Raw genomic sequence first — 72089 nt, forward strand, 5'->3', positions numbered from 1 at the left:
AAATTTATAATAATTATACCAATATATTTTATGTATAATTAATATTAAATTAGTTAGACGATATTCTATTGTATTTATCAATTATTTATGTGAACTGGTTATAGGTTATGGAGAGAAAATAATACGCCATAATTTAATTGAAGAATATAAATATAAAATTATCAATTAAGTATATTTTACTGAAATTAGTAATAGATATTCTTAAAATAATTATTTAAAATAATTGATCATAACTTTTGTAATTAAGTAATCAATTAGTAAACAAAATATTCATTAATTTAACCGTATAATATCATCATATTTAGTAGTTGTCTCTTATAAATTCATAATTTTTAATAATTGTATATATATTTTAATTATTTATATTTATAATAAAAATAAAAAAGTAAATATGATGTCTAATTTTATCTCTTTTTAAAATTTAATGCTGATATACTAAATAAAAGAAATAGACAATTTGGTTTGTAAGATATTTTTGTTTTCAAACTCTAATCAATATAATTTATTATGGAGAATTTTTAGTTTATAGCAACCAATTTAATGGTCAAATATTTATATATCAATTGGTATATACACTAATTCAACTTAACTTTAGTTGCATTTGTGCCAAATTATAACTTTTTGCTTGTAGGAATATGTCGAATAAAGAATGTTTATTTTAAGAAACTGAATTTCTCTTATTAGTAAAAGTAAAATTCTCACAAAGCATACCCTCATTCCAGTCACGCAGAACAATTCTGGCTGTAGCATTAATGTCCACGATACCACGCTTCTTTAGCCTGCTGCTAACTGTAGCCAACTTTTGTAAAAAGTCATCAACCGATTCAAAGTCTGGTATCTTGTATAGAGTTACCAACAGCCTTGCTGGGCACAACTTGAGAATTTCATTCATTGTATTATCCAGTTAAGCAATATAAATTAATATGCAATCTTAAAAGTATACCTTAGAGAACTTCTTGTCTCATTCGTAATCCAAAATAGGAGAGCAGTAATGGCAAAGGACCAAATATCAGCCCTATATAGGAAAATTTCCAAATAAACAATAAGATTATGCTATCCATTCAGAATTAAATGAAAAAAAATCTATCCAGTGAAAATAATAAACGAACTTGAAATTGTATCCGTGCAACTGCTCCATGGCCTCAGTTGCCATTCTGCAAACAAAAAAGATATTAAGACTTAGTATAGTCTAAATATCTCATAATATTTACGACAACCGGTATATTAATATGAAAGCATACCAGCAAGGTGTTTCCACAAATGTATTCATGATGCGTTGCCTATCACCTGAATTAAAAAGGCAAGCTAAAACACCAAAATCTCCCAACTTGATTGCATCCCGTCAATTAATGAGAATGTTTTCTGCCTTTGAAAATCAAAAAATATTGGTATTGATAAAATTAAAAATATACAAATTATTGATATTTATGCAAAGATTAATTATTAGTAATTTAATTTGAGACATAATTTTGCACTAAAGATATGTAGAATCAGAACTCAAAATTCTGTTATTTTATATTAGAAAAAAAATTCATTGACATCCAAGTAATAAACAAACTCTACTACTTCAATATTAGAATAATGTTTCGATGTTAATGGAATTTGCTCCTATCTTTAATTAATACTCTCTATCCGCTTAAGTTTTTATCTAAATGAGTAAGTTAACTAAATGTTAAAGTCAAACTCTTATAAGTTATCACTTCATTATTTGTCACTTTTACGGAAAAATATATATTAAAATAGTAATTATTAAATATTTTAATTAGTCTATTTTAGTTAGTTTTGTAGACAATTAACTTAATTTAGTAGTTTACTTTAATTAGTACTCTAACTTTAATAATTATCTTAATATAATAGTTTAGTTTAGTTAATACTCTAATTTTAATAATTTTAATTAATAATTATATCTTTTAAAGTGAAAAGGATATTAACGTAAATGTGCCTGTCCCCCCCCCCCCCATCCGTGCTTTTATATATAGTATAGATTAACTGCAGTGTTTTAAAAACCAAACTGGTGGCAAACCGATGAGGCCACCGGTTTCCTGTTCAACCACCGATTCAACCAGTTGATTGAATTTTTTTTAAAATAATTAATATATAGAATTAGAGACGGATTTTTCCGTCGCCAATTCTCGTTGTCCGGTTCGAAAAAAAGTTCACCGTAACTACCAGTTCAATCTAGTTCTTTTGGTTTGGTCTGTTCCAACTGAAATTCAGGTTAATTGCTGTTTTTGAATCGGATCACTGGTTGGTTTTCGATTTAATTGACCGTATGATCCGGTTTTTAAAACACTTAAAGTAAAAATAAATTTTAAAAAGTTTGAAAAATAAACTAAACGAATTTAATTATCACTACCTGAATAATTAATTTTCTGAAAAAAAAGAGTTTAAGAAAAACATTTTCAAAAAATTATAGTATACAATTTTGAACTCTTGATGAATAATATTTTATTGAAAAAGAAGAAGGGGCAACTAAGAACTTGCTGATTGACTGTAGAGAAGTCTTTCAAAAGCAGACAAATCAATTTTATAGTTGAAGACTCCGAGCTCACACCACAGCTTCCAAGTATTTTTGTATTACAATAATTCTCAAAATGCGTTCAAGTTGGGCAATATACAGCGTTTTTGTTTTTTTGAAATGTGAATTTGCATTAATAAGCAAGCTGAATTTCAACCATTACAACAAGAGCATTTTTTCAATTGAATTAAATTAAATTTATAAAAAATAAGTCTCATAATGTCAAAAAACTAAATTTTATTAAATTTTTAAAAAAATTATTTAATTTTTTATTCGTTGTATATATTTAAACAAAAGAATTCAGAGAATTATTATCATTCTTTAAACTTTTGATTTCCGAAAAATCATAAAAAATAAGTAATAAACTGATAACGTAGCTAGTAACATAAAATGTAGTAAAACAGCCTCAGCGAGATAAGATCTCACTAATTCAAGCGATTAGGGGACCCCGACCGAAATACCTCCACTACGAAATACACCGGACTGTTATCCATAAACCAGAATGAGCTGAAAGAACTACGGTATCTCAATACAAAACGCAATCGATGCGATAGACACATTTCTTACACTAGCTCGGCCAATGGTATATACCGCCCCTTATTCCCTCCAAGAACCGAGCTACCACTTTCCCAACAAACTACTTAGGACCACATACAAGATCTGGCACATAAAGAATGTTCTTCGCATTGCGTATCTCACTCGATATTCGAGACGCAACGAGAAATTGCCATATCAGCTAACCGAATTGTGGGGACCAAAAATAATCAGATGTGGTAAGTTTGCACGAGGTCAACCTATATAAGGCACCTTACGTGCAAACCCTAAGATACTTATTCTTTTTACTCTATATCTTCTTTCTTCAAATACTGACTAGATTGTCGGAGTGAATTGCCGGTGTCCCCCACCGGTATTCGGTATGACATTGTTTGTTCTTGACTCTTCAAGTTCTGTAAATCTTTTTTATTTTTTTAAAAACTTATTTAAAACTTTTATTCGTTGTATATCTTTATACTAAAGAATTCAGATAATTTTTCTCATTCTCTAAACTTTTGATTTCCGAAAAATCATGAAAAAGGAGCAACAAACAAACAAATCATGAAAATTATATAAAATTAATACTGTTATATATATATACATATCCAGAGTCGATTTCTACCCTAAATGTATTATGCAGTTTAAAAATCCATTTCCAACATTAATAAGGTGCATGCTTATCCTCTGGTTAAAATGTTGGATCCAAAATCTTGTTTTAGCATCATACATTAGTTAAGTTATGAGTTGTCTGTAAAATCTTTAAGATTGTGTCTTAACAATCTTCCATCTCATTAGTTGGCTCAACTTTGTCTGCATATTGAAGAGAATGAACAACTTGTCAATAAAATGAAAATGTTAATAAACTTTAATGAATTTTCTACTAACACAAATACACAACTTAGCAAAAATAAAACCAAACCAAAACGAAATTTTATTCTAATTTGATTTATTTGGATATGAAAAATTAATCAAACCAACCGAATAATCAAACTTTATAATGCTATTTATATATCTATGTATAAATATATTTTGGTTATATAATAAATTAACACATATTAACTATTACTACTATTCAAAAAAAAACTTAACTATTATGTATAACATTTATCTAAACTTATATTAAACAAACCAAAGTGAATCAAACCAATAGTAAATTTTAATTAATAGAACCAAAATTGTATGTAAATATTTAGTATAGTTTGATTCTTATTTTATCCTTTAATATATGATTTGGTTTTAAATTGTGATAAACCGGATTGAACTGAGCCGTGCTCCAACACACACACTAACATATAGCAAATATTTCATATTTAAATTATGACATATTTAGGAAAGGCTTAATCACCAAAAAAGCCCTCACCTTTTAGCCCCTTTTCAGTTGCACCCTGACGTTGTAATTTTGTCAGTTGCACCCTAATTCGCACCTTTGAGTTTCAATTCCACCCTCAAAATCAAATTGGATTTTTTTCACTCCCAAAAAATTTATAAAAACCCTTATAAAGTACTCGTTTGAGCTGTTTTCCACATAAAAAGTTAAAAATGGATGACTTATTTTAACTTTTTTCAAATGAAAAAGAGATTAATTTAGTACTTGAGGGTGGAATTGAAAACCAAAAATACGAATTAGGGTGCAACTGAAAAAATTACAACGTCAGGGTGCATTTGAAAAGAGGTTAAAAGGTGAGGGTTTTTTTGGTGATTAAGCCTTTAGGAAATTACATTTGACTCTCAATATCAAAATTGATCAATACTGTAAAGAGAACTCTTTAATCACTTAGCAAGTGATATGATTTTGAACCAAATCTAACCTAATAACTTGATTATTAGAGACAATTAAACAACTACTTAATGAAAGTTTACTACAAGAGTTTCATTATTCTAGAAAGGCTTAATGCCTTAAAAAAACGCCGACCTTTCATTTTCAATCCTACCATGATATTGAAAAATTGTCAATTTTACCACGGTTTGCATTTTTTCATCTCAATTGTACCATGAAGTATAAAATTGACCTTTATTTATTTGATAAAAGTTCAATAATTTTTTTAGAAATGGTCAATTTAATATAAAAAGTTAATCTAATGTAAAAAAAGGCCAATTTAGAGAATTTTTGTCAAATAAAAAAAAGTTAATTTTATGCTTTATGATACAATTGAAATGAAAAAAATGCAAAATAGGGTAAAATTGACAGTTTTGCAACGTCAGGGTAGGATTGAAAAGGGGATGAAAGATCAGGATTTTTTAAGACATTAAGCCTTCTAGAAAAATTAACTTACTTAAATAATTTAAGTTACATTATCCACTCACATTGTTAATGATTCCCATCTTAGCTATTCCTCACTTTAGGAGCAAATTTACAAGCACAAAGAGACAGCCGCCAACCAGACAACAAGATGCATATATATCCTCTCTTACAAAAGGTAATATATTGTCCCCACGGACATAATCTAAATTCTAGTGAGTAGCGGTGTGCATTCGATTTAAATCGAGTTTTTTAAAATTAAACAAAATTTACAATACTTTAAACTAAATTGAAACGAACCAGCCGGCAGATGAGGACTTGGCCTATTGGCCAGGTCCTTATACTGCATGAGGTCGGGGGTTCGAACCCCCGATTCTCCTCAGGCCGTGGTTTGCCTGATTTAATTTTAAAAAATGCATACTAACTCCCGCTAATCCCCGCTAACAACTAACGCTAGAATAGGTCTACCTTTGATAAAAAAAAAAAAATGAACCAGCCGATTCGGTGGTTTTTTTTTTTTTTTTAATTTGTACCGACACTGAATTGAAATTATCACCTTGCAGAACAAGCTAAATCAAAAAAAACACAACCAAATGAATTAGTTTGGTTATTCGGGTTAGTTTGGTTTTTCTACACTTTTAGTAGGGGCATTACATTTCGACATGCGAGTATCAAGTTTGATTCTTCCCCATATTATAGTAAAAAAAGAAAAAGAAAAGATATATGCTCAGATAATGAGATTTCACCGGCAACTTTCCTCTTGAAAATGGGACAAAAGAGACACACAAACCCCACCCCACCACACCACTAATCAAACAAAACCAAAACCAAAAGATGAATGAAGTATTAACAAACAATTGAACAATGAATAAACATAATGATAATGAAACTTCAACTTACTTCCACTTTGCTCGGGTTTTTTTGGCACGGTTGCATCCGAGCATGCTCAAAGAAGATCAACTGAAATCCAGCAAAGAGTGGCAGACACAAATGTCACTGTACCTTAACATGCTTCTCACCACCAAATGACCCCACGAGCTTTGGTTTGGTCTACTTTCTGATAAAAACCACGCAGACAAGAAAGCATTCAAAATGTTTAATTAACTTACACTTCGTATGGTGTACGCTCAGGATAGAAATCTGATCACAAATTTGGTATATATGTGACAGAAATTTATGATTCTAAGCCGACAAATAATGATATCACTTCTCGGCTGTACTTATAGAGACATGGACAAATCTAGGTAATGACAGTTTGTAGGTATGGGCAAGACATTTCAGTTTCAAAATGGTTCCTATTTGTCTGGAATAAATGTCCAGCTAAACTTTGTAGATGTTCAGTTTAGGGGCGGGGGAGTACATCGTAGCTGCCAGAGGAAATGCAAGATGGTAGAAGAGTTCGCTCTGCCGCATAAGATACTCATATGGCCGGTCATATTATAGAGCAACAGTCAACATGTCATAGGCTCATAGCAGATCTTCAAAGCTCAGTTAAAAAAGAATTGAGATCATAGCCAATAACCTGTAAGGTAAATATAATGTGAAAAAAATATGCAGATTGCAAACTAATTCTTCAGTAGATGCTTCCCTAAAGAATGTCTATTATTCAATATAATGTAAATTACTGTAACAACATTTGAAGCATATATAACCTCTAGATGCTCCATTGATTCACAGAAGAAATAAGATTTAATTTAAATAAATGCGTTGAATGTTTGATGATGAATATATAAACCAGGAAGAATAGGTACTCTTATAACTCACCTGATCTTTGCAACCGAGAAAAATCAGCTTCAGGAAAAAGGACTGATACAAATCAGTTGCCTGTCAAATCGGAGATGTGCAGAAATAATGCGTTCTTACATTTTCACCAGCAAGTGACAAGGATTTCACGATCCTTTTAAGTATTAATTCACTATAAATATTAAATAAGGAAAAACGGGAACATAATTCTACAATGGTAAGAGGTGAAAAACCAAAAATCTGTGTTTCACCAACCCCAATTTGTTTGCCAATATACGTGCAAATTAATAGAGACAAATGACTTTTCTTATTTGTGCAACTTCTAGACATCTGTATATTTTCATCCAATTTCCCCGAACTCTGAGGGCATGGATTAACAACTGCACCGACCTCCATTTACCATGTCATGAAGCTAAGATTCAATATTGTTGTTGGCCATACTAAAAGAGAATTCTTCTGTCACGGGCATATTTCTGACATGATCAAGAAGTCCTGTAAGTTCTCTATGAACATACGTAAACCGTTCCTTGGATACCAATGATTCTGTCAATAGAGTTGCAGCGAGAGAATGAAAGGCTTGAGCACACTCATCACTGTTGCTTTGTGCATTTTGATAATCCGCAGTCACCAAAGAATGATCTTGTCGCCAACGAAGAGGATAGAATTTTTCTGGAAGCTGAAAGTAGTTCTTGACGGCAAGTACCCGAAGAGAGTGCCTACATAAAATTCCAGAATGTTCAAATTCCTTGCAAGAACAATGAATTTGTTCATCTTCTGGTATCCAAACAAGATATTCCCCGTCCATTTTCTTGTAATGTCTCACAAGGTATGAGCCATCTGCCATTTCTTGTGTCCCGTATTGCATAGATAAAACAATTTCATTTTGGAACACATTAAAGGCATAAGGTGTGAGAATACTCCGTGCATGTTCTTCAATTGGCATGCATGTCTTTATATGTGTATATTGCATCCGATCTCCGCTTTGGTTTCCAAAGTTGGCAGCCACACCAACCTAAGACATGCGGAAACAAAGTTCAAAAACCAATTGACCAAATAGCAAAAGCTTAATAGTATACCGAGTCCCCTGACCAACATACCTGCTCAAAAAATACTTGCAAACAAGTTTGTCCATTCAAGATTCTTTTTAAGAATATATCTAAGGAGTGTGAAAACTCAGTTGTCATGGTACGAGCCACAAAGTAATTTCGAATGTAAGCAATTGACCAGGATCCTCGATATGAAAAGACTAGAGCCATATGCTTATCTGAAGTAAGTCCGAATCTAGCAACTAACAAATTCCACTGCTGCTCAAAATCTTCAACAGTTTCAAGGTGACATAATATGTTGAATTCGGCTTTAAACTCTTCAAACTGTGATCCAAGAGCAGAAGAAAACCAGCTGGATAATTTGGACAGAATGTGCCATATGCATATAATATGTTTAGTGTTAGGCATCTCCCTTGTTATGGCATCCCTAAGACCTGAATCTATATCAGTCATAATCGTCTGCGGTTGTCTTCCTTGCATAAAGCGCACAAAACACTGTTCAAAAGAGAAATTGATTAAAAGCTATGAAAATAGTGACAATTGTTTTGCAAGAGTATTGTAAACGAACCTGTAAAGCCCATGCAAAAGAATGTGAACTTTCGTCTTGCAACAAAACACATCCAAACAAAAGTGTATTACCATGATTGTCCATGCCGAACCACACTCCTAGGAGCAAGCCATATGTAATAGAACGATATGTGGTGTCAAAAGCAACTACATCACCATATAATGTATAAGCACGAATAGAATCTCCATATGACCATACAATGTTTTCAACTTTTTCATTTTCATCTGTGGTATAGTCATAAACAAAATCTGCATCCCTCTCTGTCATTGCTTTGCAGGCCTCAAGAAGTTCTGAAGTATCATTCTCTCTCTTCTCGGTCAGTAAAGCATCATTTTCTTGCACAGTTTTCTTACAAGTGCGAACAAAATTCCTAACATCCTTCTCTATAAAGGGCAACTGGCCAGGTTGAACACCTTTTTCTAGCTCCAACACCTTCACTATACGATTAACAGGAAAACCTGCTTTGGACAATAAAAGAATGCGTTCTTGATCAGCCTCCTGTATTTTCCGATAAGCAGGCAGCAAGCGTACTTGGTCATCTTCCAATAATTCATGATTATGAACATTGCTAAATTGTGAGACATACCATTGAGTAACACCATTCGCAATTTCCTTTGTAAGGTACAATTTTGCATCACATCCACATCTAACAGATTTTCGGTCACGAGGATGCTCGACATTAGCCTTTTTTCTTGGTTGATTAAATCCAGATCGATAACAAACAAAATCTCGTCTGTATATCCCTAAACTCTGGCTTTCAGTTGACCTTGCTTTCCTGATCGAAAATCCATTCTTCCGAGCAAAATTGCTATAGTACTCAAAAGCATCATCATCAGTTTTGAAAATTTGACCTACATAAGGTGTGAAGACAGCTTCTGTTGAAGATGACGTTGACGGTGTCTCATTCTTAAGAATATTAGAATTTATTGATGTCTGATCATCTCCTTCATGCTTAACATAGCATTTCCAATCCCCACACGGACACTGCTGACGTCGAATCCATATGTTATTTAATGGCTTCATAGCCATAAGTAGCAAAAGATATTTTGATTTCCAGACCTTAATCCACTTTGCATTTATGTCAAACTGCAATACAAGAAAACAAAAGTTGAAATTAAAAGACCCCTAACCGAGAAGTAAACTATGATGGAGACGTTAGAAACGAAAAACAGGGAAACGAGTAGAAAAGGCGAAACAATGAGAAATCTTCTTATTCATAGTTAGAGCCTAAGTAGCATGGACACTTCATTCAATCAACCTTTCCCGTTTTAAAATCATATCGGGAGCTTGTCGATTTGAACACGAAATTCAATTTTTAACATAGAAAACCATAAAAAAACACCATTTTGCCATGTTGCTGTCCAAGTGTCCCATTTCCCATATCCATATCCATATCCATATCCGTTCATATTTGAGCTTCTTCCACTCTCTCCATTGGATTAATTGAGCACGAAACCAAGACAACGCGAGACATACTATTAATTAATTCTTAACTTGTCATTCCTAAATTGTTTCCAACAATCAAATTTCAGAGTAAATTCGATTCTTTTCAGGAATTACAACAGCTGATAGAAGAACCATAAAAAATGCACCTCTAACACTACTGACTACGTAAATTTAATATAATTCAGTCAAATTTCAACAATGCTTTTAAAGCTAAATTCTGAATTAATGAAACTTAGCTAAATATTACATAAACCATAGAGCATAATCAACAGACAGCTAACAATTTAAATCAACCATGACAATAACAGCAGAAACTGAATTAAGCAAACAAAAAACCTGAACTAAAAAAAATAAAATACATACCAGTAAATAATAAAAGAAACCCTGAAAAACTGATTATAAATTGTCAGCCTTGAATTAACAATGCAGCAATGCCAAAAACAGCCTGAAAAAAGAGATGGGTATCAAATTTAAAGAGAATTAACAGTGAAAAGACAGGCAGCTGTGATAAATTAGATGAAATAATTAGGAAACCCTTTTCAAAGATGTGAACTTTATGAAGAAAATTACGTTATAACATCTGAATTTTTGGGTAGGAGTGGGTTTGTCACTTCAAAGCTGTCTTTTTTTTAAGAGTGAGAGAGGAGAGAGGAGTGAGTTATTTTGTTGCAATGGAAAGTCAAAACAGAGAGGCAAAATCCATACAAAGATCCCTCTATTTTATTAGTTTTGTTTGAGGGCCCTTATTTTAAAGTTGTTTCCGTTTAGATCTCTGTACTTTGCAAATTCTGATTTTAAGGTTGTTTTGAGAGACTAGAGAAACAAAAAATTGTAAATAGAGAGACTATAAAATACTAAAAAAAAAATCTGAAAATCAAAAATTAGATAAACAAATAGATTGAAAGAAAAAAAATATAATTTTTTTAAATAAAAATGATACAGTACAAAGACCTCTATACGTAAAGCGTCAATGCTACGATCCATTCCTCAATTGATGACGTGGCACAACTCAAAAAGTCAATTTCATCCTTTATATTTTTTTTTTACCTTTGGATGATCCCACGATTTTAATAAAATGCTTGTGAAATTGAAAAATAATCTGCCTACGATTTTTTGTACTGTTGGTACATTTTCGGTATATTTTTAATGTACTTTTTATATAAACTATTTATAAATCTATTAAATAATTATTTTAGGTTTATTTATTATGTGTTAGTTATTTATTTTATGTTCTTAGTATATTTGTAATGTATTTTTTGGTCTATTTTTTAAGTGTTTATTAAAATTGGTTTTTTTCATCGGAAATAAATCCTATGTAAACCAAAAATAAGATTTTATTTTTTGTATATTATTAGCAAAGAAAAAATAATTTTGGTCACAAGCACAATTTCCATGCTAGTATTTTTCAGTGTATTTTCAGTAGTATGTTCGGTATATTTTTTCTTACCAAGTATTTACATATCTAATTCAATAATTGCTTTTGGGTTTATTATGTGTTACTTTTTTTTTTACATATTTTTAGTATATTTTAAGCGTATTTTTTTTCTATTTTAAGTGTTGTTTTTATCAACATATGTATAGAGGATTAAATATTGTTCCTTACAGTCTATTTTTCATATAATCGGATTGACTAAATAAGTAATTTGTACACTCAAAATTGATTAAATTCTAAGTTAAATAACAATCTAAAGGTGGATGATTATGATGAAAAGATGAAGAGAATGTCAATTACAAATGAGATTTATATAAATGAAAACATGAGTAGATGATAGACTAGGAAATAAAATACAATCTACCGGTGCATTTGCTTCCATTGAAGCCACTCCATGAAAGTGCCTATAATTATAATAATAATAATAATTAAACCATATGTAACTAAATGCGGAGGCGGATTTAGAAAGAGCTTATGGTAGATACTTGACCATCTTATTATTTTGATTTTTTGAAAATATATGAATATATAAAATAATAATATAGTTTATCCGTCTAAAATTTAGTAGCATTGTCTACCTTAAAATTTATATGATATTAATTTTATCCATCTTACAAACTTTCAGTACAATCATTTTATAAAACGTTTCTAGGTCCGGCACTAACTAAATGTATGTATAATTTGTAGAGCAAGTGTATATTTGTCCCTATACGTTTCTTTCGTGGAATCATCCCGAACGTAATTGATGATCCCTCGAATGCAGGGTGAATATATAAGATAGCATTTGTAAGAAAATCTGAAAGGACTTGCTGAAGCCTCAAGTTATCTCCATATAAGTTCATAGAAGCTGATAACTGGTAAACCTGATTGCTACAATCTGATGATTCTAATTGTTGACTACCCATTTGACCAGCAAGAAAAACAAGCATGAAAAGACAAAACTCTTTAAAGAAGCATACTTATTAAAATTAGTCTCATATTAGGAATCTTTTTTTTAGAATACTTTAATAGGAATCCAAATCGTTTCTGGTATAAAAAAGAGTTAGATTCCTATTAAATAATTCTAAAAAGAAGATTCCTATCAAATTTAAATATGTTTAGGAATGTATTTTCTTATGCCTATATATAGGTACATAATCAAGCCATGCACGTACATTACCCACCGCACAAAAACAAAACAAAACAAGAGAAAAATCTAATGGATGTTGGTAATAACTTTGGAGGCTGGAAAGAATTACCGGTCGATATAATTTGGTTGATTATGGAAAAGTTACACTTGACTGATAATATTCGATTAGCGGCAGTTTGTAAGGATTTTCGATATGTTTTCACGACACTACCCACCAAGCTCAACTACCGCAGGGATGAAGTCCCCTGGCTTTTGATGATAAATAAAAGCCTCAACAATGAGGCTCAAGATAATTTGGATATTGTTCGAGTTTCAACGGCTCAAACCGCGCTCAAGCTCCGCATTGATAAAAAGTTACTCCATCATCAATCCGCCATTCCTTTGTGCTCCCGAAAGGGATGGTTACTGGCCGCGGAGGCAGAGACAGCGGGGGACTCTAAAGATTGTTATGATAACATATTGAGGAACCAGTGTCGCCTAACTTGTCTATTTTTACTCCATCCAATCACCAATGAGAAAATCCGGATGCCTGGTACCGGCACTGGCATTTACCGATTTGCTATTTCAGTTGTGCACGGAAAACCCAAATTTGTACTACTTGCTGATCTGGATCAAACAAGTGTAGTGAATACCATTATTCTACGAATATGGCGTCCTGGAGAGAGTTCTTGGACAGAGATCGGCCACTTTAGCTCTGATCTCCACTTCGAGCAACAAATCTTGGCTCTGTGTGTAGTCGGAGATTATATATACTGCATTGATGAAAGAAGATGGGTCAAAATATACAACATGAAGAGTTGGGATTGGGAAGAAAAGGATATGGAAATACCACCTTTGAATATTTTTTGTTGTCCAATCGCGGAAGATAAAGATGGGATTGTTCGAATGGACACTAACTATAAGTATGATAATTTGAAGAGAAAAAGAAAAAATACATTGAGTCTGGACTTGACATGTTACAAACTAAATGAGAAGAAGATGGAGTGGGAGATATTATGTGAAAGTGATATGAAGAACAGATCCTGGTGCTTAGAAAAAATTTCATCCTTTTTGGTTAAAGGAAAACCGCGAATCTACTTTAACAACGGTGATTTAGTTGTTTCCGATATTTGTCACCCGATTCAAAACGATACTGCAACTCGACATTTGTTCACCCGTGGGAACAATCCTATCCCTGGTTATTCATCCAGGAGCAGCTACAAGAACCTCTTTTTGTTTGACATGGACTAATTTTATGAAATCTGCAGAGACTGTGTTAGTTGTATTTGTCTTTGTAAGAGTGTATTTTCTAAAGTTATAATCATAAGAATTTAAGGACACTATGAACAATTACCAATACCCAAAATGTTGAAATCAATTTGAGATTTTCTCATTTACATCTTACAAATAGATCAAACTTGTAGGAGGAGGAAAAAATTGTTTTTTTTTATTTATGATCAGATTTTTCATTCTTTACAGCAACTTTTGTCACTCCAACTCATAAAACCATACAAGTTCAAGAGAGATCAAGTCTGGTTAAGCAATGGAAATTCTATGAGAATAATAAAAGATGACCTTTCTGCTTCTCTAATATACTGTACATTTCCATTCATAATCTTCACAAGCTTCTGGCTCATGTATAGCCCGAGTCCTTCTCTTGAAACACCTTCGCTAAGACGGAACATCTCTTGCATTAAATCTTGCGGAATCCCCGGGGCTGGGTGCGAGATACTGCCACGATAGATAGGATTCTTTAAGATTTATTATATCTCAGAAACATTATGTAGAATATGTCAAAGGAATTAGCTGAATTATAGCTGGTCATTTACTGCCTACATATTTCATGCCTTAAAGAATTATTTTGCCATTTAAATCAGCAGATTTTATGCCATGTATAGCTGTCTTTCACATATGTAAATCTTTTATTCTTTCCTAAATAGATTATAATAGCTGTTGAATATATTTTGTACATGATTTCAGGGCTGAATATCAGCTTGTATTATTGATATAAATAAAGAGAATTCTCCTCCTTTAGAGGACACTTTTTGCTCAACACTCTCTAAATTGACATGGTATCAGAGCCATAATTCTGAAATCTCAGATTTCTTGTTCTCAAATCTCAGTCCTAGTTTAGTCCTAGTTCAGTCTTAGTTCATTTTTCTAATTGATCACTCTTCATCAAGCTCACTCAGCATCATGTCTTCTGAAAAGAGTGATTCTTTCTTGATTCGATTCAATGGAAAAAACTATTCAGCTTGGGCATTCCACTTCGAGATACTAGTCAAAGGCAAGGATTTATGGGGTCATGTTGATGGAAGCAAACCTGCTCCTGACAAAGAAACGGAGAAGGAGGAGCACTCCAAGTGGGAAGTCAAGGATGCTCAAATCATGGCGTGGATTCTTGGATCTGTTGAATCCAATCTCATTTTGAATTTTCGGCCCTTCAAGACAGCAGCTCAGATGTGGAATTATTTGAAGAAAATCTACAGCCAACACAATACTGCTCGTAGGTTTCAACTTGAACATGAATTATCCATTCACCAACAGGGAAGTCTTTCTATTTCTGATTTTTATTCTAGCTTCATGAGTCTTTGGGCTGAATATACTGATATAGTCTATGCTACCTTACCTCTTGAAGGTCTTAGTTCTGTTCAATCAGTGCATGAAACTACTAAAAGGGATCAATTTCTCATGAAACTCAGATCTGAATTTGAAGGCACCAGATCTAATCTTATGAACAGAGAACCAGTTCCATCCTTGGATACTTGCCTCAATGATTTGCTTCGTGAGGAGCAGCGTCTTCTCACACACACAACCATGGAACAACAAAGATCAACTTCGGTTCATGTGGCTTATGCAGCCCAAGGAAAGGTAAAATCTAGGGACATGAGTGCTATTCAATGTTTTTGTTGCAAAGGATTTGGCCATTATGCATCGAACTGTTCGAAAAAAATTTGCAACTATTGCAAAAAGGATGGTCACATCATAAAGGAATGTCCTATCCGACCCCCAAAGAAGTCTGAAACAGCATATACTGTTTCAGTCGGTTCTAATATGGGTGATCATGTGGATACTTCACAAAGTGCACCTGCTTCTGCTCATGTTCAACCCGTAACCCCTGAAATGATTCAACAAATGATAATCTCTGCTTTTTCCGCCTTAGGACTCTCAGGTAAACCCTTCTCTACATCACCTCCTTGGTACTTTGATTCTGGGGCTTCCCATCATATGACGAATAATGCTAATTTTCTTACAAATGTAAATAAATATTCTGGAAATCTCAAGATTTACACTGCTAATGGTAACCCTTTACCTATTACTGCCACTGGTGATATTTCACCTTCTTTAACTAATGTCTTTGTTTCTCCAGATCTTACCACCAATCTTGTTTCCATTGGTCAATTGGTTGATAATGATTGTAAAGTGGAATTTTCTAAATCCGGTTGTGTTGTGCAGGATCAACAATCAGGGAAGATGATTGCAAGGGGGCCTAAAGTAGGGCGTTTATTCCCTCTTCAGATTCCTCTGTCATCATGTTTTTCTTTACCATTTATCACCTGTAATTCTGCTCAAGTTGACTACCGAGCATGGCATAAACGCCTAGGACATCCAAACTCTAATGTACTTCATGATTTGCTAAATTCTGGTTTACTTGGGAATAAAGAGTCACCATCCCTTAATGCTATTCAATTTGATTGCAGTTCTTGCAAACTTGGCAAAAGTAAAACTTTGCCATTCCCCACACATACTCCAAACGTAATTCAGCCTTTTGATATGATCCATAGTGATGTATGGGGTATGGCACCTGTTATTTCTCATGCTAATTACAAGTATTTTATCACTTTTATTGACGATTATAGTCGTTTTACATGGATCTATTTTTTGCATTCTAAAGATGAAGTTTTTTCTGTTTTTAAACTTTTTCATGCGTATATTCAAACTCAATTTTCTACCAATATTAAAATTCTTCGTTCTGACAACGGGGGTGAGTATATGTCTCATTTATTTCAAGAATATTTGCAAACTAATGGTATAATATCTCAACGGTCTTGCCCTTCAACCCCACAACAAAATGGGGTGGCTGAAAGGAAGAACCGGCATCTGCTTGACATGGTTCGCACTCTTTTATTAGAATCCTTTGTGCCCTCTCGTTTTTGGTGTGAAGCACTTTCAACTGCTGTCCACCTTATAAATAGATTGCCCTCTCCCTCATTAAATTATGCATCTCCTTTTACTAGATTATTTGGTCATTCTCCAACATATTCTAACCTTCGTACCTTTGGTTGTGTATGCTTTGTCCATCTTCCTGCACACGAACGCACAAAATTCACTGCTCAGTCAGTTAAATGTGCTTTTCTTGGATATTCTGCACATCATAAAGGTTTTATTTGCTATGATTCTAATCTACGTCGTATTCGGATTTCTAGAAATGTGATTTTTTTTGAAAACCAGTATTTCTTTTCTACTCACCTTGATAATACTATTCCTTCATATTCTGTTCTGCCATCATTTACTAACCCTTCTGCAGATTTTGTGCCTTCTAAGCCGCTCTTGGTTTATCAACGACGCACATCCAGAACATTAGATCAGAATAATGCACCTCTAGAGCTCTCACAAACTCATTCCTTGACTGCTGAACATGTTCCGACTGCACCTGCTCCTCTCAAGCGCAGTGCACGCGTTAGTAAACCACCAGATAGGTATGGTTTCACCCCTCCTTTATCATTAACAGCCACTTTGTCTTCTGTTCCTATTCCTACATCTTATAAACAGGCCATGGAACATGAATGTTGGCGTAAAGCTATTGACGCAGAATTTTTAGCACTTGCGCAAAATCAGACTTGGGATGTTGTTCCATGTCCCCCATCGGTGAAACCACTTGGAAGTAAATTGGTGTTTTCCATTAAGCTTTGTTCTGATGGATCTATAGACCGTTATAAGGCTCGGTTGGTAGTTCTTGGCAATAAGCAAGAGTACGGCCTAGACTACGATGAGACCTTCGCACCAGTCGCCAAGATGACCACCGTGCGAACCATACTAGCTCTGGCTGCATCTCAGTCATGGCCTTTACATCAAATGGATGTTACGAATGCATTCTTACACGGTGATCTGAAGGAGCAAGTTTACATAAAACTTCCTTTTGGTATGTCTACTCCCTCACATAATACTGTTTGCAAATTAAATCGCTCTTTATATGGCTTGAAGCAGGCACCGCGTGTCTGGTTTGAAAAGTTCCGATCTACTCTCCTTGGATTTTCTTTTACACAAAGTCAATATGACTCCTCGCTGTTTCTCCAAAGAACATCCAAGGGCATCACCATCCTCCTTGTTTACGTTGACGACATCCTTCTCACTGGTTCTGATATGGAGGCAATCTCCAGAATTCAGAATTTGTTGCATTCTACTTTTCACATGAAGGACCTCGGCCAACTAACCTATTTTTTGGGATTAGAGGTGCATCATCGGCCTCAAGGAATCTTCTTGAATCAACACAAGTATATTCAAGATTTAGTTGATTTGGCTCGCCTTAAAGACGCTACATCTGTTGAAACTCCAATAGAAATTAATGTGAAATATAGACGCGACGAGGGAGAGATCCTCGAGGATCCTACTTTATATCGGAAGTTGGTTGGTAGTCTTATCTATCTTACCATCACTAGACCAGACATCTCATACGCTGTCCATACTGTTAGCAAATTCATGCAGGCCCCACGGCATCTCCACCTATCTGCGGTCCGACGCATCATTAGGTATGTCCTTGGCACACCTACTCGTGGACTACTGTTTCCTCGTGGTTCTTCACTACAACTACAAGCTTACACCGATGCTGACTGGGCAGGCTGCCCGGACACTAGGAAATCTACTACTGGATGGTGTATGTTTCTAGGAGATGCTCTTATCTCTTGGAAATGTAAGAAACAAGACTCAATTTCCAAATCCTCTACTGAGGCAGAATATAGGGCCATGTCTGCTGCATGCTCTGAGATCATTTGGCTACGAGGTCTCCTTACAGAGCTTGGTATCCCACAAGTTCAACCTACTCCTTTACATGGAGACAACACCAGTGCAATACAAATTGCTGCCAACCCAGTCTACCACGAGCGCACAAAACACATAGAGGTTGACTGTCACTACATTCGGAAAGCCTATGACCACCAAGTTATCACCCTCCCACATATCTCTACCACACTACAAATTGCAGATATTTTCACAAAATCAATGACACGTCAGCGCCATAATTTTCTGGTTAGCAAATTGATGCTTGTAGATTTACCAGCATCAATTTGAGGGGGGATGTCAAAGGAATTAGCTGAATTATAGCTGGTCATTTACTGCCTACATATTTCATGCCTTAAAGAATTATTTTGCCATTTAAATCAGCAGATTTTATGCCATGTATAGCTGTCTTTCACATATGTAAATCTTTTATTCTTTCCTAAATAGATTATAATAGCTGTTGAATATATTTTGTACATGATTTCAGGGCTGAATATCAGCTTGTATTATTGATATAAATAAAGAGAATTCTCCTCCTTTAGAGGACACTTTTTGCTCAACACTCTCTAAATTGACAGAATATTCATGCAAGTGTTGCAAACACAACTATAAATATATGCAATATAAGACTGGATAGAAACGACAAGCCTCGATCTGAATTCAAGAAAACGACTAGCTTCTCATACCAAACTGTTGCTAAGACAAAATTCACATGTAACTAAATGTATGTATAATTTGTGGAGCAAGTGAGGCACTTTATGTGTTCTGGATCCAATTTTTAATAGCCAAAATCGAAACATACTGATCCCGTCGATTTTGCAAAGAAATAACAATTAATAAAAACTTCAGATAATTACTTACCAAAATTCGATGTGAAGAATGTGCATCTTTGTTCCTATGCGTTTCTTTCGTGGAATTGCTCTGAATGTAATTGATGATCCCTCAAATGCAGGGGTGAATAAGATAGCATTTGCCAGAAAATCTGAAAGAACTTGCTGAAGCCTCAAGTTATCTCCATATAAGTTCATGGAGGACAATTCTTCTGGTAATTCACTGATAAACTCCACCTGCCTTTCCTGACTTACCGGCATAGCTTGTTTTACGACAACTTCCAGGGTTTCTCCGAGGTTAAATTCACCACAATTTAGTCCCATGTAGCTGCAATTTGTGTCACGAGTGCAACAGTTCGTCAAAACACTAGCGAAAAATAATATTTTTGAATCTAATTCTAAGATTAAGGTAAAAAGACAAAATTCAATATTAAAAATTTGTACCATTCTTCAATGCTCTCAATATCAGTGTCACTGATAATATTGTTCAACTGCTTTTGACATAAGATGTTTGTCTTCAATAACTGATTCTGTTCTTTGCTCAAGTCAGAAGCGCCCATTAGATTCTGCATTAACATAATTCCACTTAAAGGATTCATAACTTCATGGCGAATATATTTCAGTTTATTAAGGCTTCTGTCTGCAGCCTGTTCTGAAATTCTCTGCACCTGCAAAGCATATTGAAGTTCTGGGCTTGCAATATGCAAAAAGAACAGAACCCCGTTGATTCTTCCGTTGATGTCGGTTCTTTTGTTTGCACATAGCAAAGCTTCAATGTATTTACCCTGCTGATCAAAGAATCCAAACACCAATTTATCAGCATCCTGGCCTGTAACTACCTCATTTAATAAAATTCTGAGTTTGGTCAACGTGTCGTTATCTTTAACCCGACAACCGAAACTGTTGACAGAGAAAACCTCACCGAAAAGCATTTGATCGACAGCTTCTTCCCTGTTTAAACCAGATATTTTTTGCATTACATAATTCCACTCCAAGCATCGACCGTTCTCGTCAGCCATAAAAATAGGAGGAATGAGTGTTGAACGATTTCGCACTATTCCAACATAATCGCCTTGGAGACGAGAATGTCTCTCTATAGCCGTTTTCTGCCCAGTAAGATCTTGCCCTACAAAGCAAATGCCCACCACATTTTTCCTTACATCTCGACTGCAACATGCATTAACCAACAGAATTACAGGATCGCCTTTTTCCTGAGAACCATGAGTCTTAAGTTTGATTTCGACATTCTTTTGATCCAGACCTGCATACATCACAAAAAATATCAGGCCAGATCTAACTCTACCACTGAAAGTGCCAATCCAAGCAATTAACTTTGGTGAGAGCTTTAGGAACAAATCCATAATCAATTAACACATGTAAACATTATCTACACCTGCGACTCTTCAGCAATACCATGAATAATTGTCTAGGAGCCAAAGACTAAATGGTTGCATCACCTTGCAAAGCTGATGATAGCAAGTTCCTAATTACATCGATGGAATCACCCTCGACAAGATCAACTAAGGGTTTGCCGATGGCTTCATCAACAGTGAGACCTGTCAGTTCGGTCGTTTTGGAATTCCACCCATTTATATTGCCCAAGACATCTACAGCAAAGATGGGAGCAGCAGCTGTTTCAATAAGACGGACCATTTCATTTGTGAAGACATGCAATTCATCCACTCGTAGAATCCTATCATCGACTGATGGAACATTCACAATCATTTTTGAATCTTCTGCAACCTCATCCTGCAAGGATCCTTTCAATATCAGCTGTAAAGAGTGGATGGCATCCATTTCAGTATCTTCCCATGGTGAGCTCCGCCACTTAACTACCTCAAGAAAAGCATTGAAAGAAGACCTCGGATGCATCTTTCTTCCATCCTTGTCTTCAGGATCGTGTTTTGCACCACCCCACTTGATCTCTTTAGCAGCGTGGGATCTAAACCAGAAAAGAAAATCTTTTGAACTGATTCTAATAGTTGCCACCCCACAAACTGCATCACCCAAAGCAGATGCGCCTGGGTAACCAGATTCCATAAGGCTATCCGTACTCAAGCCTGTACTTTCAGAGTGGTACTCGAGAAGCCATTTAGTGATATCTATAATCTGTGCTTCGTTAGGGGTAATTCCAAGCGACCAAAATTTATTCTTGTAATAAAGGGCGGCCCCATCGCACTTAACAAGATCCATCACATTAGGTGATTGAGTGATAATCGCCACCGGAGCATCCCTAAGAAGCATGTCACAAAGTACAGTTTGAATTTGCAAAATGTGCTTTTCCCTCATTTGAGCTGCCAGTTCCACTTCCTTATTGATCTGAATGCCAAACACTTGGATCAAGAACTCACAAGCATACCTCAACGGAAATGGAACAAACCTAGCACTGGTGTGATGGCAAACCACTAAACCCCACAATTTTCTTTCTTTCTGCTTATCGTCCTCTGTCTCATCACCATCCTCGTTAATAGTCACTGCCATGACAAGAGATGCAATTGAGCCCATATTTTCCATATACTGTGCATGACAGCCATGAGGAGATCGCAAAGTAGACCCACAAAGACTTAACGGCTGGGTTAAGCTCGGGTCTTGAATTACTTTTACTGCAGGTGCCAAACAATCACAGATCATCCGAACCTTGTTTTTCATGAAGAGAAATCTCGAAGCTTGAGGTATATCAGTAGCTGGGTAATGTAAGCCGAGGTAAGGCTCCAACTCTGGTCTACGACACTCAGCAATCACTTCCCCATGCTCATCTTCATGCAATTTATAAACCATCACACGATCATAACCGGTCAGCTCACTAACTTCTTTAACTAAAACATCACACAGTAGAGATATATTCCCACTGGACAAATACTGCAATCTTGAGATGGCTTTAGCGGCAAGTTTATACGATTTCAACGACCCAGAAGCTGTGATCGGCACATCCTCGGGATTAACTGGTTCCAAATCTATAAGCAAACCCACATCAACTCTGTGTAAGATTGCATAAAAAGGCTTGCCGGAGGTTTTGGAATGGACCAGTATGGGATTTAGAAGATTGACTTCTGAAAAAGTTACTGCAAAGCAGCAGCACCTTGGGACCGGAAAAGTGTTCGTAGATCCATTCCGAAAGTCGGAGCTTCTTGCTGCTCAATGTTCGGAACAGAAAAAGCATACGAAGCCAAATCCAACATCTCTGGGAGATTTTCACTATAAGCAAGAATCTTCAAACTTTGTTCATCTACAGCAATCATACAGCCAAATGGTTGAATAAAACTGCCTCTCTGCATTTTTCGTAGATAGTCTGATACAGTATGAGAAGCAGCATAGCTACTTGAACTTGCGATGATGATGTCAACAGATGCAGAGTAATCAAATTGGCGTTTCGATTCTTCAAAATCCACATGTAACTTCGCATCGATGGATGTCTGTGCAACCACTCGAGCAGTTTGCCTCGATCTAGCAGAATTGCTTCTCGCACTGTTTGTAGATTTTGATGACATCTCTCAGTCCTTATCACAATTCAACTCTTCTCCTATTACTCCAGTAGCTTACTCTAACCAAATAAATCCATTCAAATTAACAAATCATAGTAACTTAAACCCTCCACAACAATGTTGTCTCCAATCATGAGCTTAATCAACCAAATATCCAAAACAAAATAAAATCACAACCAACATATAATTCCGAGTTCCGCCCTGGTTGGAACGAAGAAACCGTCGATTATATTTTCCTCTTTTACAGTTCGCCTCGACTAAATTTTCTGGCTACGCCACTGCTATTAGTATACAAAAAGTACAGCAGGAAAAAAAGCAGGTAATAATGAAAATTCACATAGTGCTAGCTCATGATTCCATATTCTAACCAAAAAGCTAAATTGGAAAAATAAAGGGTGACAACTCACAAGAAATTGGATTCTCTTAGTACATATTCATAACTAACAAACAAAATTCTCAGACGCCCATTACTTAAAATCCTTCAACTTATCCAAAAATACTAAAAAAGAAACAATAGATAAAATTAAGAATATCCAAAATACATAAGACAGTGATAGAGAAAGGCTGACCATAAGATTATTCAGGTACTCACGTGAAACCAGTAATTCGAATTCATGGCTATTTTGTAGAAAAGCTTAGAGCTTTTAGTTTCTTGTTTTCAGGAGAGTAGAGAAAGTAAAATAAGTTTCCTTTTCTAGAAATAATATGAATTTGTTAGTTGCTGAATGAGCTGTCTTAAAAAACATAAATCCAAAAATAAATGCATGTTTTTAATTAATTGCGTTGGAACTTGGAATTGTTGATGCTATATATGCAAAAACTTAAAACGAAACTTGATTTATTACATTTGATTTTGGATGATAATGGTTTGGTTCTTACTTCTCACTTCTTCGTTAGTTGTTGTAACTTGTTAGTACCACCAAACACCTATTTAAAAATCGGACCAGACCGGCTGGTCGAACCGATTAAATCACAAACCAGACAATAATTTGGTTTAAAACACAAAAAAACCAAAATTTATGGTTGAACCGAGTTGGATCGAATTGAACCGGATCAAACTGGTAAATTATTGAGGATTGAACCGGTAAACCGAAAATTGAACCGATAAAAACTCGATGAACCATATTTTATTTTGAATTTACTAAACCGGTTGAACCGGAAACGATAGCCTCACCGGTTTGGCTACCAATTCGGTTTTACACTAAGTATACTTTGGTCTATACCGCGTGTATATTTTTAGGGTTAATAACAAAACTATCATGAAATATACTAAAAAATATTAATTAGTCATTTGTTACACTAACACTTAAATTTTTATTTTTTTTTTATATTTTATACATTTCCAGTGAGAGAGCGACACATCAGTACACGTCTGTCAACGTATTAGCCACCCGCGTCAGCACAACTGTGCATCAACATCAATGTTTCAAATGCGTTAAAGATACATCTCCAATACATATTTTATACATTTATGATAAATCTTAAACATAACTATCAGAAACATTAAGTAAAAATTATGTGCATTTTTTATGTATATTAGTATTGCTTAACGTGACTCGTCAAATATTATATTTATATTTAATTAATAATAATTTTTATAATTATAAATTATATTTAAGTATAAAATATTAATAATTATCGAAATAGTAGTTAACTGTGAGTTAAAATTAGTAATTTATTAGAAGTAGTTTATCTTAATTAGAATTTTAAATGATTAAATACAATTACTAAATATTTAAAGTAGTCTATTTTAATTAGTAATCTAAATAATTATCTTGATATAGTATTATTATATGTACTTTAATTTAGTAAGTACTCTGACTTTGATAATTATCTAAATAATTATTTAAATAGATTTCTAATTAATAACTATGATATATAAAGTAAAAAAAAGACATTAACATAAATGTCCATGCGCCACGCCATTCGTACTTTTATATATATACTAGTATAAATATAGATAGACGTAAATGTCTCTAATGTACTTTTAATATTACTTTTTACATATATCTATCCAAATAACATTATATAAAATCAAACGATATCTGTTAAATGTTATAAAGATGTATAAATTATGAATTAAAGATGCATGTATCATATATTATATATCAAAGATTACATAAATTATGTGACAGTCATGTATCTGTCAAATACATCACATAGCATTCAATGTCAACAAGGTCTCTCAATTCATGCATGATCCGAAATAAGATCATTGGAGTGTGGTTAAACGCATTTTGCAGTACCTGCGAGCTACAATGCATCACAGACTGCTACTTCGTTAACACAGTCTTATTTTGGCATACTGTGAAAGTGATAGGGCCAGCTCCATTGATAACCGCAAGTCCACCATGGGTTTCTGCATCTTTTATGGCTGCAATTTAGTCTCACGGGGCTTAAGAAAGCAACGGGTTGTTGCCAAATCATCCACTGAGACAGAGTATCAAGCCATTTCCACGACAGTTTCTGAACTTTAGTGGATCACATCTTTGCTCAAAAATTTAGTCTTTCCTCCACCTCCCGCCTTACACTTTGGTGTCACAATCTTAGTGCCACATATCTCACAACAACAACAATATTTCATGACTCGAGAACTAAGCATTTAGAAATCGATTTTCACTACGTAAGGGATCAAGTCTCCAACAAATATCCAATAGTCAAATACATCAGCTCGCAAGATCAAATTACTGACACTCTAACAAAGCCTTCATCCAGCAACCGATTTGCATTTCTTCGTCACAAGTTGACCATCGTCCCTTCCCAAGCTCAACTTGCGGGAGGCTGATAGTGTAACAAATAATGTTACAATCTCAGCTAGATAAAGAGGTTTTATTTCTTAAAAAACAAAGTAGTAGTTTATAGAATCATTCTCTCTTAATTATAGAAGTTACACAGAACACGAACACTTCAATTGTAATTTATATAATGTACTACTCATCACATGAAATATATCGCTGATTACCACAGTTTCACGACCATGGTGATCTCTAAATTTTTGCGGCGATATTTTGTTTCTTCCAGGAGTTTGAGACCAATATACGAGAATATTTTTCGTTCACTACGGTACATAGACTTTACAACATAGAAAGAACTTATATTAGTAAAATCAGAATTTTCGGCCCTAACAATTTAGTAATCATTTCTACAAGAAGAATGGTAAATACCAAGAAATGTAACTTCAAAAGTTAATTAAATTCAAGCCACATGTGATCGAAGGTGCAACTGAAACATCCCAACAGAAGATTCTTAGAACAAGTTTAGTTGACTTATTGACTTGATCAATTTTCCTAAACTACCCTAAAGTTCCAAAAATATTCTCTCTTAAAATCAAGGGCATTCGTGTAATAATTGCAAAATTTATACTTGCTGAACTCTTATAAATATAGCCTGCTTCCTATATTTCATTTAAGCTTTTAGAAAAACCATTCTTGTTCCACCACCTAATTGAGTGTAACTCAATTGGAAATAAAATCATTAAATTTCAATTTATGAAAACTTTCTTGATTCAAGAAAAACAAAATCATTTTCTTTTAAAGAAAAATGGAGCCAATCAAGATTCAAGAAAAACAAACTAAATTAAATATTTTAGCTTCAATGTTTTTCTTGTTTGTAATATTTCTTTGTTCTTCATTTTCAATTCCAACATTTTTGAGCTCCAACATTAGCAAGAACTACATGTTCTTTATTTGCAATGGAATTCTTGTAATTATTGTCAAGAATTCTGGTTTAATGGGAACAGAAAGTAAATCCACAATCAAGAATGGAGAAACCCCATGGAAACCAGATGATAAAATAGTTGTTTATGAAGAAAAAATGGCCATGCAAGTTATTGAAGAAGATCAAGATTTAGAAGAGGAAGAAATTGATTTGCTTAGTGCTGAAGAGTTGAACAAGAAATGTGATGATTTTATTAGAAAGATTAAACAACAACTTGTTTTTGTTTAGTTTGTGAATATATTTTTCTCAATTTTTTTGGTTTGCTAACTTTTAATTTTGTGAGAATTCTCAATTGGAATCTACACAAATTTGATTTTTTTCCAAACCTTTCAAATTACAAGTTTAATTATGTTTTGTCTTGTTCATCTACTGCATAACAATCATCAGCCAAGTAGCACGGACATTTCGTTTAATTAAGATTTTCCCGATTTCAGAAATGAGTCGAAAATTTGATGTTTCGGAACACAAAACTTCCATTCGTAATATAGAAAACTTAAAAATAACATTGTTCATCCATATGTCCGTGTCCAAATATTATGTTTTTCCAAATTTGTCTGTACTACATAGATGATCAACCCTGAGTTTCCTTCTGGCATGGAAGAAGCTACCAAGTGATTGCTTACTTGACTTTAGGTCTATAAGGATGTAAGTGAAAGATGACTTTAATGTTATTGATACAAATTGTGGCCATATCATATTTATTTTTAGTTGTAATTTCAGAATATATTAAGAATATTAAAAGTTTAAATGAAAAATATCTATTATTATTGCTTTTTATTTTTAATTAACTTTTTTTAACTCTTTAAATTTGTTGCTATATAGGATAAAATTTTAATTGGATACCACATATTTGCACATAATGAGTCCAATATAAATTTATAATAGTCAACACAATCTTCAAACATGATTCCTAAAATCATACTAAAATTGATAAAATAATAAATATAATTATATTTAATAATATTTACAAAGATTTAAATTATATAGATCATTGAACCAAATAATCCAAAAAATGAAACACAATCCTTTACATAATATATCAACAAAAGTTTAGTTTGCCCCATGAACTTAGCATAAAAAGGCCAAATTCCTAACTTGAAAGAAACAATATGAATTCGACATTTTAACTCATTTACCCTCAGATGAATTGTCAAAAGATAATTGGTGCATTATATATAAATTGGAGCTGATATTTTTTATTAGATAATTTGAATAAAAATGGGTAAAATGAGCCAAAATGCCAAGTTTTGGCTGTTTTTTTTTCTTTCAATGGCCTTGATTGATATTTTGTGTCAAGTCCGGGAGGCAAAATGAATTTTTGTTGCATAATATATACCTGGAATGCAAGAGCTTATGGTCATGTACCTGGACACGATATCATTCCATAAACTAAAAAGTAAAAATGAACACAAAATAGAAGATAAAAACCTGAATTAGTAACTAAACTAAAGATTAAGAAAAGGTAATGCAATTCTGTTTTGGCAAGTATGCAACCCCAAGTACACTTAAGCAGGTTGCAGACATGAACTTAACCGTATTCAACCTGCCCTCCATCCACAGACTTAGTCTACATTCTGCTGCTGAGCCAAGTACAAGATACTATCCTACTCTAGCATTAACGAGTACCTCAGTAAATTCGCCTAAGGAATCGGGACTAATATCAACCCAGTTTGTCATCTCCGTGAATAATTCGGAACTTATCAATAAAATCGACCTTTTCGAAAAGACTTAGGCTCAGTAGCAGCTTAACAAGCTCGCTTGCAACATCTCATAACTTTACATCTATACTCACTAATCCAATCAGTAAGCCATAACAGTAATTCAGTATTCATAGACTATTGTTAACATTTCAAAACCGGTAACATCTTGCCATTGTACAATGATTTTCCGGATCCTCTTCATATAAAATTTCTCATGATTTAACAACCAAAATAGGCTTGTAAACTCAGATAGCAAATGAAACCAAATTTTCATGATCAACACCCTAAGCATAGGCATTGTCTAATCAATACAATAAATGAAACTATAGTTATAATTATGCTACTGCTTATTGTTTTTTCATGTACAAGAAGAGTTAGAAATGCTGAGTATTTAGGCCTTATTCATTTACTAACCTTGTAAGAAGATGATGAGGAAGCAACTCACAGCAACAATGCTTATTTTCATACATGCAAAATCAAATAACAAGAGTTCACATCTGAACATATTTCCAAGCAACAAAAAGAAGGATCGGGAACAGTAATCTGCATCATTTCCAAAAAATGAAGGGGTGGACAATAATACTTCTAATTTCCCAATATGAGTATCATAAACATCATGTTACAAGCAAGCATCGAGCTGTAATATCAGGCCCAAATTCAGCTTGGTATCGAGTGACGCCAAAGGATTTCTCCTCCGTATGTGCATATAAGCAGTTTTCTAATTCCAAAAGTTCTAAACTCCAGTTGCATGAAAAATGCAATAAGAGATTTGTATACATAGAGTGAGGTTTTGGTTCAGATCACAGCATCACAAAAAGGAAAATGATCATGAACGTAAATTATAAAATTTTTGTGCTAGGCATGCAGAGACTACTTTTCACTAATCTATATAGAATTTTTAGAAGCCTAACAAGAACGTGACAACTAGTATCTGGAGTCACCGAGTCAGTCTAGCAGTGTATCACAGTAATAGAATTCTATAAGATAGTATAAAATACAACACATGTATAACTCATCCTATCTTCGACTTGCACAACAACTCACCAGTAACAATGAGACAGCTGGAATTGACATTCTGATCTTCACACGGTAGATAGAGTGCTGGCGGAGTGATACATCTGGGAAAATTTCAAGCACAGTTGGCGATCTCTATCATCCCCCCAGCCTCCCCATCCATTGAACCCAGCTTTATACCCTGCCTGATGCTCGTAAACATGCACTTTCCAGTCAGAATTGATGTTTGCCACCTTGTCAATATCTTCAACTGCAATATTAACCGCTCCATTGTCGATACAACCACTTTTCTCTCCTTGACCTTGATGCAAACCGCACTTGCCGAAATGAACAGCGCTTGTCCTTGGCCCACGTATAGTGTAAACAGGATTACCAAATGAAGGATAAACTGTTGCCCACATTGTTATATCCCAATTATATTCGTCGAAGAAACAAAATTCTCTTGACTTCATATGTATTCTTTTCCAAACTGTTCGATTGAAAGAATATCCCACATTTCCCATTCGCTCAGCAATTAAACTATCCTCATTTTCTCCTCTTGAATTCACATCACAAGGTGCTAAATTTGAAGCATAGCAATGTGGACATTTCAGAGGCTGCAATGATGCAAGGATCTGCAAGTTACGATACGCATTAGGAAAAATGAAGTGATCCTCCTCAATGAAAAGAATATGACCAGATTGTCCCCTTGTCTCTTCCAATCCATCCCATACTGTGTTCATCATCCACCACCAATGATGCTTCAGCGACACTATCTTTGGTGACCGATGATTTCCATATTGATCAGTATTCCCTACACAGTGTTTTGCTGCTGCATCATCCTTATCTTTGCAATCATTAGAAGAAACCCCCGGGAAACTATCTGGAAAAACATGGGGCGAATAAGGGGCAAAAATCTGTTTCACCTTGCAAAATTTGATACTTTCAACAATCTCGTTCATTTCTTCAAAATACCCGTCATGGCTAACAATAAGTAATGTCTCACTTATGCCTACTACCTTTGACAAGCTATCAACAACCACTTGAAGATATTTAGGCCTATTATGAACATATAAAACAATGGTTATATGATCCTTGGCCAGTTTTGGATACAATTCTCTATTCCTTGGTGGCAATTGGTTAATCATTTCCAATCGAATTGACAATTCACTCTGTTTGGGGAGATCGAGTAATGCTCCATATCCGGAATAATTACAACTCGGCCTCAAATCCCCATATATATCACCTAAAGACTGTGAGACGAAATTTGAAACTGAAGTTGTCCCCAGCAGAACAATCAATAGCAAAACCCCCAATAATGTAACTAGAGCTAGATAAACATATCGACGCAAACCCCCGGATTTGAGGCGGTTTCTCTTGCCATTAGTAGCCATTATTACAATAAACAAAACATCAACACTATTTACCACAATCAAAACATCCAAAATAATCTCTAAAAATAGATTGAATAAGCAAAAGGGAATACACTAAAAACCTTAAAAAGCTGCAAAATTTTCCAAAACCCTTCAAATTTCTGATCCTGCATCAATAAAAAGAACACAAATTCAGACAACAAATTGATATATCATGACTGCACTAATTTAAACTCTTGAAGTTATCAAGTGAAACTGATTAAACCCACAAATTTAAATAGAGAAATAAAAAGACAATACCTTTAATTTTCGAGAGAACTCTTAGCTCCAAGCAGATCAAGTAACACTTGAAAATACAAAACCCATTTGCAAAAACAAAAAAAGTTTCAGAATTTGCAAGAGAATTTAGCTAACGCAAAGAGTCAAAATCAAAGACTAAAAAAGTCTTTTGAGTTTTTTTTTTGGGGGTTTTGGGTATTTGGATTTTTCTTTGTTCGAGCATAACAAAGGAAGATTAGTACTTGCAAGGAAGTTGGAGTTTCTACTTTCTAATTAAATTAGATAACGGAAACTTTAAGGCAACTTTAAGGTTAAGTGGAAATAACTTGACATAAATTTTCAGAAATCATAATTTTTTTTATCCGAGGTGGAAATTAATGTAAGAGTAAAAACATTTCTATAGTACAGAATTTGAAATTAGTTTTATAAATTTTTAAAAATAATTTTATAATTAAACAATATCTTAATGTTTATAGTCGATATCTTAAATTTATTTAGGTTAATTATAAATTAATATACGAACTTCACCTGATTTGCAACTAAAACACAAATTTTAAAATTTGGTAAATTGGTACATCAATTTTTTCTTTTTGTAAATTGATAGACCGACCAATTATGCAACGATACGTGACTGTTTACTATAATGTTCACGTTAGTGTTTTTCTATTTCGGTGTAATAAAATCATTTAACAAAAAAAAAGAAAATAAAACTAAAATAAAAGTTAAAATTTTGGATTTATGGGAGTGAGGAGGTGATTTTTAGCCTAAAAAGGTCAAAAATCATTACTTTATTACAAGATTTTCAGTTTTTTAGTCTAATTCTAAAATTTATATTCCAATTTTGTGTGGTTGGGTTAGATCTACTCTCCGGCTACTTTTTCGGCATCTTCGCTTCCTACTCCGGCATCTCTGGGATTTTTGGCGCGTCGAAAACTTATTTCATAAATTTAAAAGTTTGCAATTTTTTATTGGGTTTATATTACTCCTTCCGTCCCGTAAAGATAGAAAAAGTACCACCTTTTTTTGTCCCATAAAAATAGAAAAAGTGGAGTTAGTTAAGTCAAAAATTATCAAAATACCCCTACATGCTTATCATAAAACATTAAATGCATATTTTGAAAAAATAAAAAAAAGGAGCTGTAAGTGTTATATTTAGTAAAGTGGCTTTGGAAAATGTACATAACTAATTGATTACAAAGGGTAATTTAGATAAATTATCACAAGTTATCTATAAATAACTACTTTTTTAATTCTTGTAAAATGGGTGCTTTTTCTATCTTTACGGGACGGAGGGAGTATTATAGATCTATATATTTATATTGTAATCTTTTAGATCTATAAATTTTATTTTATTAGTAACGTATTTGGATGAACCATGGTGGTTATTGTAGCCCTATTCGATGACTGTATTTCTACAACTCTTCTCATTTTCTTTAAAATAGTTTACTAAATGTGTTGAATGTTTATTTTTATTATTATCGAAAATTTTAGCTTTTCACAAAAAAAAAACAACCTTAGCAGAAGAAGATTGTATGTACACAATAAGAGTTAAAAGTCATTTATTGGTGGATCTATATAAGTTATTCTCTTCATTTATTGACACACAGGGGTATTGGATGAATAGCTGCTTTTACAAGATTTTTAATAAAATGGCAAGTAGTAACTGAAAGTAAGTTTCAACTCTCATTATCACAAATTAAACTATTTTTAGTCAAAAGATCATTAAATATTGAGATTTCTTTATTTATGTTGGTATTTGGTAAATCTTAAACACTCTCTACTCCAATCCGATTGAAAATGTTCTATTTTAACCAACAATAGTTGATAATACATCCTTGACAACCTTCTCTACTTAGAAACTTTCGAAACGGATAACGCCTGTCCGAGTCCAACGATGGATACCTGAAAACCTGCTTTCAAACAACAGAAATATATATCTATCAGCTCATGATTTCCAAAAGATCTCAGCTGTGTGTTGAACTGCAATACGAATACAACTGGAGATACCTGAACGAAATCTTTTGGCCATGATTGTCCGCTAATCAGTACAAACACTTCATTCGATCAACGTTTTCTGTTTCAAAAATATATCCGAGACTTAGTGTTTCGGACAAGAGACTTTAATTTCAATATAGAATATCTTAAAATAACACTGTTTTACCTGTGTTAGGTGTTCAGTTTTTCTGTATCCGTGTACGTGCTACACAAATTGCCGGCATACGTTCTGTTCCATTCTCAGTCCACGCATTGACTCAGTTAATCATGTTTTCCTTGATGAAAAAATTGATTATGCCCTGGAAAGTTTTTTACGATCATTAGCATTTTAAGGAAACCTTGTTATAAGAGATGATATAGCAGTAACATAAATGTGATGAAATAACAAAAGTAGCATTATACCTTTCACGATTTTAGACCTTCAAGAACTTCATATCCTTTGTGTTCTTTGCTGAGATTGCGTTCCTCGTCGTCTCCAGAAAACTGACGGTAGAGAAATATTCTTGCAAAGTCAAATCAAGGCACAGTTCAGCTGGTATTTGATTTCCAAACCAAGCTGATCAGCTGGTGGTCACCAATAATCCCCACAAGAACAGTTACCATCCTCAAAATGATGGAACCTATTTGAATCTCGTAAAACTATTCGACGACCAACAACTTTTGATATGTACTTAAATGCAGAGTGACAGTCGCCACAAATCCGAAGGTTTTTCATAATCCTAATTGGCATCCCGGAATTGCGAGTGAGAACAAAAGCGACCGCGAGTTTCTCACTGTGATAGCTAAGGAGTTCTTCTTTACTCTCTTGCTCAAGATCATACAATGCGAATTTTGTCTGAGGCACATACCCTGCGTCCCGAATTCTTCTGTTTAGTTCCATAAGTTTTCCATAAATTAGATCTCTTTCTGGGTGTGAATTGTCCCCGGCCGCAAATACATGGACCCCATCTTTCATGCTTACCCAACTACATCCAGCTTCCTTCTTTACAGCTGCCTCTCTCATTGACCGCCTAGTGCTTGCCATTTCCGCCCATTTTCCCCCTGAAGCATACATGTTAGACAGGAGAACATAATTCACCGCGTTTTGCGGTTCCATATCCATAAGCATTTCAGCTGCCCTCCTACCCAACTCAGTCTTACGACCATTTGCACGGCTGCAGGCACCTAAAACGGTCCGCCAAATGAGAACATTAGGTTTCATTGGCATTGTATTAATGAAATTCTCCATTTTATTAAGTTTGCCTGCCCTTCCGAGGAGATCAACCATACATGAATAATGCTCTATCCGAGGAGTCAATCCATATATTTCCGCCATGGACTTGAAATGCTCAAATCCTTCATCGACCAAACCAACATGACTACAAGCTGAAAGAACCCCAACAAATGTGACATGATCTGGTGACTGATTATCAAGCTTCATTTGTGTAAAAAGCTTCAATGCCACATCTCCATTCCCGTGGCGTGCATAGCCTGATATCATCGAGTTCCAAGAGTACACATTTCTCACGGGCATTGAGTCAAAAAACCTTGACGCATAATCTATTCGTCCACATTTTGAGTACATATCAACAAGTGCACTCCCCACAACAACGTCGGATACTAAATGGGCTCTTATCGCACAGGCGTGTACTTCTATGCCACGCTCTAATGTTGCAACCGAGGCACATGCACTAAGAACAGTGGCAAATGTGAAACAGTCCAATCTTTGACCCCTCTGCATCATAAACCACACCAAATCCATGGCCTCGGGCAAGAAATCATTATGTAAATATCCTGATATCATCGAATTCCAGCTAACTTCATCTCTTCTATCATTCATTTTGGAGAATATTTTCTGAGAGCAATCCATATCTCCGCACCTGCCATAGCATGCTATAAGTGCATTCTCAATAGCACTATCATCTCTAATGTGGTATTTCAGCATTAGTGCATGTATCTGCTGGCTCAATCCAATCTGTGAAATAGATGACACAGCTGCAAGGATGTTTATGAAGGTAACTCTGTTAAGATTCCATCCAGCTCGCATCATCCCCAAAAAAAATTCTAAAGCTTCAGAAACTGATGTCTCTGAATCAGCCAAAGCTCCAATCATAGTATTCCATGTTACTAAATCAAACTGGGGCATTAAGGTGAAAACTTTTCGACATTCAGCAAGATATCTAGTTTCAGCATATAATGCAAGAAGCGCATTTGAAACTGAAACATCTGAATCAATTCCCAGCTTAAGCCCTTCGTTGTGTAATTGCTGGCCTAGAATTATCCACCCTAAGCTTGCACAGGAGCTTAAAGTACTTATTAATGTAAAATTGGAAGGCATTACTGCTGCTTTTCTCATTGAGTGGTAATATTTTGCTGCATCTTCAAAACACTCATTGTGGTCAAAGCCAGAGATCATGGAGTTCCATGAAACCGCATCCCTATCAGTCATGAGCCTAAATACTGATCTAGCATCATCAATAGCACCACATTTAGCATACATGTTAATTAGTCCATTTCCAATACCAACCTTGACATCTTTTAATCCAGTTCGAATTGCATAACCATGAACCTCTCTGCCTTTTTTTCTCCCTTCCTCGAGCAGAGTGAATTCAGCAAACGCACTTAATAAAATCACATATGAATCAAGATTGATATCAACCAAGTTCTGCATTTTCATTAATACTTCAGTGGCTGCTTCTCCACATTTCTGCCTCACTAATCCAACCATTAACCCATTTAACGAAACAGCATTTCTCACACCCATTTGCTCAAAAATCTTAGTAGCATAATCAAAAAACCCAAACCTTGAAAATCCACTAACTAAAGCACTTCCCACATACATATCCGAAAGCAACCCAGATTTCTCAACCCTTGTAAGCATCTGCTCCAACAACTGCGAACCAGAATCAACAGCATTTCCAGCTGCAGTTATTAAGCTCCCGAATGTATACTCGTTAGGTTTAAAATCACCAACCCCAAAATTTTCTCTTTGGATACTCGAAAATAGTTCAAATGCAAGTCCTACATATCCTCTCTGTGAATAAACTGATATAATAGAATTACAAGAAATTGAATTCCTAATCCGTATTTCATCAAAAACACGACGACTATACTCTACGGAACCAAAACTGCTCCCATACATTGATATTAACACATTCGAAAGGACCACATCATTTACATAAGGAGACTTTAAAATCAACCCATGAATTTGCATACCAAGATTAACATCTTGACAAGCTTTCAAAGCAGCACCAAAAGCAAAACAATTAGGCAAACAACCTTCAAAGATCATATCTTTAAAAACACCACAAGCCTCCATAGGCATCCCATTGCTACTATACCCAGAAATTAAACAAGCCCACGTTACGCAATTTCTCTCAGGCATTTCATCGAACAGCTTACGCGCTGAGTCCAACTCGTCACTTCTCAAGTAAGCATTCACAAGGGTATTGCTTAAAAACAAGTCAGAATCAAACCCATGTTTTAGAATCCTTAAATGAAATTGCTTTGACTCAGTTGAGCAAGAAGCATGTCTGTATGTATTGACTAAATGTTCGTATAAATCAAATGAAGTCCAACTGGGTGGGGGGAGATTTCTAAATGTTTGAGAGGGTTGTTGATGCTGATAAATTAGAGTCTGTAATGGAATAAAAGTGGGAGATTGTTTGGTGATTGGTGATGTGTCTGTAATTAAAGAATGAGCCGAGTTCAATTTAAAAACATGGGTTCTAGTATTAGATTTAAAAGAGCCGCGAAACATACTGTGGTGTGGTTTTTAAAGGGACCAGAACCTTAATATTTATGCTGTTGTCCTAGGGTTTTTGATATTTGGGTGCCTCAAAGTCACCCAAATTTCCGGATAAGTGCCTCTTTCGGAGCCTCTTTCGGAAATAATTCCGAAAGAGTGCCTGGACCCACATGTTCCGCATTCTAGAAATGCGGAACATGGAACACCACTAATTTGGGTCAAAATTAGTGGTGTTCCGCATTTCTAAAATGCGGAACATGTGGGTTCAGGCACTCTTTTGGAATTAATTCCAAAAGAGGCACAACAATGGAAATTTGGATGCCTATTAAACACCCAAATATCAAAAACCCGTTGTCCTAACAAACCTCCATTAACACACTCAGTAGAGTTTTTTTGGCGGTTTTTTTTTATAAATATTTGTAAAAATTGGCTCTAATTTTTTCAGTTGTAAAAATACACTCTTTTAGCCGATTATAGATTAGGCAAAAATATTTAAAAAAACCCCACCTTTAACTTTATTTTCAATTGCACCACCACATAGGAGAATTTTCAATTACACCCTATTTAGGGTTTTCAGTTTTCACCTATACCCTAATTGACTAAAATGACCTCTTTTTATTTAGAAAAAAAGTTAAATTAATCATTCATTTGTATTTTTTTAAATGAAAAAAATAATGATATAATCCTTCTATTTAGTTGGTTTTAATAATTTTATCCTTAAATTATCAATTTTTTTTATTTTGGGGTGCAGACGAAAACTGAAAACCCTAAATGGGGTGCAATTGAAAATTCTCCTAGGTGGTGGTGGAATTGAAAACAAATTCAAAGGTGGGGGGTTTTCAGTATTTTTGCCTATAGATTATAGGTAAATTATATTTTTACAAGAAAAAATAATTATTTTTTTTCCAACAAAAAAATTAGAATATATTTTTATAAAATATTAAAAAACACTTTATACAGAGTGCAATTTTCTCCTTTTTTTTTCTTCTTTTCTTCTCGTGTTTTGTTTTGTCATCCACATCTTTAAGCGTCGGCTTGTAAATAGTAATCAAAGAATAAAATATAAAAAATATAAGACTTAACTATCTAAAAATACCCTAAATTTTCAATTTTTTTCCATTTCTGGCGATATCTTTTAAAATCTTTAATTGTAGCATATTTTTCAATTTTCACTTTCAATTATAATTATTTGTCCAAATTGAAATGAGAGAAAAATTTAAATATTATATTTATATTACTTCACATTGTTATAATTTGCATTTTTGTCAAAATAAATTTTAAAAATAAAATAATGTGAGATGTGTATTTGAACTTTTTTCCATTTTAATTTGAACAAATGGCTATAGTTGAAAGTGAAAATTAAAAAATAAGCTAAAATTAAAATTTAAAAAGATGTGGTCATAAACAATAAAATATTTGAAGTTGGAGTATTTTTTAGTGATTATGCCAAAATGTAAATAGAAGTTTGGGTAATTGGATTTTGAACAAAGGGTCAACGTAAATTCAAATTTATGTTTCGGAATTAGACAAGTATAATTTTTTTTTTTGGGTCAATTGGATTCTAAATTTGTATTTTCGGGATCAAATAGCTCACTTTATTCAGGTCTTTAAATTTGTGTCTCAGATTAAATAAATCCACGTTTAGATATACAATTTTGAAGTTATTTAACCTAAATTAAGAAAATTTTGGGACCTAATTGACTAGTAAAATTGAAAATGATAAAAAATGATCCTGAAAACACAAGTTTGAGATCTAATTTACCTAAAAAAATTAAATTGTAGTTGATCCCGATACACAAACTTAAGGCCGCATCTATCCTTTGTTCATTGGATTTTTTTAGTCGGTTCAACACCAAATAGATATAAGTATGCATTCAAATACTAAATAAGTATTTTTCGAATAAATTCATACACCAAATTGACATTAGTTCAAATACTAAATACTTATTTTCAAATAAATTCATACACCAAATGTGCAATTATCCCAGTGAGATGGGCTACCTGGTAATGTAAGTCATATTTTCTTATGGATAAGGTTAGTGTCTTCAACTACAATTTTTCATTGGCTCCCCTTACCTTCTAAAAATCAATGGACACACCAATTAAAATATATTCAAAACTGAAAAAATGAGCAAATAAAACTTACATTTTTCTTAAAAAAAATGGCAGCCAAACTGGCTTTCTCCTCTTCTCTTATCACTCAGACACATGTTTTGCCCTATTTATTACCATCATATTCCCCTCTAACCTTAGTTTCCCCAAAGAAAAGAGTTCATCAATTCAAAATCAATGCCTCAAGTAAGTGTTTTTTGCTTCTTTTATGTCACACTATAGTTCAGAAAATAGTAAGATTATGTAATTTAGAAAATGTTGTTTTATGTGTTTGTAGGTGGAGAAGAAGGAGGAGAATTAAAGCCGAAAGAGAAGAAAAAGTTTATTACAAGAGAACAAGAACCTGAACAGTTAAATTTCCTGTTTTCATCTCTCAATTTTGATGCATATTGAGTGTTTTCTGCAATAATAAAATGGGCGGTTTTACAGCTGAAATGCATACGTGACAACTAGAGTTCGCTTAGTTTTACCACATGATAGTGTTTTGCTTGTTTTCTCCTGAAACTTAACTTTAGCGGCGAGTTTTTGGTTCAAAATATGCATATATGTCATGTTTTATTATATGCATAATCGAGTTTTCAGACTGAAATACGCATATATGTCTAAGTGTTTAGGCCAAACAAAAACGAACATTGTCTACCACGTATGAACTTTGATCGGGAAACTTCTCGTTGAAATTAAAATAACAAATTAAAGTCCAGTCATCGAATTCTAGAAAGTTACTAATAGTGATGCAAAAATGCAGGTATTGGCAAACAGCAGGAGAAAGAGAAGGGGAGAATCCGATGATGACACCTCTGCCATATATCATAATTTTTGGCATGTCAACTCCATTTGTGATCCTAGCCATTGCTTTTGTTAATGGTTGGATTAAGGTACCAATCCGATGAGAAATTATAGCAAGATCAATGACATTATTGTTGGTTTTGGTTCAGTTTATATAATGCAGTCATTTCTGTCAAAGACATGAGTATATATATGTATTTGTACACTAACTTTGATTACCTATCTTATGCATATTCTTCAAAACCAACTTATATCTTACACGTAATTGAAAACGCTGAAATGAGAAATAGTTTTATATGAATATGTTATAAATATAATATTTTGACGTTTGTGTAAATGAAAAGCTGAAACATATGATTCGTACAACTTTTCGTGCAACATTGAAAAAGATCTATTCTGTAGCTACACATCTAATCTCGCAAAACCTATTGCGCTAGACAGAACCCAATAAGGTTAGTATTTTACAGCATCTGTGTTGAATTTCGAGTTTAAAATGGCGGTATATTCATCATCTAGAGGGCTTATACAGTACAACAGTCACATACTTGTGATGAAAACGAAAGGTCGAACCAAGAGCAACAACAGGCTGACCTTGATTGTTCTGAATATACATATGGTTTAAGACTGCATTCTGAGGTCTTGGCAATGTTCGATCACTTTCTGTAGCAAATTTATCGTTCAATAATGTTAGTTGAAGTTTTTGAGGCATGTCAGGAGGCTCCTTCCTGAAATCAATTTCATCTACTGAACCATTATTATAGCTTGTTATTGGAGATGAAGGAGTTTCAAATTCCGCAAGGATTTCTACTGCTTCCGAAACTTCGTCCTGTAACATAAAAACAGCAATGATCAATACTAATCTGCAACGCGTAGCTACAAAGAATGTGAAAGTAGCAATCACGTTGCACGGAAACTTATCAAGTCCTATGTTTTGGACTTCTGTTTCTGTTTTTCGAATTCTGAAACTCCGGGATTTTAAACTTATATCCTATTCTTATACAATGTATGATTTAATCATTCTCTGTTTCAGAGTTTCTATTTCCGTATAGTATAGATTAGAGCTATCGAAAATAAAAAGATAAATAGATGAAACATCACCTGTACATCCAAAATATTATATGCAATTCCTGATTCATCACACTCCCAAGGCAACTCTGGAGCATACCTCAAGTGTTCATCAACAATAAACCGATACCGAAAAACACTCGAGGGAAGCGTTTTCACAACAACAAAATCATTACCGGATTTATGCAAACGTTCTCTGAGTCAAAAACAAAAAACACATAACGTTTCGGAGTTTCATAAGCATAACCGAAAACACCAAATATGTAAGAAATTTCAGCACCTTGAGCACCAGTTATCCCATGATCCAGTGACAGCCACTCGGTTGCCACCATAACTCCAAGTTATCATCACAGCATTCAGTTTCTCATCTGAAGAATCTGTTGTATTATGCGCCGACGCGGCCATTATATCAGATGATCTTAATAAAGGAATTGTTGGAACCTGGTTATAGAAAATTTGGCAAAAATCAAATATTTAGAATTAGAAGGAAATATTTTTATGCATTGCCAAATTATGCATATCAAAAGCAACTTATGAGTAATGCATTCAAATTGACGCAGAACCAATTCAACATAGACCTAATCATCAAAAAATACTCCACCTTTACAATTTCGTTTATGTTCCAAACTTCAACTTCTCAATTTACAGTTCAACCTGTATTTATTTTTTCAATTCCAAATTTTCCAAATTGATTTTAAAAATTTGGAATATAAATGGAAAAATAATTCGAAAAGGTTTTGGATGATTCATCATTCAAAATATTCCACAAAAAGCTAGAGTTCTAATTGCTATTAAATTCTTCAATCCAATGAAACTAAAACACCTAAAAACACTGAATTGAATGGAATTAGAATTTCAAATACATTCAAACACTTTTAAGAGAAGTAAAAGTCCTAAAAAATTAAGTTTTATTTGGATAATACTATAATTCTTAACATGAACTATAAAGTTTAGCTGGTTTAAGCCTTAATAAATTTTACATACCTTAAAGATTAAGACTAAGGAATATAGAATTCACAAAGATTAAGGATTTAATATATACAAGTGCACAAAATAAAAAATACTAAAGAAATAAAACCTGTGGAGAGAACTTAAGAGGGGAATAAAAAATGGCCATTTTTTCTGAATTTTCACCACTACCCTCTTCTTCTGAACTGCCTTCTCCACCATTTTTGCCACTACCATTGCCCATACCTGATCAATTTTTCAAGAAAATAATTAGAGCCCAGATAAATAATTACCTTCAAATATGCAAAAAAAGAAAAAAGACAGAGTCTTTTTCATCAAAAAATCACATCTTTATTTTACAAAAGAAAAAGGCATGTGAGTGACTGAGTTGTGAAAAGAATTTAACTTTTTTTGTGGGGTTTGGTGAACTTATACTAACTCACCCACCACTGCAAATAAATTGCATAATTTGAAGACAGACCAAATAATTTTATTATTAGCTCAAATGAAAGAACCAAACTTTATATTGATGGGCAGATTTAGCTTTAATTTGGGTTATAAAAAGTGGTTTTGATTGATTGGTTTGGTGAGAAAGCTTAGTTTGTCCTGTTAAAGTGAAAAATTTGATTCTCCAATTAGTTTGGAAGATCCAACTATGCTGGACAAATGATAGTTTTCCTTTAAAAGTGAATATTTGCTTTGCTTATTTATAATATTAAATCTCACTGTTTTTAGCATCATTTTTGTCGTCTTCTCCTTTTTATTTACATAGTCATACCATTACCTAATCAAAACTTGCCACGTTTTCTCTCGACTGAGAGATGCGAGCAACTTTTACAGTTTGGTGTCGGTTTGATCTCTTTGGAGGAAAATTATTTGATAGACTCAGTTTATTACGTCATCCGTATACTAATCGGCTAGTCCTAACATATCGGAACACGTCATTAAAATGATGACAATATTATAATATCAAGATTTCAATATGTACACATTTATTACAATATTAATATTATTTTAATGACGTGTTACAATGTGATAGATTTAATCTACAAAATATGTGGTAGACTTTAATACCCTGTAAGTAAAAGTTGGTAAAGTGGGCCACGAGTACTAACCGCACGGGATAGGGTTTCCGAGTAGGTCGGTTTTAAAATTCTAATAAAAAATTTGGATATTAGAATTCAATGAAAGAAGTGAAATCGGAACTAAGAAATGTTCTAAGAAAAAAGTACAAAGTGAAGTTTAAATTCCCGTATTATTAATTATTGTGAATAATTAATATAATAATCGAGATCGATTGATGAAAGATTATCGGTGAAAAATAATATATTATGGAGTCGTATTATTTATTTGGTTATAAATAATACGTAAATATCGGAGTTAAAGTGATTAATTTGGATAAAAGAAAAGTTAAAAAGAAAAAAAATAAAAGTAAAAGAAGTGGGGGATTAAAATGATAATTAATTAAATTACCTATGGATAATAAGAAGGATAATAAATTAAAGGCCTAATGTCTTAAAAAATCTCGACCTTTTAGCCCCTTTTCAATCATACCCTGACGTTGAAAATTTGTCAACTTTACCCTATTTTGCATTTTTGTGTTTCAATTGTACCCTGAAAAATTAAATTAACGTCTTTTGCGTTTGGAAATTTGTTTAAAACATTCTCCATGTCTCGCATATATTAATTGTATATTTTTAAAATTTATCTAAATTTAGTTAAATTAAGAATTTAAATTGGTGTTAATTTGATTATGGTTTTTAGTTATTTTTAAAAATAAAGGACTTATTTGTACTTTTTTGAATAAAAAAGAATTTAATTTCATGTTTAGACTTAATTAATTGAATGATTTCATCATTTAAGTAAAAAAATTAACAAAAATTAAAATATTGGGGTACAATTGAAGACGGAAAATTCAAAAGTGGGTAAAATTGACAAATTTTCAACATTGGGGTGGAATTGAAAAAAAGTTTAAAGGTGAGGGGTTTTTAAGTGATTAGGCCTAAATTAAAAGATAAAGGTAAATAATTTAGTCATACTTTTAAGGGTTAATTGCAAATGCATACACGAACTTTACCCTAATTTGCAATTACAATATAAACTTTGAAACTTGGCAATATCAGTAACCAACTTTTATTTTTTGGCAAATTGGTACACCGACCAATCATGCAACGACACATGGCGGTATATTACAATGTCCACGTTAGTGTTTTTTGTGTTTGGTGTATCGATTTGCCAAAAGTGTAAAGTTGGTTACTAACATTGTCAAGTTTCAAAATTTATGTTGTAATTGCAAATTAGGATAAAGTTCGTGAATGAATTTGCAATTAACCCTACTTTTAACCATTATAATTGAGACAAAATTTAGACGGAATTAAAAAATAATGATAATTTTAAAAATAAAAATAACAATTTATATCTCTGATCTATTTTTTTTTGTTCCGTCTTGAATTTGATTCTTAAATACGAGAAAATATTTGATTATTTTAACATTTTAAAGAAAAGAGATATAATTGAGTGATATAGAGATTGAGATTAAAATTGAAGATATATACTTTGATATTTATAAGTATCGTACAGTGGCAACGATGCGTAGCGAGCGACAGTAAGAATCGGTCATGGCTGAATAGAAGAGAAATATAAGAAACTGAAATTTGCGATTTGATTTTTGATATTTTGGTGTTCAAAATTTATTTTGATAGTAGAAATGCCCATAAAGTTTGATGTTTACCCAAGAAAAGAAGGCAAAATAGCTTGATTTGATTATAAATTGGGCACTATTTTGAAGAGAGATTTCAGAGTGAAACAATATATGTATAGTGACTTTTGAAAAGAAAAATAAGTATAGTTTTAATTTTATTGTTGGAAATTCATGTAATTAGTGATATCTTAAAGATTAACAAAAAAACAGATACTATGTTCATTATGTTTTCAATTATTGTAAAATGGCTAAAAACGACGAATATTTTAAATTGGAGGGAGCTCAAAAATGCATTGAAAACATAAAAATTGTTATAAGTTATGGTTTAATTAGCTTATATCATGTATATCGGAGATGACATCAGTCGACCCTCTAATAATTAATATGTATGGTGGATTAAAAATTTATTAATTATTAGAATTATTAATTAATTAAATTTTTATAGAAAAAATTATAAAAGTATATAAAATATATTTTAAAACATCCACATTCATAGACCTAATATTAATACTATATTATAAAAAAAAATCAACTAAAACATTTCACAATCACTCATTTCAATAGAAATAATTTTATGCCTAGTTTAAAAATATCAATTGGATATTAAATTAAAAAATAATTATCCAAAAACTGTATTCGTGAAGTAAAATAGCTTCAAATATTTTTTTGTACTAGAAATACTTCACTTGCTTTTTTTACTTATCTAATACTGACTTTCCTTAAAATTTTCTCAAATGAATGAAAAAATCATAATTGGATGGTATTTCAGCTTCCACCTTACAAATTAAGGTTAGTGTTGCCTCAAATAAATAATCAATTGTAATATATTTCTTTAGAAAAATCTCTCTAATAATTAATATTCCTATATAATATATTTAAAATTTCATTAATTATTAAATAATAAAATTATTGATTATCCGACATGGAACGAAGTTAATATACAGAAATGTATGAATACGTGGCGGGAAAACTATATGCTATAGGAGCCGTTCGATTTAATTACGGATCGACGGCTGCGATATTTTGTTAGAGAGCGGCTACCTGGAATTTTAGAATCAGGTAGTACAAAACCAAACTAAAACCATTCATCTCAGTTTCGAGCTCTCATTCAACAAAAAAGAAACTACGTCGTCAATTTTTCTCTCTCAGATCAACCATGAACTCTGCATCGGTAAATTCTTTTCCATTATTATTTAATCTCTAGTATATTATTAATAACGTAGTGATAACACCTAGTAGGGGCAAAACATCCTCGCCAAAAGCAAGTATTACTAAGTCAAGCAATTTATCGACCTAGTGTCTAGGGGGGTCACTGAGCTACAAGAGACGAGGTCGCATCTTGGCCAAACATCGGGCAAAGATCATTGGAAGATATTCCCCCAAGCTATGATGATCGACATCATAGTTCGGTCAGACAATACCACTAGGTCGGACTTTGAAGTATCTCTGAACGAGACAAGCACCCGAGGTGCCTGGGATAAACACTCATGTGTAGCTGATTTTGGGGACCACATGAGATTCTCTGACAAGTACAAAAAGAATGGTCCCTGCGTCTGACGCATCTAACAAACCGTGCCAAATGCGGAAGAACACACCACATAAGCATAACAGAAAAACGGAACCACAAGAAGGAGAAAAGGACGGCACAACAAGGTTTGCACGAGTCCTACTACATAAAGGACCTTACGTGCAAACCCTAGGTAATTCTTTCTCTTTTCACCAATCTTCTTCTTCTTTTCTCTTTTTCTTCTTTCCTTCACCAGAAAATCTTACTTGAGCGTCGGAGTGAACGTCCGGTGACCCCCACCACAGTTCCTTCTAACCTCTGTTTACTTCTGTGTGTAACTGTTCGAAGATCGGATCCATTTGGTGATTTATCAATTACATTTGAGTTTTTGTACTACATCGTCTAACAAATTAGTTTATAATATCGTCATTTTGCATTTGAATTTGATTTTATGTTGCGATTGCGATTGCGATTTAGGTTATACACATTGTATTTTGTATAGTATGCAAAATCAAGTTTAGTTGTTAGATTTATGTAGCATCAGGTTATTGTGTTAACTTATAAGTTACGACATCATCATTTTGATTTTGATTTTGATTTTGTGTAGTGATTGCGATTGCGATTTAGGTTATACACATTGTACTTTGTATAGTATACAAAATCGAGTTTAGTTGTTAGATTTGTGTACCATCAAGTTATTTTGTTAACTTATAAGTTACGACATTGTCATTGTCATTTTCATTTTGATTTTGTATTTTGATTTTGATTTTAGGTTATTAGTTGTACTTCTTTGTATAGTATAAGATTTGTTTGAAGGTTATACGCATTAGTTGATTTTACGTTACAAATTAGTTGTACATTGTATTGAGATTAGTTAGTTGATTTTAGGTTAATTATACACTAGTATATTTTGCATTTGAATTTGATTTTGTGTAGTGATTGTGATTGCGATTTAGGTATTACACATTGTACTTTGTATAGTATACAAAATCGAAGCATTAGGTTATTGTGATAACTTATAAGTTATGACATCGTCATTTTCATTTTGGTTTTGTATTTTGATTTTAGGTTATTAGTATACTTTTTTATATAATATACAGATTTGTTTGAAGGTTATAGGCATTAGTTGATTTTAGGGTATAAATTAGTTATACTTTGCATTGAGATTAGTTAGTTAATTTTAGATTAATTATACACTAGTATATAGTTGATTGTTGATATATCTTAGACTTGTTTGGCATGTATTCATCTTTGCTTTTGGTTGTTTATTGCTCTGTTTGATTTCAAAATTATGTGAAGTTGCATTTAATCAAAATTTTGCATGGTCCTGTTATTAATTTATTCCTTAATCCTTATCTATCACTCATGTACTTATCTTGTTAAGTATATAATGCTATATTGTATTAGGGATATATGTTTATTATGCTTGAGACAAATGCTATAGTATATTGTGTTTTTAATCTGTTTGCAGAATTATTTAATTAATTTTTTTTAGGCTAACGCCTCCCTTCTGCCCCCTACTTCTCCGAAGAACGCTCCTCCTATTGCTCGCGTGATTCTGAGGGCTATTCCCCGTATGGATCTTTTACCTCCTCCTCCTCATTGCATGAGCGCCGAGTTCTCTGGGGGACGTTGTCTTAACAGTGAGTGCTTGTTCTACGTCAACTCCTGCACCAACGAACGCCCCAACTACTCGGCTGGCCTCAGAAGCCCTTACAGCGGGAACCTTCTATCATCATGAGACATAGTACGCCACTCGTAGGGGAACTAAAAACTTCTTTAACGCTATCAACAAGCGCTTCTCCAACTAAGATGACCACTGAAGTCAAGAATATATGAGCATATATTAGACTTGTGAATATGATTGAATATCTAACTCTCTCAGCTATATAGATGTGAATAATACTATATAGTTGATTGTTGATATATCTTAGACTTGTTTGGCATGTATTCATCTTTGCTTTTGGTGTTTATTGCTCTGTTTGATTTCAAAATTATGTGAAGTTGCATTTAATCACAATTTTGCATCGTCTTATTATTAATTTATTCCTTAATTCTTGTCTATCACTCATGTACTTATCTTGTTAAATATATAATGTTATACTGTATTATGGATAGATGTTTATTATACTTGAGACAAATGCGTCAGTATATTGTGTTTTTAATCTGTTTGCAGAATTATAATTTTAATATTTTTTTAGGCAAACGCCCCCCTTCCGCCCCTTACTTCTCCGAAGAACGCTCCTCCTATTGCTCGCGTGATTCTGAGGGCTATTCCTCGTATGGATCTTTTACCTCCTCCTCATTGCATGAGCGCCGAGTTCTCCGGGGGACGTTGTCTTAACAGTGAGTGCTTGTTCGACGTCAACTCCTGCACCAACTTACGGCCCAACTACTCGGCTGGCCTCAGAAGCCCTTACAGCGGGAACCTTCTATCATCATGAGACATAGTACGCCACTCGTAGGGGAACTAAAAACTTCTTTAACGCTATCAACAAGCGCTTCTCCAACTAAGATGACCACTGAAGTCATGAATATATGAGCATATATCAGACTTGTGAATATGAATGAGTATCTAACTCTCTCAGCTATATAGATGTGAATAATACTAAACTTTTACCTTTTTATCGCAGATGAAGCTTGTATTAATGCAAATATATTGCTACTGCAATTGAAATATGATTGTTCATTTGAGTGATAATTAAAAGGAAATGGTGTTCTTTGCTCAATGGTAAAAAATTAGGGTGATGCCATTCAGAAAGTTTGTTTATTAAAAGATTCAAGCTCTATAATTCCTTCAAATTCTTTAAAAGATGATGGTATTTGACCAGTCAGATTGTGTTGCTCAAAAGATTTAGCAAATGAAGCGGTTTTAGATTTCCAATCATATTTGAAATCTCGCCTAGGAAATGATTGTTAGAGAAATCAATTGCGGATATTTTATCAAGAATCTTACTTGCATAAAGGGCTGTAAAAATAATCAAACTAATCAAGACAAATTAATTCAAATAAACCAAACTAAAAAATACGGTTTGAATAATCGATGATTTGACTTTGATTTGGGAAAATAAAAAATCTTAATTATTAATTTAAAATGCGGTTTAAAAATTATAAACCAACATAAATCAAACAAATGTATATATTGGTGTTCAAATATTATACTATTGAATTTGTATTTCTAGCGTACTTCACCAACTTAGTTATTTGAGTTTGAATAAAAGGTAATGTTATCCGCATAGAAGGAGCTATTTTGGTCATTTGCAATAATAATTTAAGGTATTTTAATAATTTTATATAATAATAAAAATATAATGACCATAATAACCTCAAGTAAAAATAATAATAATCCAAAATAGAAGTAAATTATATATTAGATAAACATAACAATTCAAAATAATTTAAACTGTTTATCTTCTGTTATAACCATCTTAACAAATTAATTGTCCAACTATCCCAAGTACATGTTGATTTTATATGGGATTAGACAATTTAACTTTTTATTATAGTCTAGTATTGATTTACTAATTTCACACGTGTCTTGTAGTGTGACTCGTTAAAATATTATATGTATGTTTAGTCAATAATTATTTTTATAGTTATAAATTATATTTAAATGTAAAATATCAAATAATTATTGATGTAATAGTTAATTAGGAGTAGTCTATCTTATTTATAAAGAATATAAATTAAAAATATTAAATAATAATTAAATTTTAAATAATTAAACAATAATTAAAATTACAATGATTAATATTAAAGTAGACTATTTGAAATTATAAGTAGTTTATTTTAGTTAGTACTCTAACTCTAATTAACTCTAATAATTATTTTAATAGTTATTTAATTAACATTTATGTTTTATAAAATAAAAAGGACATTAACGTAAATGCCCTCCCCCTCCTAAAATCCTCCTAGCCATTATCCTACTGCAATAATTCTTGCTAAAAAGAACATCCATGTTGTGTTCCACCCAGAAGGTAATGGGTTACTCCTACAACACGTTTTTATATATACTATAGATTAATATTCAGTACATAATTCTAAGTGGATTTGTTTTTTACAAAGTGCAAAACTAGATTATTTATTTAATTTTAAGGGGAACTACAGTCGACCCTCTGATAATTAATACACATGGTGGATTCAAAATTTATTAATTATTAGAATTATTAATTTATTAAATTTATATAAAAAAATTATAAAAGATATTTTAAAGAATCTACATTAATAGACCTAATATTAATATTATATTATAAAAAAACTAACTAAATACAATTTACAATCACTCAATTTTAAAAAAATAGTTTTATATTCAATTTAAGAAATATCAATTGATATCAAACTAAAAAATAATTATCAATATTTTTTTATATTCATAAAGTAAATAATTTTTAATATTTTTTATATTAGAAATACTTTACTTACTTTAATTTGTTTATCTGATAATTTCTTTTAAAATTTCTCAAAAGAATAAAAAAAGTCATAATTTGATTGTATTTTAACCTCCACTTTATGAATTAAGGTTAGTATTTTCTCAAATAAATCATCAATTGTTATATATTTCTTTAAAAAAATCTCTCTAATAATTAATATTATGTAGAATATATTTTAAATTTTATTAATTATTAAATAATAGAATTATTAATTATACGACGTGTAACGAAGTTGGTTCTCTCAATTTTCTATTAATTATTAGAATTATTAATTTATATAATATTAACTATTAGAGGGTCGACTGTATATACCTTTATCTTTTTATATTCTTCTAAATAAAAACTCTGCTTTTATGAAAAGTAACTAATAAATCGAAACATTGCAATTGAATTTTTTTTAATATTATTTATTTTTAAGTAGAACCAAAAAACTTTATCTTTTATGTTCTTCTAAATAAAAATTCCTGTTTATAGAAAAAATAAGTAGTAAATCGAAATGTTGCAATTAAATTTTTTATTTTATAAACTGGGCATAATAATTGATATGAGATTTTGTTCTCAATCCATATATGTTTTTTTAGTTTGGTTTTTATTTTTAATTTGAACTTTTTTGAAATAATTTTGCTAGAAATTATTTACAACTTTTAAAATATATATGAATGACGCAAAAAAAAAAAAGTAACCATTATTATTTTAGTATATGATTTGGTGAGACTATCATACAATTAGTACAAGCATAATATTTGTTGACTTCTTTTTATTAAATTATGAGTTATGTAAACTTTTGACATTAAAGAATAAATCATGACTGATTTTGTAGTTGGAGTCCTTGTATTATGTCCTATTATTATTTTACACTATTCGTATTCACGCGCAATTGCCTGAAATCAATATAACATTTCATATTGACATAAAAATGCTAAAAAAAGACGTATAATCTGTAAAATGATTTTGCTTTCCGTTGATCGGTGGATGCTAGTGCCTACCTTTATGGCTTTTTCTGGGCGGATCTCCCAGAGCTTCGTCCCTCCGACCAGCTCCCTTGTTGATTCTTCGCATGGAAGTTCGAGTATTTCGTCTGTGGGCAGCAACTCGGCTAGGACGACCATGTGGCATGCTTCCTCCTCCTCCTGACTTCTTGTGACCATCAGGGTTCCTTCCTTTGCGGGGATCATTATTTTTCTGTTTCTGACGTCGATTGTCGCCTCTGATTTATAGAGGAAGGGTCTCCCTAATATCAGATTGTAGGGAAGTCTCCTCTCCACTATCCAGAACGGAGATGCGATCATCCTTTTCCGCCCTTCTGAATCCTTGAAGAGCAATCTGATCGCTCCTATCGATGGGAGCCTCGCTCCCCCCATCCTCCGGAGGTCTTCATGTTGTTTTTTTTTTACTCGGATCATGTTTCCTCCCATGGCCTGGTAGGCTTGTTCTGTGATTATATTGGCGTACGCTACCGAATCCATCAATATTATTTGGGTCTCTCGTCCTTCTGCCTCGGCTGCTACTACGAGGAATATTTCTCGTCCCTCTTGACGTTCCTCAAGAACTACATTGCGTTCAATCATTGGTGTGGTTACTTTATTCCGTTTGTATCCTTTCCTCTAGACCTCTGTGTCCGCTTCTCTATCTCTCTTGGTTGCTTTGCGCTCCTCTGGTGTATCTATCCTAACTAGGTTTTAGGTTGAGATCGTGGGTTTGTCGGGTTCTCGTGTTGCTTATCCCCGCTTCTACCAATAGAATTTGTTTTGATAACTGAGTTCCCACAGACGACGACAAATAATAAATGTGGGGATTTCTACAAGGATTGAACGGTTGATTTATATCTATTGAGGTGAGGAATAGAGTCGGATTGAGGATTTGGGCGTTCGGTCCGCTTTGGTGACCAAGATCTCATCCTAGACTTGTCTGTCCCTTGATAAGGCTTCGTGATGACTTATTCATAGGCAAGCGCATGTCCGTTATTCATTTAGGTGATGTGGGATTTGTCATCTCAATGTGAAATTTGTAATCTCATTCCATCAATAATATAAAATAAATTCGAAGTATTAAAAACAATATTTATAAAAATACCGAAACAAATAGAATAAAATTACATTAATATATATATATATATATATATATATATATATATATATATATATATATATAATAATATTTTTTTCCTGCAAACAAGATTGTAGGAACTCCTACAAACAGGTGGGGTGGCGGTCTAAGGGACTGTCACATCAAACGTTATTTTTTCTTCATAAAATGGTAAATTTACCATTCAATGTTGGCTAACTAACCGATCAATCCAAATACTAGCTATATGTATTTATAAAATTAGTATAGAATACATTTTACAAATGTATTACTTACACAAGTTGGTCTTGTATGATATTTTGTGTAATAATACATTTGATTTAATTTTTTAATTTTAAAATAGAAATAAATTTGATTATTTTAATTTAGTTAATTTAATCGGTTCAGTTATAAATTTAAAATAATTCAATAAATTTGATTATTGACAATTTTATTCAATTTTAACTAATCCAATTGGATGCTTATCATAGGGGCTAACGAAGCATATATATCTCATGAATAGTGTTCATATTTTACTTTTTATTTAGTAAAAGTGACTGTCAGATGTCCAAAAAAGTTTATTGTCTCAATTATTTCACACCAAAAGATCCGTTAAGAGAATAAAACTTTTTAAAAAAGTTTTAAAAGTAGCTCAAATATGCCGTTTATTATTTATTACAAATTAATCGAGTGTTAGAAACCAATTATATCATAACGCCTCATTAAACTAAGGGTATTTTTGTACTATCATTATTCAAAAGTGTATGCAAATAACAAACGAAATTACAAAAATACCCTTATTTTAATGAGATGTTATGATATAATTAGCTTAGTCTACACATGACGTGGTAGACTGAGTCTACATGAGAATTTCTCCACTAGTGTGTAACTTATTTGTTGCTTCACCGGAGAAAGTAACTCCTGAGGGAACAAATTTAAATGACGGGACAACTGTCAATTTCAAGCCAGTTATAGAGCCAAGCAATGCTTTCTAATATACAAAACAGTGTTTTAAAATCCGGATCAGACCGGTCGGTCGGACCGGTTGAACCACGAACCGGTCAGTGGTCCGGTCTGAAAAGGCAAAAAACCGGATCTCTTGGTTGAACCGGATTAGACCGGGTTGAACCGGATTGGACCGTTATGAACCGGTAAAAACCAGGTGTTGAACCGGTAAAAAACCGGTCAACCGGAATTTTTTTCAAATTTCTTTAAATTTATTAAATCGGTTGAACCGATCATTGAACCGGTTAAACCGGTTGAACCAGAAACCGGTGGCCTCACCGGTTCGGCCACCAGTTCGGCTTTTAAAACACTGATACAAAAACAAATGTACTCATTTCTTACCAAATACTAAAGTTTTCTAATATACAAAAACAAATGTATAAAGGATTATTAAACACAGATAAAATGGAAAAAATTAAGTTATATGATAAATTATAACTATCTGCTATGCTATCTATATATTAGCTGCATTTTGATCATTGGGGGATCAACTCAATGTTTGCTGCTTCCATAATCTTTTCCTCGCTTATCAAATTTGTCATGCTAATAAAACATATCAAGTTCATTTTGTTTATTGCATTTTACTTTCAATTTTTTGACATTATGCATGGGGTTTTTTTTCCAAAACATTGCCCCATAAATAAAATATTCCGGATTAAACTGATTCGTCAAGGGTCAAACTGATTCCCACATGGGAGTCAGTTTTTTGTCCCCTTAATCTTAATTAAGGGGATTTCTGCTTGAATCCGCAAGTATGACTTGCGGATTCAAGCAGCAGGCACCATTTCGGAATATATTTTTTATGGGAGAATTTTTTGGGAAAAAACCCTTATGCATGGTGGCTATTGCATTTGATTTTGATTGACTTGTATGGTATTTGCTTATTAGGTTAGAGTAGTGTACCATGTACTGTATCATTAGTTCCGTTTTCTGTTTGCTTATTAACTCAAAGTATTTTTGAATTAGTTTTCTGGATTAATTGATTTGAAGGTAATTTATTTATTTTCTTTATGTGGATTTCATTGATATTTTGGATATTGTTCTCAAGTAATTAAGACCCAATTTTACCTTCAAATTAGATTTCACTGAACCACTAATTTAGCATTAGGTAGATGCATATATGATTCATTGTGATATATTGTTGTAGAATTTGGTAAATTTTAGTGATTTTTATGTTACATAAATGATAAGGTATTCATGTGAGTATAAATAATGCAATTTCGACCAGTATGATTGATATAAGGTTTGAGATTATCTGATTGTATCTCAATTTTTAAAAACAGGATGGGAAAATAGTTTTAATGAGTTTATTAATCCACTTTATGTTGTGATCTGATTAGAGAAGTTTATTTGTAGAGACAGTAAAAACCGCTCTTCGAGACAATTAAAACCTCACCATTCCAAATAGTTGATACTTGATACATTAGATCTGGCAAAACTAGATATTGGATTACAGTATTGTTCTCCAAATTGAATTTAAACTAAAACAAAATCAATCTATATGCCAATAAGCTAATGGAGCAATGAAAAATTTAAAAAAAATTAGTCCATGTCAAACAAAAAGAGGCTGTTCTGGTAGCTGGTCCTGGGTGAATAACCAGGGATAGGGTTGTTCCCACGAGTGAACAAATGTCGAGTAGGAGTATCGTTTTGAATAGGGTGACAAATATCGGAAACAAATAAATGGCCGTTGTTGAAGTAGATTCGCGGTTTACCTTTAACCAAGAAGGATGAAAATGTGTCGAAGCACCATGCTGTGTCCTTCATATCACTCGCACATAACATCTCCCACTCCATCTTCTTCTCAGTTACATTTAGTTTATAAGATGTCAAGTCCACATTCAATGTATCTTTTATTTTTTTCTTCGAAAAATTGAACTTATAGTTAACGTCCAATCGAAGAATCCCGTCTTTATCTTCTGCGATTCTCGTCCAATCGCGCTTAAAATTATTCAATGCTGGTATTTCCATCTCCTTTTCTTCCTAATCCCAGCTTTTTATGCTGTATATTTTGACCCATCTTCTATCATCAACGCAGTATATATAATCTCCCACTACACATAGAGCCAAGATTTGTCGCTCGAAGTGGAGATGATCAGAGCTAAAGCGGCCGATCTCTGTCCAAGAACTCTCTCCAGGACGCCATATTCGTAGAATAATGGTATTGACTACACTTGTTTGATCCAGATCAGCAAGTAATACAAATTTGGGCTTGCCATCCACAACTGAAATAGCAAATCGGTAAATGCCAGTGCCGGTATCAGGCATCCAGATTTTCTCATTGGTGATCGGACGGAGTAAAAATAGACGAGTTAGGCGACACTTGTTCTGCAGTATGTTAATATAACAAACCTTAGAGTCGTGCGCTGTCTCTGCCGCCGCGGCCAGTAACCATCCCTTTCTGGAGCACAAAGGAATAGTGGATTGATGATGGAGTAGCTTTTTATCAATGCGGAGCTTGAGCGCGGTTTGAGCCTTTGAAACTCGAATAATATCCAAGTTATCTTGATCCTCATTGTTGAGGCTTTTATTTATCATCAAAATCCAGGGAACTTCATCCCTACGTGTCACGACCCAATCTCAGGGCCGAGACCGGCGCTAGGGAATGGGAGTGGTTGCTCCGAAACCCGTAGCAAGCCTAGAAACGTAAAATAATTTTTCGCAAAACATAAACGTCATGCATGACATAAGTAAACACGTGTCATGCAGAAACACACATGCCAGGCACACATATCCTCTGGCAGTCACAAAATAAATAACGCAGCAAGCGTAAAACGTTTAAAACTTTAAAACGTTAAAGTAATATTTACAGAAAACTTTATATACAAGCTGACTGACAAAATACTTATCTACAGCAGCTCTAAGAGTAAAGTAATGTTTCTTTACATACTAAAAAATACAGACTTCTGGGAGTAGGATAGAAGTCCGTTGCTTCAAAGCGTTTTTATCCTGAAAGGAAATCTGTGAGGGGTCAGTATATTGGGATATACTGAGTGAGTTCATACATTTACTAATAAGTATTCAAATAAAACATAAAATCGTAATCAATCATATGCAGCCAAGTACAGGATCCGATTGAAACCTTAATCCTCAAACATACTAATAATCAATCGATCAACCCAATCATAAATATCAAGTGCGAGTCCAACTCGCTGGTGGCCCAGCCACTAGATACGGGGACTTCCAGGCTACACCGTAGCCGAGTTCACTCTCGTATCGAAATCATAACCCAATCGTAAGTTTCATATTCATCATCAGCTCCCAGCTGAGTTATATCAAAAACTGGTGATCACACAGTCCTATTGTCGCCCAATAGGTAGCACGTTCCATCGGATCAATACTGGTTTCAAATCAAGCATATGCAATTCGTATAAAAGTTTCACATATAAAACATGCGGTTCAATTAATAAGCAATATAAAATAATTGCTTAAATAAATACTTTAAAAGCAAATCATATAAACTCACTGAAAACGCTTATCCAAAAATACGTCGGGGCTTTGGAAACGTCAAGCTTCCCGAACTCCTGGTCCAGCTCCTTCTTGCCTCGCTGGATCTAAAACAGTTTTAAAACATTTGACTTGTATTAGAATCCTATTCTAAGATTAACTCTAGACTCAAGATTCGACACATTTTACTTTCACTAATCGTCGTGCTTCTCACGCATATCCCATTAAACGATATCAAACTTGTTTACGGATCGTAAATTACTTCTAATTCAATCTTCTCATAACCTCATTAGGTTAACTACTATTCGATTTCCGATTCAATACGTGAATTCCATTAATTCAATCGAGGTACGAAGATTCAAGGTGCGAGAATCGAAGGGTGCACGCTCGTGCAGGGAGGTACACGTTCGTGTACCTTGGTACACGTTCGTGTACCATATGATGGTACACGTTCGTGTACCTTAGTACACGTTCGTGTACCATTGATGGTACACGTTCGTGTACCACAAGTACACGATCGTGTACTGTCGTGCACGATCCCCCGGAATCGATTTTCGGGGTTTCCGACCTGCTATATACGTAAAAACGCTCCAAACTCAACCAAAACGCGTATTCTGAGCTCAAAACACTATATATCAATCTTAAACTCGATAAAGCGATAAAATCGTTTCGTGGCCTAAAACTTTGAATCGATATAACTCAAAATATAATCAACGAAACGGTAAAACGTCAAGCTTACCGTGATTCGCCTCGTGAATACGATCAATTCGAGCTATTAAACGTCGAAAATGGACGGGAAACGGAATCGAGCGACAGATCGTATGAAACGGAGCGAAAGAAATGAAAAGATGATCTGAAGGTTTCTGGATCCTTCAAAGTGAAGGATTCTTATATATATATGGTCAACTTGCGCTTTGGTCCTTGAAACTTTTCAAAAGTTTCAATTTAATCAAAAACTTGTTCAATTAATCTTTCTATTAATTCAACTACGTATTATTTATCTCCGAATAAATAATATTAACTTAAAATATAGATTTTCATCGAAAATCCTCCAATTTCTATTTTCGGGCTTAATTGGCTAATTTGCACTTTAGCCCCTAAACTTTCAAATTTTACAATTTAGCCCCAAAATGAATCCACATCCAAATTTTCAAAATTAATTCCTTTAATCCCGCTAGTTGACTCATTAAATTTTATTCTTGAATTTCCGATATAATTAAATTAAATTCTCCTTAATTTAATTTATCGGAAATCACGACACGTGGCACGACGTAATTATCTTAAAATATTTTGGGGTATTACATTCACCCCCCCTTAAAATAAATTCGTCCTCGAATTTAAAATTTACCACGTACCTTGAGTAAACAGATATGGATATTTCTGCCTCATATCCTCTTCTGTCTCCCACGTGCACTCTTCTACAGATTGACTTCTCCAAAGAACTTTCACCATTGGAATTCTTTTCGTTCGCAATTGTCGTATCTGCGTATCGACAATCTGCACTGGCCGTTCTTCATAAGTTAGTTCCTCGCTCACGTCCACCACTTGTGGTTGAATTATTCGAGAAGGGTCCGGTACATATTTCCGAAGCATGGAAATATGGAAGACCGGATGAACTTGCGACATCTCCTGTGGCAAGTCTAGCTTATAGGCAACTGAGCCTATACGCTCCACGATCTGATATGGTCCGACATATCTCGGAGCCAATTTACCCTTCTTTCCGAAATGAATTACTCCCTTCATCGGTGATACTTTGAGAAATACGTAATCTCCGATCTGAAATTCGATATCCTTCCTCTTGGGGTCCGCGTAACTCTTCTGTCGACTGGAAGCAGTATTCAAACGTTGCTTTATCAACGGTACTTTTTCTGACGTAATCTGGATGATCTCTGCTCCAGTGAGCTTTCGTTCACCGACTTCATCCCAACAGATAGGGGATCGACACTTGCGACCGTATAATGCTCTGTAAGGAGCCATCTCGATGCTTGAATGATAGCTGTTGTTGTAGGCAAACTCGACTAGAGGTAGGTACGTATCCCAACTACCTCCGAAGTCTAATACGCAAAGTCGAAGCATATCTTCTAACGTTTGAATCGTTCGCTCAGACTGTCCATCCGTCTGAGGGTGAAACGCAGTGCTGAAATTTAATTGCGTTCCTAACGCGTCTTGTAAGCTTTTCCAGAAATGAGAGGTAAATACGGAACCTCTATCTGAAACTATTGACACGGGAACTCCGTGTAGGCTCACGATCTTATCGATATAAATCTCTGCCAACTTTGCTGCAGAATAAGTCGTCTTGATAGGAATGAAGTGTGCTGACTTCGTCAAACGATCCACGATTACCCAAATAGAGTCAAACCCTTTCTGCGTCTTGGGTAATCCGATTACGAAATCCATCGTGATCTGCTCCCACTTCCACTCCGGGATGGGTAACGGCTGAAGAAATCCGTAAGGTCGCTGATGTTCCAATTTGACTTGCTGACAAGTCGGACATTTCGCCACGAACTCTGCGATGTCTTTCTTCATTCCGCTCCACCAATACGTTGATTTGATGTTGTGGTACATCTTCGTGGAACCAGGATGAACGCTATAGATCGTTCCATGAGTCTCCTCCATGATCTTTTGTCTTAGATCTTCCATATTGATAGGAGTGAAATACTCCTATCTTTAGGATGTCTTTTCGTATGCTTTTATGTGTTTTCACCCCGTTTTTATATGGAATTGATTAGCTTATAGAGGGTGTTTATGTTTCAGGGAATCAAGAGCATTACGAAGAGTTTTGAGGCCGAAATAGTGGAAAATGAGCGGAAGCGGAAGTCGAGCGCAAAAGAAGTTAAAGCCGGAAGCGAAAGAAGTCGACTCCCCCTTTTGGAGAGGTGTCTCGAATCGAGACATCCCACTTAAATGGGTGTCTCGAATCGAGACACAAAGATTTGAGAAGCAGAATTATCTGCTTAGTGTGTCTCGAATCGAGACACACTCATAAGTTGAGTGTCTCGATTCGAGACAAGAGGAAAGGAAGGATGTCAGCTTTTCTCAGAACATTTCCTAATTGGGCCAAACATTCTAGATGGGTTGTATTTTGTTCCCTATTTTGGGCTGTACTATATAAGGGTACCTTATTTTCCCTTTTTAGGGTTATGCACTAGATTGAGATTTGTAGCCCCCATTTCCTATTACTATTCTCAGATTTTGAGATACAATTGTTCTTAGTTCTAATTCCAGATTCTTGTTCTTAACTTTGGTGATTAATGCAAGATTATTATTATTCAAGCTTCATTATTATAGTTATTGTTGAATGTTTTTCTTCTACTTATTAAAGGTAATCTTTCTACATCTTAATAGTATGTTTAATTCTTGTTTAGTTATTGCTTTAGTTTTGATAATGGCTAGCTAAACTCCTTGTTTGGGGGTTGTTGATGATTGCCATGATTAGTTGAATAGTTGATTAGGGTTGATTTGTGTTGGGAGTTTGTTGTGATTATTGGGGCTTAATGCTTAGATTAACTTGATCTATTAATCTATGTTTAGAGACTAGTTAATTAGGCGAGAGTCAATTAATTAGACGGACTTAGTTGATCACAAACCTAAAATCTAATCACGCTAGGGCGGTTTAGGGATTAGGTGGTTAGAAGTTAGCTTCGCGATTGGATTAGATTGTCATTGTTGAATTCTAATTACGCGAGAGCGATTTAGACTTCAACTAGATAATCTAATCTCAATTAGACCTAATTGCGGACTCGAGAGAGCGGATTAGGCAATCTAGGGAAACTTGACCCGAGCCGATAACACTTATATACCCAATTTTCTAGGATTCGTTAGTGGCATGATTTAACAACCTCTGAGCGCCTTTTCCTATTGTTTTATCCCGTTTATTAATTAATTGCTTTAGTTTTTAATTGCTTAAAGTGTTGATTTCACTAGTTTTAATTTCCGTAGTCATTACTATAATTCCAATTGATCGTTGCTTTCCGAATTGAATTTCCATTTACATATTCGCTCACTTTAAACCTCTTGTCTTCGTGGGATCGATTCCGTATTTCCGGATTACTACAAGTTAGTATTTTTGCTAACAAGTTTTTGGCGCCGTTGCCGGATGAAATGTTGATGGTAATCTCGGAAGTGGAGACACCTTGGTATGCGGATATAGCTAATTACTTGTCTTCCAATGTCATGCCACCGGATCTATCGCACCATCAAAAGAAGAAATTTCTGAGTGATGTGAAACGTTTTTTGTGGGACGAGCCGTATCTTTTCAAGATATGTGGTGATGGGATGATCCGGAGGTGTGTATCTTTGAAGGAAGTGATGCCAATTTTGAGCCATTGTCATGAGGCGGATTACGCCGGGCATTATGGGGCGTCAAGGACCGCGGCTAGAGTGCTAGAAAGTGGGTTCTTTTGGCCTACCCTATTTCGCGATGCCAAGGAGTTTGTGGGGCATTGCGATCGTTGTCAACGAGTAGGGAACATTTCCAAACGAGATGAGATGCCATTGACCTCAATCCAAGAGGTGGAGATCTTTGATGTGTGGGGCATAGATTTCATGGGGCCATTTCCGATGTCTCATGGAAATCTTTTTATCTTGGTTTGTGTGGATTACGTATCGAAATGGGTAGAAGCGGAGGCTTTACCTACAAACGATGCCAAGGTAGTGGTGAAGTTTCTCAAGCGTCTAATTAACCGATTTGGGACTCCAAGGGTTATCATTAGTGATGGGGGGTCGCATTTTTGCAACCGGCAATTTGAGGTTTTGATGAAAAAGTACAATGTGTACCACCGAGTTGCTACCCCCTATCACCCCCAAACGAGTGGCCAAGTGGAAGTTTCGAATCGTGAATTGAAGAGAATTTTAGAGAAGACAGTAAATGGGACAAGAAAGGATTGGTCCCTCAAGTTGGATGATGCCTTATGGGCCTACCGCACGGCATTTAAGACACCTCTCGGTATGTCGCCTTATCGAATTGTGTATGGTAAGGGGTGTCACTTGCCGGTTGAATTAGAACACAAAGCCTATTGGGCAATTAAAAAGTTGAACTATGACTTCAAGGCGGCCGGTGAGAAGCGGTTGTTGCAACTTAATGAGCTAGATGAATTCCGACTTGATGCTTATGAGAATGCCAAACTTTATAAAGAAAGAACGAAGAAATGGCATGATGCTCACATCTCACCCAAGTCATTTGAAGTTGGAGCTTTTGTGTTGCTCTATAATTCAAGGTTGCGGTTGTTTCCGGGAAAATTAAAATCTCGGTGGAGTGGTCCGTATAAGATCCGGCACGTGGCGGTTCATGGAGCAATAGAATTAGAAAATCAAAAGGGAGAGACGTTCAAGGTCAACGGAAACCGTTGCAAGCCCTACTTGGGACCTTTGACGGGTCAAATAGATGACAAGATCTATCTTGCTCCCCCTTCAACTTAAGTGCCACGGATTGACGGTCGAGCTTTCGACCTTAAACAAGCGCACTTGGGAGGCAATCCCAAGAGGTTTGAATTTTAATGCTTTCAGTTGTTTTCATTTTGCAATTGCCTTAAGTTTTAATTTTTTTGTGTTGTTTATGATTTGGCGTATTTCATATGTTTGTTATGTTCGAGATAATGCGTGGTATGTTCGGTTTTTGGATGTGTAGGAGTTCGGTGAAGCATTTCGTCGGAAAAATCAAGGTTCCCCAAGAAAGAAAAAAAAACAGAATAATCTGTTTTCCCTTGTCTCGAATCGAGACAAGCCTCTTAGGGAGCTGTCTCGATTCGAGACAAGAGAAGCAGATTATTCTGCTTCTTTTTTCTTGGTGTCTCGAATCGAGACACCTATTTAACAAGGGTGTCTCGATTCGAGACACTTGACTTAAGGGGGGAACTTTGAAATTTTCTCATTGGCTCTTATTTGCTTCACATGGATTGATGATGTGGCACGATCCTAACCCTTCAAGATTCAATTTTTTGACATGGATCACCAACTTCCAACAAATCTTGGCCCTTCAATCCATAGCTATGAATTTAGCCATAAAAAGGACTCCATCACTTCTTCTTCTCCACCATTCCATACCTAAATTAGAAAACCTCCATATCCAAAAGCTTCTTTCTCTTTCATCAAGCCAAACCTTCAAGAAGCCTTAGCCATCATTCAATCTACCCAAATTCAATTCCAAACACATTTCCGAACACCCTTTACGCCACTCTAGCCATGTCACGAGTTACACGATCAAAGAAGACCGTCGCGCAAACTTCGAACCCACCACCACCGGAGGTTGAACCAACGCTAGGAACCTTCCGTTCCAATCGTAAGAAAAGTGCTTCCGGGTCCAACGTTTTTGGAGTTAACACTCCGGGGGCTCTTCGACACCGTTTTGATACGCCTTTTGATATCCGTACCGACGCGGAAGGGAATAGGTTCAAGAGCCTTAAGAAGAAAGGTATTTCCGTTCCATACAAGGTTTGTTGGGAGAGCATGACGAAGTTGAAAATCCATGGGATTGTAAAGCCCTATTTCGATTGGTTGGATTTTACAAAAATGGAGGCTTCTCCACATGAGTATTGTGAGGAACTTACTTATGAGTTCTTCACCACACTCAAACCATCACCAACAAGCGAGACAACTCTCACTTTCCGGCTAGAAGGGAAAGAGCGGGAATACACGTTGGCCAACTTGATTGAAGATTTTTCGTTGTGGGATATGGGATTGAAGTTTATGCCGGAAGAATTTGATGACAATTTGGTTTGGAATGGGGCATCGGGTAAAGCGGTTTTTGATAGCCACAATGCGAAGCTCAATGAGGTGAGGGATATCGCGGCCATAATCTTGCTCAAATGGTATGCTCACTCTTATGTCGGGCGCCATGAGTCCAACAAGGTAACACGATCGGATTTGCTAATTCTCCGGGTACTCAAGGATGAAACCAACCCGGATGTGCAAGTTAATGTGGGCTATCGATTCATGAAGATTTTGTTAGAAGCTCCGGAGAAAAATAAGAAACTCGGCCATGGTTGGTTTGTGATGCACTTAGCAAGAAAAGACCCCGAGTTTGATGAGAGCAAATACAAGTTGTTACCTCCAAAGATGATCGATGTGGATCATCTCTCGCATGGGGGCTATGCAAGGAAACAACGGGTTGTTGGAAAATACGTACAAGAACATTGGGAAGACACCCATCCCGGCCAACCTTTCCCTAGAGCGGGTTGGAGTGAGCCAAGAGAAGAACCCATACCGAGGCGGCCGAAGGAGCAACCTAGAAGAAAAGATAACCATATGGCCGGCACTAGTGCCGAAGGTGGGGAACAGTTTGCTAGTGTTCCGGAGGGAGTCCAATGGGAGCAACCGCCCCCATACGATTTCCAAGCGGACCAACGTGCTTTTATGGAGGAGCAAAGAAGGATGTGGAAGAAGATGGAGTATAGGCAAGAAAGGATGCAACATCGCATGAGGAGGCATGAACAAAAGATGCAAGAGTTTTACAATGCCCAAGGCGGTCCGCGTTTCCCGTCTCCTACACCTTCGCCGGAGCCACCCGAGTTCGATTGAACTCGAAGATTTGCTTTCTTCAACTCTAACTCATGCAATTTTCCGTTTTATTTCATTGCCATGGGGACATAGCATAGAAATAGTGTGAGGAGGGGTTGTTGAAAATATGAATGCGTTAGAGTCTCGGTTTTATTGTTTTGTTTTTAATGTTTGCGTGTAGGAGTCTAGTTTGTTTGTTTTAGGTTGTTTATTTTGAGTCACCTCGCACTAAATTGTTGGCTTGTGTATGTTGAAGCATGATTAGTGACCTTGGTGTATTTGTGAAATGAAAGTTTTATTCCCAATCAATGAAGTTAGCAAGTGCATTTTTCTAGTTTAAATCAATCAAATGTGGATGTGTTTAATAAGATGCAAGTTGTATGACATGGTTCAATGAAATTCGAGTTAATTCCATGTTAATTGGTGTTGTGTTTTGACAAGTTGTAGTGCTTAATACGGATGCATGATGTGTGCTTTTAAATTGACAATTTGTGCCATTTTTGAAAATTTGAGAATAATGCCATGATTTACCATTTCATTTTGGCCAATGTGTGCATGTCCCGTAGATGATTGTAACTCCGAATTTGCTTAACACAAATGCCTTACCAATAGTATTCTCAATGTCATTGGACTATGTCATTATACTTGCATTCATCGTTGGTTGCATCGCTTACAATTGATAACACTAGAAATTTGTCTTGTGCCTTCATTAGTTGGGAGTTCGTGTGTAGTCATGTGTTTACAATCTCCAAGGTTGCTAATTGTTGTGGTTGATAGTAAGATTCATTTCTTGCTTGGGGACAAGCAAGGTTTTAGTGTGAGGAGGTTTGATAGGAGTGAAATACTCCTATCTTTAGGATGTCTTTTCGTATGCTTTTATGTGTTTTCACCCCGTTTTTATATGGAATTGATTAGCTTATAGAGGGTGTTTATGTTTCAGGGAATCAAGAGCATTACGAAGAGTTTTGAGGCCGAAATAGTGGAAAATGAGCGGAAGCGGAAGTCGAGCGCAAAAGAAGTTAAAGCCGGAAGCGAAAGAAGTCGACTCCCCCTTTTGGAGAGGTGTCTCGAATCGAGACATCCCACTTAAATGGGTGTCTCGAATCGAGACACAAAGATTTGAGAAGCAGAATTATCTGCTTAGTGTGTCTCGAATCGAGACACACTCATAAGTTGAGTGTCTCGATTCGAGACAAGAGGAAAGGAAGGATGTCAGCTTTTCTCAGAACATTTCCTAATTGGGCCAAACATTCTAGATGGGTTGTATTTTGTTCCCTATTTTGGGCTGTACTATATAAGGGTACCTTATTTTCCCTTTTTAGGGTTATGCACTAGATTGAGATTTGTAGCCCCCATTTCCTATTACTATTCTCAGATTTTGAGATACAATTGTTCTTAGTTCTAATTCCAGATTCTTGTTCTTAACTTTGGTGATTAATGCAAGATTATTATTATTCAAGCTTCATTATTATAGTTATTGTTGAATGTTTTTCTTCTACTTATTAAAGGTAATCTTTCTACATCTTAATAGTATGTTTAATTCTTGTTTAGTTATTGCTTTAGTTTTGATAATGGCTAGCTAAACTCCTTGTTTGGGGGTTGTTGATGATTGCCATGATTAGTTGAATAGTTGATTAGGGTTGATTTGTGTTGGGAGTTTGTTGTGATTATTGGGGCTTAATGCTTAGATTAACTTGATCTATTAATCTATGTTTAGAGACTAGTTAATTAGGCGAGAGTCAATTAATTAGACGGACTTAGTTGATCACAAACCTAAAATCTAATCACGCTAGGGCGGTTTAGGGATTAGGTGGTTAGAAGTTAGCTTCGCGATTGGATTAGATTGTCATTGTTGAATTCTAATTACGCGAGAGCGATTTAGACTTCAACTAGATAATCTAATCTCAATTAGACCTAATTGCGGACTCGAGAGAGCGGATTAGGCAATCTAGGGAAACTTGACCCGAGCCGATAACACTTATATACCCAATTTTCTAGGATTCGTTAGTGGCATGATTTAACAACCTCTGAGCGCCTTTTCCTATTGTTTTATCCCGTTTATTAATTAATTGCTTTAGTTTTTAATTGCTTAAAGTGTTGATTTCACTAGTTTTAATTTCCGTAGTCATTACTATAATTCCAATTGATCGTTGCTTTCCGAATTGAATTTCCATTTACATATTCGCTCACTTTAAACCTCTTGTCTTCGTGGGATCGATTCCGTATTTCCGGATTACTACAAGTTAGTATTTTTGCTAACACATATCTGGAACGCACATTCGATTGCCATATTTCAAGATTCCGTTGACGATACTGAAATCTTGACTCTTTCTTTGTTGAGCTTCCTCAATTAAATGCTTCAATTGAGGGTCGTCTGCTTGCAATTCTTTGATCTGATCTATCAACGTTGATCGTATCGTTAACTGAGCCATTAGGTTTCCGAGAGATGAGATCTCAAACTCAACCCCTTGGCTAAACATCGTATGAATCTCGTTGATTAATGGTCTCCGCCACGTCGTTGTAACGTGCGCGAGACTTCCTGCCGACTTTCTGCTTAATGCATCCGCCACTATGTTGGCCTTGCCTGGATGGTATTGTATCGTGCAGTCGTAATCTTTTAGTAGCTCCATCCATCTCCGCTGTCTGAGGTTTATCTCTCGTTGGTCAAAAATGTACTTCAAGCTTTTATGATCTGTAAAGATCTCACACGTAGCGCCGTATAAATAATGTCTCCAAATCTTTAGTGCAAAAATCACCGCTGCTAACTCTAGATCATGCGTCGGATAGTTCGTTTCGTGCTTCTTGAGCTGTCGCGAAGCGTATGCTATTACTCTACCGTGTTGCATAAGAACACATCCTAGTCCGATTCTTGACGCGTCACAATAAACTGTGAATCCTTCCGTTCCTTCTGGTAGTGCTAAGACTGGTGCCATCGTTAGGCACTCTTTCAGTTTCAGAAAACTGAGCTCACACTGGTCTGTCCAGTTGAATTTCGCGTTCTTTTGAGTTAGCTTCGTCAAAGGTACAGCGATCTTTGAAAAATCCTGTACAAATCGTCTGTAGTACCCTGCTAAACCAAGGAAACTTCTAACTTCCGTAACCGATTCAGGCCGCTTCCATTCTATCACAGCTTCGATCTTCTTTGGGTCAACCTTAATGCCACTTTGTGAAACCACATGACCTAAGAAAGCCACTTCCGTTAGCCAAAATTCACATTTAGAGAATTTGGCGTAAAGCTGATGCTCTCTTAGTGTCTGTAGTACTATTCGCAAATGTTGAGCGTGCTCTTCTTCTGTACTCGAATAGATTAAAATATCGTCGATAAATACGATCGCGAACTGATCCAAGTACGGTTTGAATATCCTATTCATCAAATCCATAAAGGCTGCTGGGGCGTTCGTCAATCCAAATGACATAACGAGGAACTCATAATGTCCGTATCGAGTTCGGAAAGCAGTCTTTTGTATGTCATCGTTACGAATCTTCAATTGATGATAGCCTGATCTCAGGTCAATCTTGGAGAAAAACTTTGCTCCTTGTAACTGATCGAACAAATCGTCGATCCTGGGTAACGGATACTTATTCTTAATTGTCACCTTATTCAGCTGTCGATAATCGATACATAGTCGAAGCGATCCATCTTTCTTTTTCACGAACAACACTGGTGCACCCCACGGGGATACACTCGGTCTGATAAAACCACGATCAAACAATTCTTCTAACTGATCCTTAAGTTCTTTGAGCTCTGCTGGCGCCATTCGATAAGGAGGTATCGATATCGGCTTCGTACCAGGAGCCAATTCGATACAAAATTCAATCTCGCGATCTGGGGGTAATCCAGGTAATTCCTCTGGAAAAACGTCTGGATATTCCGACACAACTGGCACATCACTTAAATTTACACTTTTCTTCTCCACATCTCGTACTATCGCTAAGAATCCTTGACATCCCTTCTTCAACATACTACAAGCTTTAATAGCTGAAATAATACTCGTAGAAGATTCCATCTTATCACCCTGAATTGATACCGCTTCAATTCCAGGCGTGTTAAACGTTACCGTCTTCTTCCGGCAATCCACATTGGCGTAGTGCTGAGCTAGCCAATCCATTCCTAATATGACATCAAAAGCTAATACTTCGAGTAAAATCAAGTCAACTAACAAATCTCGTCCTTGAACTTTCACAGGACAGGACGGATAAATGATACTAACTTCCACACTTTCGCCAACTGGGGTAGCTACGGATAAAGGGTTTCTAAGGTACGCTGGTTGCACTCCTAACTTACTAACAAAACTAGGCGAAACAAACGAATGCGTAGCGCCCGGATCAAATAAAATTAGTGCGTCCTGAGAAGCGATAGGAAAGGTACCTTGCACCACTGCGTTGGAAGCCTGAGCCTCCTGAGGATTCAGTGAAAAGACCCTAGCCTGACTTCCGCCAGCCTGCGAAGTCTGACCAGTACCACGTCCTCCGCCATTTCTTCCTCCACGATTTCCATAGCCACGGCCTCTCTGGCCAGTGAAGGTACTCCCTGTCTGATCATATCCTGACGCTGCCTGATGTGCAGTCCTATGCTGCTGATAAGAAGGCTGTACTACTGTAGTCATCGAACCCTGGGGCATCTGCCTCGGACAGTCTCTAGCAAAGTGACCTCGTTGACCACAGTTAAAACATGCTCCATTAGCAGTGTAACACGCGCCATAGTGCCTCCTATTACAGTTCAGACATAAAGGGACTCCGCCTCCCATGTCACTCATCGATCTGGCACTAAATCTGGTGCCTGAAGTACTGACTCTAGTTCCATACCGAGCTCTCTTATTTCTCTGTTGACGTGATGGGGGTCGAGAATAACTCCTAACGTATGATCGGGTAGGTGCGCTCTGCACGCTGCGAAACGTATTATCTCTCACAGGTGCAACATTGGAAGGGTCCGGAATTCTTCCAAAATGGATCAGAGAAACTTCCATTTGCCTAGCACTATCAATCAGTTGCACTAAGGTTCTTCCGATATCAGACGTCAGACTCACAAATTCAGCTCTTAGACCCTCTACAAACCTCGAGTTCACTCTAACAGGGTCTGTAGTCAGGTCTGGTGCAAACCTACTCACTCTGGTAAACTCCGTTACATACTCTTGCACAGATCGATTGCCTCTACTCAGGGTCAACCACTGACTACGATAACTCTCCGTCACCGCATATGGTAAAAATATTCCTTAAAGTGGTTTGCAAATTCAGCCCAGGTCATAGTATCCATGGTTGGCTGAATATGCTGCTGAAACCAATCTTTCGCAGGTCCTTTCAATGACATTTCCACCATAATGATGGTCTGTCTCTCATTAGCTTGCAGGCGTCGAGCATTACGTTCTACTTCTTCGAGGAAATCGAGAGCATCGCCTGTACTGTCAAACTTAGTTGGCTTGAGGCGCATATAAGCCAAAACGATATCTCGATCAGTGAAAGCCACATTGCGTAACCGTTGCTGGTGTAGTTGCTCACGATGCATATTCTGCACCTCTGCCTGATTAGCTTGCATAGCCGCAATTCCCGTAATGAACTGATTCAGATCAAAACCCACAACATTAGGTTGCTGGGCTTGCGCTTGCACTCCAGGTGCCTACGCCTGGGCCTCTTGGCCTCTACCATCACCAGCCGCTTCAGGTGGTAAGTTAAGTCCACCCTGAACAGAAGACTCATCTTGAGCTTCTGGATGGACGTCATGCGCCCCTTCTATAACGTTACGTGCTGCAGCGGCAGCTCGCTCTACTTCTTGTCGTTGGTCAGACATCCTGACCAAGACAAACAGCGTTACTTAGCCACATAATCGCATATTATCGCAAACGCACATCGTAATAAACGCGCATCTCATCACATGCGAACAAATACGTAAGACAGACTCACATCCTAGAGGAAAAGTTGAAAGTTTGAAAATCAAATGAATACGTAACAAAGACAAGACTCGAGTCCTATGTGCTGCAATAGATTCTTAGGAAAAATCAATCACTCTTCTGACATAAGCAATGGTAACTGGACCATGCTCTGATACCAACATTGTCACGACCCAATCTCAGGGCCGAGACCGGCGCTAGGGAATGGGAGTGGTTGCTCCGAAACCCGTAGCAAGCCTAGAAACGTAAAATAATTTTTCGCAAAACATAAACGTCATGCATGACATAAGTAAACACGTGTCATGCAGAAACACACATGCCAGACACACATATTCTCTGGCAGTCACAAAATAAATAACGCAGCAAGCGTAAAACTTTTAAAACTTTAAAACGTTAAAGTAATATTTACAGAAAACTTTATATACAAGCTGACTGACAAAATACTTATCTACTGCAGCTCTAAGAGTAAAGTAATGTTTCTTTACATACTAAAAAATACAGACTTCTGGGAGTAGGATAGAAGTCCGTTGCTTCAAAGCGTTTTTATCCTGAAAGGAAATCTGTGAGGGGTCAGTATATTGGGATATACTGAGTGAGTTCATATATTTACTAATAAGTATTCAAATAAAACATAAAATCGTAATCAATCATATGCAGCCAAGTACAGGATCCGATTGAAACCTTAATCCTCAAACATACTAATAATCAATCGATCAACCCAATCATAAATATCAAGTGCGAGTCCAACTCGCTGGTGGCCCAGCCACTAGATACGGGGACTTCCAGGCTACACCGTAGCCGAGTTCACTCTCGTATCGAAATCATAACCCAATCGTAAGTTTCATATTCATCATCAGCTCCCAGCTGAGTTATATCAAAAACTGGTGATCACACAGTCCTATTGTCGCCCAATAGGTAGCACGTTCCATCGGATCAATACTGGTTTCAAATCAAGCATATGCAATTCGTATAAAAGTTTCACATATAAAACATGCGGTTCAATTAATAAGCAATATAAAATAATTGCTTAAATAAATACTTTAAAAGCAAATCATATAAACTCACTGAAAACGCTTATCCAAAAATACGTCGGGGCTTTGGAAACGTCAAGCTTCCCGAACTCCTGGTCCAGCTCCTTCTTGCCTCGCTGGATCTAAAACAGTTTTAAAACATTTGACTTGTATTAGAATCCTATTCTAAGATTAACTCTAGACTCAAGATTCGACACATTTTACTTTCACTAATCGTCGTGCTTCTCACGCATATCCCATTAAACGATATCAAACTTGTTTACGGATCGTAAATTACTTCTAATTCAATCTTCTCATAACCTCATTAGGTTAACTACTATTCGATTTCCGATTCAATACGTGAATTCCATTAATTCAATCGAGGTACGAAGATTCAAGGTGCGAGAATCGAAGGGTGCACGCTCGTGCAGGGAGGTACACGTTCGTGTACCTTGGTACACGTTCGTGTACCTTGGTACACGTTCGTGTACCATATGATGGTACACGTTCGTGTACCTTAGTACACGTTCGTGTACCATTGATGGTACACGTTCGTGTACCACAAGTACACGATCGTGTACTGTCGTGCACGATCCCCCGGAATCGATTTCCGGGGTTTCCGACCTGCTATATACGTAAAAACGCTCCAAACTCAACCAAAACGCGTATTCTGAGCTCAAAACACTATATATCAATCTTAAACTCGATAAAGCGATAAAATCGTTTCGTGGCCTAAAACTTTGAATCGATATAACTCAAAATATAATCAACGAAACGGTAAAACGTCAAGCTTACCGTGATTCGCCTCGTGAATACGATCAATTCGAGCTATTAAACGTCGAAAATGGACGGGAAACGGAATCGAGCGACAGATCGTATGAAACGGAGCGAAAGAAATGAAAAGATGA

At 35.0% G+C, this 72089-nt stretch overlaps 8 protein-coding genes across 12 annotated transcripts; 3 read left to right on the top strand and 5 right to left on the bottom strand.

The window, feature by feature from the left end:
- Positions 1-3597: 3597 nt before the first annotated feature.
- LOC126655681 (putative protein FAR1-RELATED SEQUENCE 10) lies at positions 3598-10751 on the bottom strand. Of its 3 annotated transcripts, none has more exons than XM_056103863.1 (7): positions 10665-10751; positions 10458-10539; positions 8649-9734; positions 8132-8575; positions 7056-8046; positions 6192-6348; positions 3598-3862 (listed from the first exon to the last, which is right to left on the bottom strand). In XM_056103863.1, exons 3-5 carry the CDS (start codon positions 9675-9677, stop codon positions 7447-7449), a joined length of 2073 nt encoding a protein of 690 aa, XP_055959838.1. In that variant the 5' UTR covers positions 9678-9734; positions 10458-10539; positions 10665-10751; the 3' UTR covers positions 3598-3862; positions 6192-6348; positions 7056-7446. The 3 variants fall into 3 exon arrangements, with proteins under 3 accessions (XP_055959838.1, XP_055959839.1, XP_055959840.1); XM_056103864.1 differs by having other exon boundaries at positions 6192-6813; XM_056103865.1 differs by lacking the exon at positions 3598-3862 and adding an exon at positions 5862-6098.
- Positions 10752-12699: 1948 nt separating this feature from the next.
- On the top strand, positions 12700-13977 carry LOC126657245 (F-box/kelch-repeat protein At1g57790-like). Its single transcript, XM_050351908.2, has one exon. The coding sequence runs from the start codon at positions 12725-12727 to the stop codon at positions 13883-13885; it is 1161 nt and encodes a 386-aa protein (XP_050207865.1). The 5' UTR covers positions 12700-12724; the 3' UTR covers positions 13886-13977.
- Positions 13978-14052: 75 nt separating this feature from the next.
- Positions 14053-23708, bottom strand: LOC126655679 (phytochrome C). Its single transcript, XM_050349929.2, is given in 5 exon segments — positions 14053-14365; positions 19493-19789; positions 19906-20722; positions 20919-22529; positions 22532-23708. Coding segments are annotated over 5 exon segments (3348 nt in total). The 5' UTR covers positions 22950-23708; the 3' UTR covers positions 14053-14160.
- A 2665-nt stretch (positions 23709-26373) lies between these two features.
- LOC126655683 (uncharacterized) lies at positions 26374-26910 on the top strand. The gene has a single exon (XM_050349933.2). It carries the CDS (start codon positions 26484-26486, stop codon positions 26886-26888), a length of 405 nt encoding a protein of 134 aa, XP_050205890.1. The 5' UTR covers positions 26374-26483; the 3' UTR covers positions 26889-26910.
- Positions 26911-29222: 2312 nt separating this feature from the next.
- On the bottom strand, positions 29223-31280 carry LOC126655682 (alpha-1,6-mannosyl-glycoprotein 2-beta-N-acetylglucosaminyltransferase). Its single transcript, XM_050349932.2, has 2 exons — positions 31027-31280; positions 29223-30893 (listed from the first exon to the last, which is right to left on the bottom strand). Exon 2 carries the CDS (start codon positions 30745-30747, stop codon positions 29443-29445), a length of 1305 nt encoding a protein of 434 aa, XP_050205889.1. The 5' UTR covers positions 30748-30893; positions 31027-31280; the 3' UTR covers positions 29223-29442.
- Positions 31281-32724: 1444 nt separating this feature from the next.
- On the bottom strand, positions 32725-37158 carry LOC126655680 (putative pentatricopeptide repeat-containing protein At5g09950). The gene is made up of 5 exons (XM_050349930.2): positions 37076-37158; positions 33403-36783; positions 33167-33299; positions 33013-33079; positions 32725-32918 (listed from the first exon to the last, which is right to left on the bottom strand). Exon 2 carries the CDS (start codon positions 36737-36739, stop codon positions 33572-33574), a length of 3168 nt encoding a protein of 1055 aa, XP_050205887.1. The 5' UTR covers positions 36740-36783; positions 37076-37158; the 3' UTR covers positions 32725-32918; positions 33013-33079; positions 33167-33299; positions 33403-33571.
- A 1643-nt stretch (positions 37159-38801) lies between these two features.
- On the top strand, positions 38802-39872 carry LOC126657483 (uncharacterized). Its single transcript, XM_050352179.1, has 3 exons — positions 38802-39025; positions 39117-39189; positions 39585-39872. The coding sequence occupies exons 1-3, from the start codon at positions 38890-38892 to the stop codon at positions 39727-39729; spliced, it is 354 nt and encodes a 117-aa protein (XP_050208136.1). The 5' UTR covers positions 38802-38889; the 3' UTR covers positions 39730-39872.
- A 33-nt stretch (positions 39873-39905) lies between these two features.
- On the bottom strand, positions 39906-42302 carry LOC126657482 (SNF1-related protein kinase regulatory subunit beta-2-like). Of its 3 annotated transcripts, none has more exons than XM_050352176.1 (5): positions 42086-42302; positions 41769-41884; positions 40971-41131; positions 40724-40886; positions 39906-40451 (listed from the first exon to the last, which is right to left on the bottom strand). In XM_050352176.1, the coding sequence occupies exons 1-5, from the start codon at positions 42102-42104 to the stop codon at positions 40134-40136; spliced, it is 777 nt and encodes a 258-aa protein (XP_050208133.1). In that variant the 5' UTR covers positions 42105-42302; the 3' UTR covers positions 39906-40133. The 3 variants fall into 3 exon arrangements, with proteins under 3 accessions (XP_050208133.1, XP_050208135.1, XP_050208134.1); XM_050352178.1 differs by having other exon boundaries at positions 42082-42301; XM_050352177.1 differs by having other exon boundaries at positions 42045-42301.
- Between the last annotated feature and the right edge of the window lie 29787 nt (positions 42303-72089).

This window comes from Mercurialis annua, linkage group LG7 (assembly GCF_937616625.2).
Source record: "Mercurialis annua linkage group LG7, ddMerAnnu1.2, whole genome shotgun sequence".
Taxonomy (NCBI): domain Eukaryota; kingdom Viridiplantae; phylum Streptophyta; class Magnoliopsida; order Malpighiales; family Euphorbiaceae; genus Mercurialis; species Mercurialis annua.

Bases quoted from the DNA above. Each gene is read 5' to 3' on its own strand.
- LOC126655681 (XM_056103863.1), bottom strand. From the start codon at position 9,677: ATGGCTATGAAGCCATTAAATAACATATGGATTCGACGTCAGCAGTGT. The intron at 8,576-8,648 runs GTTCGTTTACAA...TCTTTTGAACAG, and splicing joins CTTTTGCATGGGCTTTACAG to TGTTTTGTGCGCTTTATGCA. The intron at 8,047-8,131 runs GTATGTTGGTCA...CGCATGTCTTAG, and splicing joins TGCAAGTATTTTTTGAGCAG to GTTGGTGTGGCTGCCAACTT.
- LOC126657245 (XM_050351908.2), top strand. From the start codon at position 12,725: ATGGATGTTGGTAATAACTTTGGAGGCTGGAAAGAATTACCGGTCGAT.
- LOC126655683 (XM_050349933.2), top strand. From the start codon at position 26,484: ATGGAGCCAATCAAGATTCAAGAAAAACAAACTAAATTAAATATTTTA.
- LOC126655682 (XM_050349932.2), bottom strand. From the start codon at position 30,747: ATGGCTACTAATGGCAAGAGAAACCGCCTCAAATCCGGGGGTTTGCGT.
- LOC126655680 (XM_050349930.2), bottom strand. From the start codon at position 36,739: ATGTTTCGCGGCTCTTTTAAATCTAATACTAGAACCCATGTTTTTAAA.
- LOC126657483 (XM_050352179.1), top strand. From the start codon at position 38,890: ATGGCAGCCAAACTGGCTTTCTCCTCTTCTCTTATCACTCAGACACAT. The intron at 39,026-39,116 runs GTAAGTGTTTTT...ATGTGTTTGTAG, and splicing joins ATTCAAAATCAATGCCTCAA to GTGGAGAAGAAGGAGGAGAA. The intron at 39,190-39,584 runs GTTAAATTTCCT...GCAAAAATGCAG, and splicing joins AGAGAACAAGAACCTGAACA to GTATTGGCAAACAGCAGGAG.
- LOC126657482 (XM_050352176.1), bottom strand. The intron at 40,887-40,970 runs GTGCTGAAATTT...TTTTTGACTCAG, and splicing joins TGGGATAACTGGTGCTCAAG to AGAACGTTTGCATAAATCCG. The intron at 40,452-40,723 runs GTGATGTTTCAT...TTTATGTTACAG, and splicing joins ATAATATTTTGGATGTACAG to GACGAAGTTTCGGAAGCAGT.